Source organism: Camellia sinensis, chromosome 13, assembly GCF_055761805.1.
Source record: "Camellia sinensis isolate YWXY chromosome 13, ASM5576180v1, whole genome shotgun sequence".
NCBI lineage: Eukaryota > Viridiplantae > Streptophyta > Magnoliopsida > Ericales > Theaceae > Camellia > Camellia sinensis.
The window spans coordinates 92,597,786-92,669,874 of NC_138973.1; the positions used below are offsets into that span (position 1 = coordinate 92,597,786).

The following is a 72,089-nucleotide window of genomic DNA, read 5'->3' on the forward strand; positions in this document are numbered from 1 at the left end:
ATTAGCTAGAACACTAAGGAAAATCTCAAGTGACTGTTAATTAGAGAATTAGGGAAAACTGGAAAACTTTAAAATTGGATTGAATTGAAGACCACTTGATTTCATAAAGTAGCTAGTAAGTATATATATATATATAAAGGGGCTATATTTACAACAAAATCAAAACTATATCTTATTCACATGTTTTGATATAGCTTTCAAAGGCAAACATTGGAGCTTAGAGCAAGGCTCAACCCATGTAGTTTTGCATTCTTCTCCAGGTCCATCAAGTTTTTATAACATTAATCATAAAATATGTAATATTATCATAAATCAGTATAATAAAAAATATCGTAACTAAATTTTTAGACATTTGGACATTAAACAAAAAATGAAATGATTCCAGGTTTTGCACACGCAGTGAGCCAATACCTACATGTCCTCCTAAACAACTCAACAAGCAAAGAGGTCATGATCATTTGGCACCAACAGATTAGAATATTATAATCATTTGGCACCAAATCAGCTAGAGTGACTTCAAAATTCTAATGATTTTTCCCCAAACAGATTTCTATGGAAAGTTCAATTGCAAGTACTTACACAGCTTAAAAGTGTGAATTGATAATTTTTTATTTTTTTATCTTGTCTACGTAGCTTAAAAGTGTGGCTATCTAGTTATCAGATAAATTAGAAAAGAAAACCAAACTACACAATAGATAGATAAATCCCAGACTTTCACGCGTACATACATGCACATACACAAATATACACCTATATGGCCTTTGGATTTTTCCTGAACTTGAGTTCACACTTCACATACAGACACACGCAAATTTCAGAGAAAAGAAAGGTGGGGGAACAAGAAGAAGTTCCACATCTATACAAATTCAGTCATATATCTTCCTCTTCAGAAACAGAGCATACATTTCTTCGAGAGAGAGATGACAGATAAGGGAGAAGGCAAAGCAAAGGGCAAGATGGAAAAGGCAAATTCAGACGGAGAGGCCGCCTTCAACTCGAAACCAAAGGGTGAATCGAAGCAAGAAGAGAGAGTGTGATCTGATTTTGGTCTGTGTAAACCCTAGCTCAATGTGTGTGTGTATATATATCACAAACAAAAGGCATGAGCTCTTACCTTTATGGTGCAGATCTTGGAGAAATCTTCGACTTCGATCGGCTGATCTTGGAGAGATGTGGAGGATCGTCTTCGGTCGCCAAGGAAATAAGAAGAGGAGTGTGAGGAGAGGAGTGTGTTAGGGCAACAAAAGAGGGCTTATATAATGGCATAACCGTAATTGTTGAAGTTTTGAAGGGGCATTTAAGTCATTTCATGCCCCTCCAAACAGCTGCACGCTTGAGCTATAATCTGTAAGCATCTCGAAGCAGCTTCTCCTAGTTTGGAAATATTAAATAAGTGTATTTTTTGATTTTTTATGAAATATAGATTGAATTTGGGTTGGGTTTGAAATGATGTATTAGAGAAGTGATGTGATGTAAATAAGATGATGTGACTTAAGTAGGATAGTGACTTTTTGACTTTTTATCTTTTTTCAATCTTTCTAAACTAGGTCTAAGGGTTGGTTTGGGATGTTCTAAAAAAGTGTACTTTTTGACTTATTGATTTATATGGGTTAGGTTTGGGTTGGGTTTGATGTGATGTGTTAGAGAGGTGATGTGATTTAAATAAGATGATGTGACTTAAATAGGATAGTAACTTTTTGACTTTTTGTATTATTTAGTAGATGTCAAACTTGGCCTAAGTTATAATGTTGTGTTTTAAATTGTACTAAGCATAATATTTTAATTTAAATTAAATCAAAAATTAAAATAAAAAACTTATAAATTTTATCAAACAGGCCAAAACGTGGCATGCTTATGCTTCATTGTGACTACTGGAATCCATCCCTTCTCTCTCATTGTTTGGGTGAGATTATTCCAATACTTTTTAAGTTTAAATATAAGGGAGTTATTCGAATAATATTTTTTACTTTTTATTTTTTATTTATTGATTACAAGCATTTATTATGGTTAAATTGGATTTTGATAAGGATGTATGTTTAATTGTTCTATTTTGTCAAAGCCAATGAATTTTTATTTTCAAATCATGCTTAGGATTTTTATTTTTTCCCTTTTTAAAATTTTTTTAATTTTCTTTTTTTTTTGACGATTTTCCTTCTTTCTTTTTTCTTTATTTACTTCCTTCTTCTTTTTTTTTTCCATTTTGAAGGATTGTGTGGTTGTTTTGGTATTTTGCTTCATTATGTTCAGGTAATAAAGCTTTCATATGTTATTATTTATTTTACATATTCCTTTATTTATTTATTTTTGCCTTTTGTTGGTAGTTTAAAATATTTATTGGACAAGGGTTTCGTTTTGTTTTCTTTTTCTTTTTTTTTTTTTTCTTTTGTTCTCCATTTGTAGAAGTATTAATTTTGTATATCATTTGAAGTCAAGCCTACATCATGTTAGGAAGAGTAGTGACTGTCGTTTTTCTTTGTTTTGATTGTTGCTTATTGCAACATTTTTAGGTTTATTTGTTCTTATTTTTGTTTATTGTAGTAGTTTTAATGTTTTTTTTTTATTGTAATAGTTTTTTTTAGTAATTTTTGGTTTGGTGATTTTGTTTATTTGTTTATTGAATTTGTGTTTGAGTTTTTCTTTTTGTTTTTTTGTTTGTAGTAGCTTCTTTTTCTTTTCTTTTTTTTGTCACTCTGAATTTGTAGTTCTTGATTTCTTATTTTGTTTCTTTTGAATTTGTTTCTTTGCGTTTGTTAGTAGTTGATTTTGGTAGTTTTTGAGTTGTTCTAAATTTTTGTTTTGGATTTGGGCTTCGGTGAAATCCCCAACCTACTGAAATATTATGTAGTAGACAAACTTTTTTTTTTTTTTTGAACCAAGATGTTTTATGATACCTATGAGATTATAGATATTTGATTGTGCTTTGGTGAAATTACTAACCTATGTTGGGATTTGTTTTGGGCAACAAAAATTCACTTTTATTGTTATTCATGGTGTTTAGTTTTGATTATGGAAAAATTATATAACTTGTAGTCTTGGCCAATAATTGTTTTTGCCTCAGTACGTGTCTTTTGTGAAATGGGTTTGCAAAAAGTCACCATACTTTTTTTAAAAAAAAAAATTATCATTGACTTTATTTATTTGATTGAATTGAAAATATATCATTGATGTGAAAAGTTCAATAAACCTCAACAATTTCTTAATATAACTGTTAAACGTCCATTTGAACTGTTAAAGATCCAATTTTTTTCTTTTCATTGCTTTGTTTTGGTTTGGAAATTACTTTTGTTTGAGTTTCAATCACAAAAGAGAATTATACTACATTAGTATGAATCATGTTTTAATTTGATTGAGGTTCAATGTCTTGGGCCACTATAGAGGGTCAAATAGAAATGTGAGGAAAACTACACATAGCAATTGGAGTCTTGGCTAGTGGTTTGCTTCATATTTCGTGTTTTTATATACCTGTGCAATGTGACTTTGCAATAAGTTTTATAATTTTCTCTGTTACCTTTATTCCTTGATTGAATTCAAGAATATATCTATGGTATTGATTAATTTAAGGACAAACCTCTATTTTCATGAGTTGCTCTTGACTTCTTAAAGTTTATTTTTCCTTTAATGTATTGTAAGCTTTTCAAAACTATCATTTCCCTCTTCGCCTTCAGGCTTTTTGTTTATTTGGTTTAACCTTTTTTCCTGATTAAAAAAAATGCTTTAAAAATTTTTGGAGTAAATTTTATTGGATAAAAGATAATTTTAGTCCTCAAAATATGTGTTCTTTATCATTTTAATCCAAATTTTATTTTAGCTAATATGTGGTCCTTTTTCTTTTTTCATTTGTGTATCATTTAAAGAAATTGTAGTTGTATAGTAGAAATCATCTAGACATGGGTATGCATTTCTTTTTTCTGTGCATAAATATTCCAAAATTAAACTTTCTCTGTCTCTATTTTAGGGAAATAATGGATTTTGTGACAACAATATAGTTTGTTGAATACATAGGATTAACAAGATCAAGGTGAGTACATTCTAATTTTTAGCTATCAAAATTGCTAGAACCACAAATTAAAGGTAATTGTTACTTAATAATTTACACACCTAATATTTCAGATAATCATTATAATGACCTCAAGCATTATGTTCATTATTTCAACTTAGACAAAACAAAAACTGCATTAAATAAATTATACACAAAATGTAATCATTTATGAAGTAGGCTACTTTTATTTTTATTTTTATTTTTTTTTATCAGCAAAGAAAATAAACTTTATTGATGAAGTGGAAAAACTAATACATCAATAAAGGAAAAAGAGGATGAGTGCAAAAAGCATCATAGCGAGCCAAATCAATCACAACTAGGTTGGCACCAATAAAACAGCCCAATCATATACTAGCACACCATCAAGAGTTGGTGAGTAGCCAACCACAAACACCCAAAAACAACCTCACCAAACAAACCAAATCTACACTTCACCACATCTACACTTCAGTACTGAATAACAGCAAAACATGCTTTACCACCAACTCTCAATCCTCACATCACAACAAATTCAGCAGCAGCACAACACAGTATAGACCATCCCATCAATAGCACTCAACAAACAGAATATCAATTCAGACCAGTAATATCAGCAACATCTCCATATACAGCTCCCAGTGGCGAAGACTGAGAACCACATAGACAAGCCTCAGCTTCACTCCGAAAGCAATACCGAACCATCAGCAGTAGATCAACCCAGCAACCGAATACCACCACCAACTTGTAGCCAATTTTCCACCCAGGACTTGCATCCACTGCTAAGCATTGCAGACCAAAACAAATTCCTTATGACAAAACAATACAATAGCAGACCCACATCAGCCCAACAACAGCCCAAAAGCACAACAGATCAACAAACCATAGCATAGGAGCCTCCGCTGAGCAACTAAACTTTTGTACTGAACAGCAATAGACATAACTTGCAGCTTCACCACCAGCTCCAAATCCTCACATCAGAGCCCTGCTGCCCTGAACTCCATCCAATCAGCCAGAAACAGAACCAAGAAATGAACTTAATAACCAATCTGCCATACATTAGATATAATATCAGACACAGAGTGGGGAAAATTTTTCAGCTTAGATTTTGTCCAGACAGCCACTCTGAATTTCACCATATCTTCTAATTCCACAAAATTAGGATGAGCATTACTAAACAAATATTCATTACGTATTTTCCAAATTGACCATAGCACAGCCAGATGAACAATTTTTCAAATTTCGATCACATTCTTTTTTACTTTAAAACCATCCCACCAACTCAGCAAAGATTGCACAGACCCAGGAGTAACCCAACACAACCCCCACCAACCCACAATCCCAGACCATACTTTCCAGATACAACCACAAGGCAGTAATACATGATTCTGTGACTCCACCTCAGATTTGCAAAAGACACAGAGAATGTTTGCATCAGGCTTCAACACTCCAATCCTTTGCATAAAGACAGCAGATTTCATCCTACCTTTCCATGCTAACCACGTCATAAATTGAACCCTGGAAGGGGCAATATTCTTCCAAATGGCCTTAGCAATTCTTAGATTAGACCCTTTATTTGACTCCATCCAACTCCACACTGAGGCTACAGAAAAAGGTTCCGGATAGATGAGCCAACCATGTGCAAAAGTCCTCTGCTTAGAAAACAATTTGTTCCTCATTATTTTAACAAACAAAATGTTTGCATTTCGAATGATCAAGTCTAAAATGTTTGGTATAATTTCATAATTACCCTTTTGTTTTCATTTTCTTATCTATCGAGTGTATTTCTAATTATGTTTAAAATCATATGTTCTGTTTTGTGTCTACATGTTGGGAGGTGGAAAAGAGAAATGTGATGATTTATTTTTATTTTTTTAATTTATTATTGAAATCAATTTTTGTTGTTATCTATATGAATCAGGTTAGTTTTACAATTTTTTTTATAGCCAGTTCAAATATAAAAAAATGATGTTCAATCACTTTCTTGATCTCTTATTTTTCTTATACAAAATGTCTTAAATTAATAAGTAATACCGATTAAATTTTCACAGTCAATGTCGAGTGCCCATTTATTTATTTATTAATGTTTTGTTCTTCATTTGTGCAAGTCTTTAATTTTGTAGCATTTTTGCTCCCCGCTTTTGAAGGGATGTGTGGTTTTATGCTTTATTCTTTGTGTTTGATTGACCAGTGTTATAAATACTATTATACTCTTGTTAGTTTCATTTTTTATTTTTTATTTTAAATTATTGAGATTGTTTTAAGTTTTCCATGTTATTTGTAATCTGTTTAGATCCATTCTTCCGTCATACTTTTCTTTTTTGTTATAATGTGTGGAATTAATAATCTTGGTTTTGTTATTGTTTATCTTTTCAACGATCATTATGAGTTGGTTTTTTTTCCCTCTTCTGAGTATTTGAGTTTATTGTTAACTTATTTTTCTTTTCTTTTTCATGGCTAAGCAAGTAAGCGAAATAAAACTACTAAAGCAAGCCAAGCTAAGAAGGCTTCCATCTGGAATGTATTTAGTTCACCATGACGATCACCCTTCTAAATCTACGAGTGTGAAAAATGACCTTGGTTATTTTGTTCCAATTTTTTTCTTTAGCCTTATCGCTTATATTTGTCTCTTGAGATATATTGAAATTTAGAGAGAAATTCTCTTGCGAGTATTTTCCACTAAACAAATAGCTCAATTTCTTCTACTCAGGTTTTTAATTGGCGAGGTATGGTTGCATCTCACTTCCAAAGCTAGTGCAACTTGCATAGCTTTGCATAACAAGGGAAATCAAACTGCAAAAAAGAACTTTTATTTTATTGCAACCTCCAACATGTCTAGAGGTATTGAGGTGATATGTGCACAACGATGTGAAGGCAGCTATTATACTTACAGATTGCCTACTATTAGTTTAGAGCATTAAGGAAAGGAAAGGAAAGGAAAGCAATCGAGTGGGATATGAAACACCTTTTGATGGATATATGTTATTTTTGTAAACAATATTCTTGACTAAACTAAGGTACCTAGACAAAGTATAGGCTACACATATGGCTGCAAAAACAGCCTACACAAGGGGTTATTAACGATTGTATTTTGAAAATTTATATGTTCTTTATATCTGTATCTGAACTTTTCTGTACAAAAAAGAAAAAACACATTTCTCTGCATATATTTCTCTACTCTAGCTTTAATATGTTTACAAATTTCAACTCGAAACAAAAATCTAATGAGAACTAACTGGGCATTAGTTAGCGTGCCTTGCACGCAGCCCCTTTCACTAGTACACATGTAAGCATAAATCTAAAATTATACCATGATTTTAGCACTACTAATATATAAATAAATTTTAAAACACTAATATACATGCCATAAATTACACATAAACTACAAACAAGTATGAAATCATGATTTTAACATTATGAACACTTAAATATTTTGAATTGAAGAGGAGAATGTGAGGATTTTAAAAATTTTCTTACTTAGCAAATGAATAATAAAATGTGGTAATGAGAGTACCTTTCCTTTCCTTCTGTACTTGCCCTCATCTCTTTTTCTTCCTTGCTCTAATTTGCTATCGCAAAAGGTTTTTTTTTTTTTTCTTCTTAAGCTCCGATCAACCAAGCCAAGAAAGGGGTCTCTCATATATAGCCTTATAATACGAAAAATTATCACATAAGTTCATTCTATATCTTATATTGTATGTGTTTATAATTCTATTGGTTACATACTTACTATTTGCTATTTTTTCTCCTATGTATTACATAAAACTAGGGGTGGACAAACGTCGAGTCGGATCAGGTTTGGGTCAGACTGGCACTACATAATAAGAGATTTTGTATCTATCCAAGCCCGGTTCGACCCCAACATCGGGCCTCTATATCTGCCAAGCCCGATCTAAAAAATAATTGTATATCTTTAGTCCACCCATCGGACTATATGTTTAAAAAAAATTAAAATATTCCATAATAAAATTCAATCACACATTATATTTCTTAAATAAATATATTGACATCATTATGAATTGAAACATTTTGCGTATAAATTGAAAGATTTTTTAAATAAATTCAATCACATGTCACTACAAATGTGAGTTTCAATACAATTAATACAAATAAAGTCTAGATCTATTGATAATTGATTAATTAATTAGCGGGCTGGGTTAAAAGTGTAAATCACAAGCTCAATCCATTAATATTTTTGGTTGAAAATGTTAGCCTAGCTTGATCTTATGGGCTAAAACAACATTACCAAGCCCTAAAAAAATAAGGCTAGGTCGGACGGGTTGAACAAGCTAATGAGCCAATAACTACCCCTATAAAAGCAATTAATAAAATTAAAAGGACACAGTCTAATTGAAATTTCTAAAAGATAAAATAATTCCTCCTTACAACACACACCCTAACCACCTTCAAGTCTTCTCATAATTATGCATAATATCAAATCTTTCCATAAACCAAAAACCAGTCATAACCTATCTATAGGTTTACATGCAAAGGCACAAGTCGGCTGTGATTAACCCCACCGGCCACCTAATTACATTTTATTTTATTTTTAAATTTGAATGATAAACTTATATATAAATGTATATTTATGTGGGTTTTTTAAAAATCAATTAAGTAAAATTTTTAACTAAGGTATTTAGTAAGGGTAATTATCGTAGTTATAAACGAAAAGTATTAAATACCTAAAAAAATTTATTCTTAACAATATTTTTGTTAAATTAGAATAGTTTTTAACTAATTTATACAATAATATATTTATTAAATAATTTTTAGAAAAAAATAATTTATTATTCATATCTTATAATACATTTATAAGAATAATTCAATACGAGTTCTCATACTTGTTGACCATTAAATTTCATTTTGATCGAACGGTCTACCTTCTATCAGAACTCACTTTGTTAGTGGCCAACTTGTGGTTGTTATTGATCGTTGGATCTTTATTGATCGAATGGTTGGTCTCCTATTAGAGGTAGTGGCTAATTTGTATTTGTGGATGATTGTCAGATCTCTGTTGATCGAACAAACATTCTTCTATTAAGGGTTATTTCAATAATGGCCAACTTGTATTTGTTTTTGGCCATTGGATCTATCTTGGTCGAATGACCATCATCCTGTCAGGAGTTAGTTCCTGCTTTGGGCCTGGTATCGTTTGATATGCTCGATTGGGTTGGTCGGCCACCATTATTTTAGGCTAGGGGTGGTCGCGGGTCTGTTGCGGTCACGGAACCTCTAATCCGCCATCCGTCCGCCGGATTGGCGGATTGGAGAAAATCCATCCGCATCCATCCGCCAATCCGGCGGATGCGGATTGGCGGATGGATGCGATCGGTTTGGCAGTTTAAAATTTTACAAATTTTTGACATAATTTAACATGTACACTTTCAAAAAAAAATAACTAAATTAATGTGCACTTAATTCCTCAACCACCACACCACCTATGTGCAATGCATACTAAAATTGTCAGTGAGAGTGTGCCTATCAAAATAAAGAAACAAGTATGGACAGACACGAGCTCAGATTGATTACATGGTCAGACAAACTGTAAGTCTCTCTTTTGCTGCTCTGGAAGTCCCTTTCCTGCTGGAAGTTTAGTTTTTGGCCAAGTTATCCATTTGAACAAGGTGATTCTGGCTCTACTTGTGGCTGAAACGAGTCTTCTTTGCATAGGCTATTCGATTGGGCTTATCTGGCTCATTTGACTCCGTATTTTTATTAGGCTGGACTTGGATTTCTACTCTCCACAGTGGTGTTGATTATGACAAATATCATAACTAAAAAAATTTCAATCGTAATTAAAAAAAATAATGAATCATAATAAATTAAAAAAAGGATTATTACTAAAATAATATTAAGCTTGTTTAGGTAGTTCTTCAAGATACACTTCTCAAAAAATTAAATTTTTTTATTTTTCGTATTTTTTTATTTTTATTGAATTATTTTATTTTTATTGAATTATTTTAATATTTTAAGCAATTTCTCAATTTTAGATACACCTAACATAAATACACTTAAAAAGTATAATATTTGTGAAAAAAAATCTTTAAAAAATTTAGTAAATAACAAAAATACAAAAAAAAAAAGAACATTCAGTACATTTTCATATTCTTGCATATTTATTAATTTTTTAAAAATATTTTTTTACAAATATTTTATTTTTTAGATGCATCTAAGTAATGTGCATCTAAAAAAGTAAAAAAAATCGTTTAAAATTTTAAAAATATTCACTAAAAACAAAAAAAATGAAAAATAAAAAAACTTAATTTTCAAAAAATTAAATCCAAAAAATTAAAATCAAACACAGTGATTATAACTAATATCACAATAAATCATAATCATGTCATAATTAATACCACAATAAATCATAACTAAATATTACAAATGCCATAAATGGGGCATATGGGTGTCAATTATAGAATTTTCCAAAATGAATATAGTATCACAATATACAATTTTCTAATTTATTAATACTATACATATGAAGAAAGTTTGTAAAAAATTTTGTTTGTACACTATTCATATATGATTGGATTAATCAGAGACAAAAATAAAATATTTACCTAATTTTATATACAATATTTTATACGAATGATAGTATGACCACGTTTATTTGCAGTATTAAAATGGATAAAAAGTGAGAGAACATATGATCCCAGAAATTTTTAATCCAATGTTTGATTGTTGGATAAAAAAATAGATTATCATTTCCGAACCATCTAAAAAAAAAATAGATTAAGTGTTGTGAAACATCTACCCCACGAGTATGGCTTCCCTCCGTATTCTTATACTCCATACTTCTCTATATTTTATTTTTTGGACTCTATTCTAGGCTCACATTAATAATTTAAACCATTCATCTTGTAAATCTCACAATGAAAACCGTCTGTACAAAAAAATAACTTTATCAGATATCGATAAATACTTAAATAAATCAAATTTTATTTTATAGAATAAAAAGTTTAAGTTTAAACTCATAATTACTGTTCATTTAAAAAAAAAATAAGATGCAATTTATTCATATATTTAGTGACATTCAATGATTTTTTTTTTTTTTTTGCATCACTCATCTAGATCGTTAGAATTACGAGATGAACGGTTTAAATTACCAATATGAACTTAAAATGGAGCCTAAAAAATAAATTTTAAAGAAGTACAGAGGATTGAAGTATGGAGGGGAGAGATTCTCCTAAGCCCACATGTTTTTTTATCCGTGGTTTGTTTAGCTAAGTACTATGATTTCGACTTACTTTTAACATTGGTATTGCGATTAAATGAAAGAAAAAAAAAATTAAGTAATAACATATTCTCTAGTATTTAGTTTTGAGTTTTGAAATATAATTTTTTGTTTTTAATTTTTCGTATTTTGTTGTTTTTAGTAATTTTTTTCATATTTTAATCATTTTTTTTATTTTTATTGTTTAGAAGTACCTATAAAAAGTAAAACATTTGTGAACAAAATATTTTTAAAAATTCAATAACAATGCAAATACTTTTAAAATTTATTACATTTTTGTATTTTTTTTATATTTATTGATTATTTATATAGATTTCACAAATATTTTACCTTTGAATTAGATATATCTAAAAAATAAAAAAATAGATACATCTAAAAAATAAAATAAAATTGATTAAAATATTAAAACATTTATTATAAATAATAAAATACAAAAAATTTAAAATTTAAAAATTATATTTAATAACTCAAAATCAATGAAAGTAATAAAAGTTGTGGTAATATAGGAATTAAAAGTATCTCCAAACTATAGGGGTTAACACGGGTTGATTATAAGAGCATCTTTAATGGTCATAGCTAAAATGGATTAGTTAAAATCATTTTTTGATTTGTTAAAGGGCACTATAAAATTAATTTTTGATGATTATACCATTTTAATGGAGACTTGTCATTTTGGCACAATCATTAGCCAAATTCAACTATTTTGTACTAAAGTGATGAAAGTTTGGATGATTTCAACCCAACCCAATTAGATCTAACCTTTGGCAACAAACAAGATAATTTTGCCATTTTTTGGCTAGAACAATGACACCCTATTAGAAAATTAATTTTATGAAACCAAGCCATTTTTTGGATTTAACATAATTAGGGATGGCAACGGAGAGGTATTAGGTTAGGAGCTCTGTCCCACCCCTATTCCCATTTCTACTACTTGACTACACTCTTGTCCCAACCCCTCATGGAATTAGCCCCCGCCCCCACCCCCACCTACACCTAAATCCACAAATATAACTCACCCCTGATCCTACTCGATCCGCAATACAATAAAAAAATCTAACAACAATATTAAACTTTAATAATTAAAACTAAAAAATATTATTTATAATTAAAAAAATATATTATATATTGTACACATATTAATTTATATTATATATATAATATAATATAAACTCAATATATTATATAATATATTGGCATAATTGACTGGCAGGCAAAAGGGTCTGAAGACAAAGCCGAAATGTAACTAGGTTTAGGAATATTATCAAGAATTTAGTATCGATTGACTAGATCAATTGGAGGTACAACAATGGGTTGATTGAATGACACAATGGCAAGAGGTTTTGTAGTAGGTTTGTGGTTTGACATCTGTAAGAAAAATGACAGAAGTAGATTAGCATCCATTGAGAATATCTAATCTATCTATATGAAAATTAACTAGATTAGTGTAATGAGCAACGAAATTGCGATAATTCCTAATCCGATTGAATTGAAGGTAAGGGTCTTGATGAAGGTTTATATTGTTGGAAAATGGTTTTATATAGGCATAATTTTGAGCCCATTTTGGGTGGACCCCAAACATCTTTTGGGGTGGGTCCGAAGAGGTGACGTGTTCCTTGCCGCGTGGCAAGTCACACAGTGAAGACGGTACGTCAAAACCATTTATGAGTGAATGGGAAGTTGACGTCGTTTTCGGGTTTAACATTAATTTTTATTTAGATAAAATTCACTTGAATTTTTTCAATAAAAATTATTGTGGGAATTTAATTTAATTCTAAATTCAAATTTTGGGTTCCTAAGTGGTTTCCTAAAGTTTGTAATTGTGGGAATTTAATTTAATTCTAAAGTTAAATTTTAAGTTCCTTAAATATTTCCTAAAATTTGTACCTCTTTCTTTATTTATTAAACTATTTAAATAGTTTAATATATATATATTTAATATATATATATATATATATATTTATTCTAAATAGTGTTTAAATAATAAAGATGCATGCGGTTGCTTTCTTGGACCAACGGACAACTTTTTCAAAAAAGTTTGAACATTAGTGTTGTTTGGCAAACGGTTTAACAGGTTGCACCTGTTGGACATTTGTCTATTTATATAAAGCCTTATTTCAGCATTCGGAACCCCGGGTTTTTTCTTTGGAGTATTTTTGTGATCCGAATTTTCCATCCGAGATAGGAAAAATTCAGTCTGAAATTTTGTTCCTTCACTGTCCATTTTTTTTTTCAGTGCATTATTCCTCATATTTAATTTTAGGAATAAATTTTCAGAGAGTTAGAACATAGGTTTGGTTCGCCGAACAAATTTATTTGAAGTGCTTCTATAAATTTGTGAAGATCATTGTATCCTGGGAGATAGACGCCATTCAACCGTAAGCACCATAGCGGGGCGAATCTGTCTTAAGGACAGAGTGTCACACACTCGACTTGGTCTTGTAATTTAATTTGGTTCGACAAAATAAATCCGGTATGTTATTTATTTATTTTGTTTGAATTTATTTCTAGTTATTTTATTTACACAGAAGATTGTTCCAACAATCTTAAGACAGATTCGAATTATTCTGTTTACAGAATTTTTCGTTTGTTTTCCTTTTTCCATTCTTCGTAAATAATTTCGGAAGAAAATTATTTTCTGTGAATTTACAAAATAATATTCTGGTTGGAAAAACAAATAGTGATTATATGCTATTTGACAGATAGTAGTAATATACTGTCTCTTTTCTTTGACAACAACTAGTAGTACGATACTGGTGTCATTAACAATTCAGAATATATTTTTGTGGAATTTTTTCAGAAATTAATTTTGGGTTTTAGAAATTATTTCTGAGTTTTTCATTAATTAAAATTCTGTTTTCAGTATTTTAATTATTGGAGTGTTACAAGAGATTTAAATTCTTGTGTGGAATTAATTTGGATAAATAAAATTTTATTTTATTTCCAAATTAATTGATAAATAAAAGTTATAGTTTTTATTTCTTTTATTTTACAGAATTTAATTTTCTGTGTGGAATTAATTTGTTTAAATAAAATTTTATTTTATTTTCAAATTAATTGAAAAATAAAAGTTACATTCTTGTTTCTTTTATTTTTACAGAATTTAATTCTGTGAATTTGGTTTAATTTTCTGTGTAGTATAAATTCTAATTATAATTTTGTTTTTATAATTTAGAATTTATGGCTACTAAAACTGGTCAAACTTATGTTCAAACCAGTACTGATATGGTAATTGCCATTACGCCAATTTCTCCTTTTGTTGGGACTGTGCCAGTGAATAATAGTGAAAAGGCAGAGAAGTTCTTAAGAACTAAGTTTTGTAAAGGCAAAGGAAGAACAAGTAAGAAGGTTACTAAAGCCGATATAACCAAAATGGATATAATTTCCAATGGTATAGATGTCATAAATCTTTCTGTAGTTGTTTCCGAGGCAAATCTTGTCGGAAATCCTAAAGAATGGTGGGTGGACACTGGTGCTACTCGCCATATTTGTGCCGACAAAAAGATGTTCACATCTTATTCTTTAGTGGACAATGGTGAACAACTTTTTATGGGCAACTCCTCAACTTCCAAAGTTGAAGGACAAGGAAATATTGTACTCAAGATGACATCTGGAAAGGAACTCACTCTCAACAATGTGTTGCATGTACCGGACATTCGCAAGAATTTAGTTTTCGGATCTTTGTTGAGTAAGAATGGGTTTAGGCTAGTTTTTGAAAGTGACAAGTTTGTACTTACCAAAAACGGGATGTATGTAGGAAAAGGTTATATGTCTGATGGCCTTTTCAAGTTAAATGTAATGACCGTTGTACCCTCAGTTATTAATAATACTACATCTTCTTCTTACTTGCTTGAGTCTTCAAATTTATGGCATGGTAGATTAGGACATGTTAATTATGGATCTTTGCGTAGATTAATTAATATGGAATGTTTACCTAAATTTAACATTGATTCAAATCATAAATGTGAAATTTGCGTTGAGGCAAAATTATCTAAAACTCCTTTTCATTCAATTGAAAGAAGTACAGAACCACTTGAATTAATTCATAGTGACATTTGTGATTTTAAATCAATTCAAACCAGAGGTGGAAAAAAGTATGTAATCACTTTTATAGATGACTATACTAGATATAGTTATATTTATTTAATTCGAACCAAGGATGAAGCTTTGGAAACTTTCATTCAATATAAGAATGAAGTAGAAAATCAACTTGGTAAGAAAATCAAGAAACTTAGAAGTGATAGAGGTGGTGAATATGAATCACCTTTTGGTGAGTTTTGTAAAAAACATGGAATAATTCATCAAACCACTGCTCCTTACTCACCTCAGCAAAATGGAATTGCTGAAAGGAAAAATAGGACTTTAAAAGAAATGATGAATGCCATGTTAATAAGTTCTGGATTACCTCAGAACTTGTGGGGGGAAGCAATACTTTCTGCTAATTATATACTTAATAAAGTACCCCGAAAGAAAGTGAATCAAACACCTTATGAATTGTGGCATGGAAGAGTACCATCCTACAAATACTTAAAAGTGTGGGGGTGTTTGGCTAAAGTGGCTATTCCTAGTCCTAAAAAGACTAAGATAGGTCCTAAGACCATTGATTGCATTTTCATTGGTTATGCTAAGAATAGTAGTGCATATCGGTTTTTGATTCATAAATCAGAACATTCCGAAATGCATGTAAATACTATTATTGAATCTCGGAATGCATCTTTCTTTGAACATGTATTTCCAAAGAAGATTGGACAAGAGACTAGTACTAATAAAAGATCTTTTGATGCTATTACTAGTAAGGATCAAGAACATGATCAAGAACAAGAGTTAGATCAAAATGAGGAAGAGGAACTTAGGCGTAGTAAACGTGCTAGAACCTCAAAATCTTTTGGTCCAGATTTTCTAACATATTTGTTAGAAAATGAGCCTTTAACTTTTAAAGAGGCTATGTTCAGTCCTGAAGCTCCTTTATGGAAAGAAGCTGTCAACAGTGAAGTTGAATCCATCTTGCAAAATCACACTTGGGAATTAGTGGACTTGCCACCAGGTTGTAAACCTCTTGGGTACAAGTGGATTTTCAAAAGAAAATTGAAAGCGGATGGATCAATAGATAAATACAAGGCAAGACTTGTAGTCAAAGGTTTTAGACAGAAAGAAGGTCTAGATTACTTTGACACATACTCACCGGTTACTAGAATCACATCCATTAGAATGCTAATTGCCATTGCATCTCTATACAATCTAGAAATTCATCAAATGGATGTTAAAACCGCTTTCTTAAATGGTGAGTTAAATGAAGAAATTTACATGGAACAACCAGAAGGGTTTTCTGTTCCAGGGAAAGAAAAGAAAGTGTGTAAATTGGTTAAATCATTATATGGTTTAAAACAAGCGCCAAAGCAATGGCATGAGAAATTTGACAAGGCAATGATGTCAAATGGATTTAAAATTAATGAGTGTGACAAATGTGTTTATATTAAAAACACAGATAAAGGTTATGTCATTGTATGTCTTTATGTAGATGATATGCTCATCATTGGTAGTAATAATGACATGATTAAAACTACCAAGAAAATGTTGAATAAACATTTTGACATGAAGGACATGGGCATTGCTGATGTAATACTTGGTATGAAAATTACCAAAACATCAGAGGGATATGCTTTGTCACAATCTCATTACATTGAGAAAATACTTGACAAATTCAGCAAAGATGATGATCATCTTGCTAGAACTCCTGTAGATGTTAATTTGTATCTTTCTAAAAATGTACAGGAAAGTATTTCTCAATTAGAGTATGCCCAAATTATTGGAAGCTTAATGTACTTGATGAACTGCACTCGCCCAGATATAGCTTATGCAGTAAGTAAATTAAGTAGATATACGAGTAATCCGGGAGTAGAACACTGGAAAGCAATGATAAGGGTTCTAAGATATCTCCGATTTACTCGTAATATTGGGCTTAACTATACTAGATATCCAGCAGTACTTGAAGGATACTGTGATGCAAATTGGATATCGGATACTAGAGACTCGAAGTCCACCAGTGGGTATGTCTTTACTCTTGGTGGGGCGGCTGTATCTTGGAAATCTTCCAAACAGACTTGTATTGCTAGGTCTACTATGGAATCTGAATTCATAGCTTTAGACAAAGCAGGGGAAGAAGCAGAATGGCTTCGCCACTTCCTTGAAGATATTCCAATATGGCCAAAACCGGTGCCTGCTATATGCATACATTGTGATAGTCAATCAGCAATTGGTAGAGCACAGAGTCATATGTATAACGGTAAGTCACGACACATTCGTCGTCGACATAACACCGTACGACAACTACTCTCTAATGGAATTATTTCCATAGAATATGTTAAGTCTAAAGACAACATAGCGGATCCACTAACCAAAGGGTTAGCAAGAGAGTTAGTTGAGAATTCATCGAGGGGAATGGGATTAAAGCCTATTAAATAAGAGTTACCACAACGGCAACCCAACCTAGTTGACTGGAGATCCCAAGATCTAGGTTCAAAGGGACAACCGAGTTGTGATTGACTCAGAAGGATCACTGTGGAGTCCAACTCCTACCCATTTCTATGATAAAATAAGTGATGTCTGCAGCGTTTGAGGTTAAGTAAAATTTTAATGATTCTTATATCTAGGTAAACCTAGTGGAGTATGGCAGGATACTTTTCATAAGAATCACCTATGTGAGTGTGAACTGGGCCGGTTCTATAAGATTTGTGAAGGGCTACAAATCTTTAGAGCACTCATGAAAGACCAGGTTGTTCAGGGCCAAAATGAACACAATAGTGAGAACTAAACTGTGTCTGGAGATATACTGTGTGAGTTCTATTGTCTTGGTTTACACAAATGGCTGAACAGTTCAAGACATCATGTTCACTGGTTAGCTAGTAAATCCGATAGTGTCTCACAAGGGAAGGTTCAAAGCCAAAAGCTACCTATCCTTTGCAGAATATTTCCAATTTCTGTACTCTCTGTAATTAGATCATGTTGTTGCATTTTCTCTCCGTCAAATTCCATTCATGTGGGGGATTGTTGGAAAATGGTTTTATATAGGCATAATTTTGAGCCCATTTTGGGTGGACCCCAAACATCTTTTGGGGTGGGTCCGAAGAGGTGACGTGTTCCTTGCCGCGTGGCAAGTCACACAGTGAAGACGGTACGTCAAAACCATTTATGAGTGAATGGGAAGTTGACGTCGTTTTCGGGTTTAACATTAATTTTTATTTAGATAAAATTCACTTGAATTTTTTCAATAAAAATTATTGTGGGAATTTAATTTAATTCTAAATTCAAATTTTGGGTTCCTAAGTGGTTTCCTAAAGTTTGTAATTGTGGGAATTTAATTTAATTCTAAAGTTAAATTTTAAGTTCCTTAAATATTTCCTAAAATTTGTACCTCTTTCTTTATTTATTAAACTATTTAAATAGTTTAATATATATATATATATATTTATTCTAAATAGTGTTTAAATAATAAAGATGCATGCGGTTGCTTTCTTGGACCAACGGACAACTTTTTCAAAAAAGTTTGAACATTAGTGTTGTTTGGCAAACGGTTTAACAGGTTGCACCTGTTGGACATTTGTCTATTTATATAAAGTCTTATTTCAGCATTTGGAACTTCGGGTTTTTTCTTTGGAGTATTTTTGTGATCCGAATTTTCCATCCGAGATAGGAAAAATTCAGTCTGAAATTTTGTTCCTTCACTGTCCATTTTTTTTTTCAGTGCATTATTCCTCATATTTAATTTTAGGAATAAATTTTCAGAGAGTTAGAACATAGGTTTGGTTCGCCGAACAAATTTATTTGAAGTGCTTCTATAAATTTGTGAAGATCATTGTATCCTGGGAGATAGACGCCATTCAACCGTAAGCACCATAGCGGGGCGAATCTGTCTTAAGGACAGAGTGTCACACACTCGACTTGGTCTTGTAATTTAATTTGGTTCGACAAAATAAATCCGGTATGTTATTTATTTATTTTGTTTGAATTTATTTCTAGTTATTTTATTTACACAGAAGATTGTTCCAACATATATTATATATATTCTATAAAAATTCAATAATATAATATACACATATTACATAAATATGTAATATTATTGTTTATTTATTATTATATTTGCGGTCGGGTAAGGTTTAGGTAAAAATATACTCGCCCCCGCCCCTGCCCTCGCCCTCGTCCCAAACCCAGTCCGATTTTTCAAAAGTTTTTCCAAACCTAACCTTGTCATATTCAACCACCCCCAAACCCATCCCATTAGGGTTGGGGGAGTTGAGAACCCGACAGATCGAGATATTTTACCATCTTAAAGCATAATCAATAACACAACCATTGAAGATGCTCTAACCTTTTATTTATCCTAATCAAATATGTACGGGGAGGAAATAATTCTCCTCGTATAATCCTGTTGACCAAGTCCACGCTCCTCCGTACGATGTCCCTTTATCACCTGAAAACACAAACGTGAGCTAGCTGGCGGGTGTGTGCCGGAAACCTCTCCGATGCCTAAGTCAGTAAGCTTGACAAATAGACAAAGTTTTATGTTCTCAGAAAGAATTGTGTTCAATTACCTCCTCCAAGGTAGTGCTTGTGAGCTTTTATAGGTTTCGAATGGCATAATCCTAGTAGGACTTTTATTTCTCCATGCAGAGTCCTCCTAGGATTCATACTCCTAAGGATAATGTTTATCTTTTTACACCCTCCCCCACTACTTAAACCAAGTGGGATGGTTTTTACTTTGGCCGAACTACTATATGACCGAAATAAGCTTGGCTACGCAGAGCCACAGAGAAGGCCGAACTGTCCTTAGCTCAGTCTTCTCCTCTATCTCCACATCTCGGTTTTCCCCTGTTCGACCATGGTGTGTTTAGATCAAACTTCCAAGTAGCAAGTTCTGACCGACCTAACCACAATATGTCATGACCGGACTAAATGCAAGGCTGGACTCACTTCAAACTGCCACCAGACCGGAGTTGCTTTACACATTCTTGAACCGGAGTAACCACACTTCTCCTGGGCCGGAATAACTTCACTTCTCCTGGGTCGGGAGTATCTATATGTAACAACCCTCACCTTACTCTTGTCGTACTTGCATACATTCTTGCATGGTCTTGCTTGTTATGTTAATTTAAAGGTTTTATCTTGGCTTGATTTGCTTAAGTTGCTTGCATGATTTTGTTCCTTGCTTAGTATGTGTGTGTAGCCGAGATCATCTTGAGCTTAGTCCGCCTTTGACCCTTTGTACTTAGAACTATCTTGAGATCTTGTTCAACCCCATCTTCACTTCGGGCATTCTTTGCCGAGATGTTCCGCACTTGAACCTTGTCCGCAGGCAGGTATGGCCTAGGCCGAGATGTGGCGCACCCCGGCCAAGGTGTGGCACAGCTTAGTCAAGCGTCGTCCTCCCTAGCCGATGTTTTTCCATTCCGTTGCTGGATCCTTGTTTTGAGCCGATGTCATCTTGTTGCCGATGTGTCTTACCCGAGCTTGCTGCATAAGCTTTGTCAGAGACTTGTCTTGTCCATCAATCACCTTTTTGGAGCTGAACCAACCCGGTAATGCCACGTGTCCGAGCTGTTTGTTAAGGCAGCCGACAGACCTTGAAACAAATCATTTCTTGTCTCAAATCTTTGTTTTAGAGAGAGAAGCTCTAGAAAGGAGGAAGAAGAGTTCTTGAGTGAGAGTTGTCTTCCAAGCTTGATCTTTGAGGCTTAAACCGTTAGATCCGAGTTTTGAGGTTAGAATCTTGATCTCCTTTGATTGCTCTTGCTGAAAATCTAGCTGCATTGCATGATCGGATTTGTGTTGCATGCCATGCATCGTTTTGGAGTTGGTTTTAGAAAGAGAAAATGGTTTTTCATGTGTTCTTGAACAAAGTCCCATTTTGATCGAAGAGTTTGGAACGAAAATCATGTTTCTGTGTTTGTTCTTGCATGACCTTCTTGAATGGGTACTTAGGTCCATATTTTGAACTCTTGGCATGAAGACTCAGATTTTTGTAACAAGTTGTGAACTTGCATCCATCTTTCAAATGATCATGTTCTTCATACTCTTCAAAGGGAAACCCAGGTCTTTCCTGACCTTGTTTAACGGGACCTCGGCTTAGTCCTGGTCAGTACCCGGTGTGTTTTTATGAGCGGGAGCAGTGATTAAACTCCCAGCTTGTTTTGCTTTGCCTTTGACTTGGATCTGGCAAGAGTGCCGAGATCATTTGCATGTATTTGGAGCTTGCTTTGAGAATGTGACTTGCCATGTGATTGTAGGTCCTTGATATTGCTTTGAGTTTGCACCTGAAGAACTAGGTGAGTGGTATTATTGATAAAGCTATGTTATACTTGTTTTGATAAACCTTGCTTGCCTTGTTTTGACAAAAGTATTTTGTTAGCATGAATAAATAGCTCTTGTTTCGATGTGCCAAGTATACTCCTTGTTGATGCCACCTTTGAAAAGGATACGGTCCTTGTTAAATCGGGCTACGGGCCTAAGTAACACAAGTCCCTTGTACTGGAGGACTCTAAACTTTCGCAGTACTAAGTATAAAAGGATACGGCCCTTGTTAAATCGGGCTACGGGCCTAAGTAACACAAGTCCCTTGTACTGGAGGACTCTAAACTTTCGCGGTACCAAGTGCACAAGTCCCTTGTATTGGAGGACTCTAAACTTTCGCAATACTTTTGACCAAACGATTACGGATCGTACAGCTTTTGTTACTTGACTGATGAATACGGTTCATCCCTTGTCTTGCCGATGTTACGATATTTGATGATGAATACGGTTCATCCCTTGTTTCGCCGACGTTATGATACTTGAATGATGAATACGGTTCATCACTTGCCTTGCTAAAGTTTTGATGTGTTTCGTTTTGAAGGACCTCGGCTTTATTCATGAGAAACCTTTATTTTTAGTACCATTCACTGAGTTTTGTACTCACCCCTCTATATATATGTAGGTGACGAGCAGGACGGCGGCGACGCCTAGTTCGTTGGGATGCTTGTTTTGGATTCGTGTATATGTCGGCCTTACTTTGTATTTACGTCGGCGATGCCCTGTTTTGCATGTCGGCGAATCTTGAAAATCATGCTTCTTGACTTGTATTAGCTGTATTTTATATATGTCGGCTCGAGAAGCCTTTTGATCAAGATGTAACATGTATTTTTGTACCTTGTTGTATTTAAATTGTGAAGTTAATTGGAATGTTTGGCATTGCTTTGATCTACGCACAGCTCTTATGGACCACTTGTATTTGATTTATCGCTTCCGCACTTGTGAGCCCCCTATATTCATACTCTGATTGTGTTAAGTTTTGGAAAAGTTGGCCTTCGGTAATTACGGATTACTGGCCATCACGGCACCAAACTACTAGGGGCGGTTTGGGGTCGTGACACTATACCTCTACTGGGCCGGAATAACTTTACGGCTTCTTACCGATTCCTTCACACTTTGGGCCGCAGGGCCCAACTCACAGCTCGACCCAACTCTTTCGCAAAAATTACCCTCTCAAAATATAATAACACATTTTGTTTGTCCACTTATTCCTCTCTTCTATTTATCAAATGATGTAACTTAGGTTTTTGAGAAATCTTAAATCTACAGTAAAAAAAAATCATTTTTATGTAATGCAAGTCCCATTTTGTATGCAGAGTATAAGACTTTTCTATGTGATTATCTTGAAATTGTTCCTTGAATGGTTCAGCTTCTTCCAAGTTTAAATATCTATGTAAGAGAATTTGAAAAGCCCTTAGAGCTCATCATAGATTTTATTTTGATGATTCAAAATTTCATTTTGTAAGATCTTTCGTGTATATTATTCGTGAAAATAAATAACTCGATTTAATAATCATAACCTTTTCATTTTTATCATGTTTGTATCTAAAAAAATAGACGCCAAATATATTTTTGAAAATAGGCTATTTATTTTTTTGAAAACAAGCATAATAAAATAAAAAATGTTATGATTATCGAATTGAACTAATTCTTTTCAAGAATGATACAAACGGAGAATCCTACAATATGAATAATTTAAATTATTGAAATGAGACTTATAATAGGCCGCACAAACCTCTCAAGTTGTTTCAAACAGAGATTTGAAATCGCAAGAAATGTTTGGTTTGATTTTCTAATTTTTTTTGAAAAAGATAAATTAACTTGACAAAAATAAATATCAAAAATACGTTTTTAAATTTTTAAAAATTGTTTCAACCTTATAAAAAGATAAAACTATATTGGGTCGAGTTTCTTTCATATTAAGATCTCAACATGAGAAAATTTGAGAGGCCTATAGAACCTATTATAAGTCTTATTCTGATAATCTGAACAGTTCATTTTGTAAAACCCTCAATATATATTATTCATAAAAAAATGAGTTCAATCCAATTATTGTATTTTTTTTTAATTCACATTTGTGTCCGAAAAAATAGACGAAAAATATATATTTGAAATAGATCATCTATTTTTTAGAGATAAATGTAATAAAATAAAAATGTTATGATTATCGAAGTAATTTAATTTTTTTTTTATAGATGATACACATTAAAGATCTTACAAAATGAACTATTTATATCACTAAAACAAGACTCGTAGTAGAATTTGCGAGTTCCCCAAATTCTCTTATATTAAGATTTCTGTATGAGATAACCTCAACCCATAAAAATTGTAGTGCTTTTGATTTTTGCATTATTTTTACATATATATATATATATTTATTTATTTTTATAACTTTTTCGAAAAATTTTTTAGAACACTATTTTCTCAATATTAAGTTTTATTTGGCATGATTTAAAAAAATTAAAAAATTAAAAAGTTACTATCTTATTTAAGTCACATCATTTTATTTAAATCACATCACTTCTCTAACACATCACTTTAAACACAACTCATACCCAACTCATATTTGATAGAAAATAAAAAAATACACTTAGATGATACCAAACCACCCCCTTAATATCTATACAATCAAGTGGCTGCTGACGTACGGAAAGGCCAAGGCAAAGCCAATCAACGCGGCTAAGAAAGCCATCTCTCTCTCTCTCCTTCTTCATTGTTTCGGCCAAATCTCGATCCCCCTACCTCTCCATTGCTCGTAAACCCTAAATTCGCTCGATCGCTGACTCTCAAGCCCTACCATCAATTTCACAGGTACTCTTTTAATCTGCCTTGTTTTCTTTTTTTTCTTTGAAGCAAAAAATCGAACCTTTTTATTTGAAACGTATTTGGATGATCGAAATTAGGGCTCATCTGAGTTTGCTCTTGATTGTTTCAGAAGATCGACCATGTTTTCTCGGCTCTTTGGCAAACCCAAGGAAGAGGCCAATGCTCTTACCACGTTAGACAAGTTAAACGAGGTATGGTGACCCTAAACCAAACAATTTTCCACTTTTTGTGTTGTTGTCACTGTTGTATGAGCTTCTGATTTGATTTACTTCGTGTTTAATTAAAATCTTTGTATGTGATTGTTTTTTTGCTAATCTGATTCCGTTTCCATGTATGTGACCGTAGTCTGATTACTGACGTTTCAGTGATTGATTTTTTGGGGGGATTAATCTAGAAATGATTCAAGAATTTGAAATTGAAATTGAATGGTTATTTTGATGAGTCATTCTGTAGGTCGTTTGTGGAAATGTTAATCAGGAGGGGATGAGTTTGGAATGCAATGGGTAGTAGTCAATACCCTCTTCAAATTGCATGATTGAGAGTATATCATCTGTTGCAGCGGCACTGTTGTTGCTGAGCTTCTTGCGATTTGTTTCAAGTGACTGTCAAGCTGACAATCTTACCTGTGATCTCTATTTTCAAATTATGAAGTTTATTATTTCAGGCCATATGGGTAGTTTATGGAATATTATTTCTATTTTATGAAAACTTCTGTTAACGGGAAGACCTGGGGGTGGGGGTGGGGATTTTGTGCATTTGAAAATCTTTTACTTGTAATTGACTGCGGGGTGCGGGTGCATGACACTGTGATGCTCTTGTTGTTGCTTTTATGTCAGTTCCCATTTTGGCACTAGTCTTTTATTTTTGATGTTTTGCAGACACTTGAAATGCTTGAAAAAAAGGAGAAAGTACTCCTGAAGAAGGCTGCCGGAGAAGTTGAAAAGGCCAAGGAATTTACCAGAGCAAAGAACAAGAGAGGTATAGTTTTGAATTGCTTGCATTTTCCCCTCCTTCACAGCGTACTTTATTCTATTAACATTGAGTAGCTAGACACTCGATGAAAATTTAGTTGTTTTACAAAATTGTTCTTTGATGTCCATATATAATATAACCAGCTGGTAGTGTTATAGTTCCATTTCTGTTTTGTTTTTTTCGCTTGGTATAACTATTTTTGATTTGGCTGACATAGGTGAATTGATAGGCATTGATCTTCCGGTACTCAATATTTAGTTATATTATGGCCTGTCATTAAATTTTTAACTGCTTCCTTGTTGATATGCATAGTTCTCTTGATACTCATTGTAAGTTGGTTTCATTTAAAAAGGTGCATTTACTACTATTTGGTTTGAATCTGAAATCTGATTATATATAGTTCTCTTGATGCTCATTGTAAATTGGTTGCCTTTAAGAAGATACATGTACTATTATTTGGTTTGAATCTGAAACCCAATTGCTATTTTGCAGCGGCTATACAATGTTTGAAGAGGAAGAGGCTCTACGAACAACAAATTGAGCAGCTTGGAAATTTCCAACTGCGAATCCACGACCAGGTTAGCTTAGGTTTTTTGTATAGCCCCTTTGTTCCAAATAGTGTTCAATGCTAATTTCCATTAAAAGAATGATTCTTGAATTCATATGTCATGGGTGGATGTTGCAGATGATAATGTTAGAAGGTGCAAAAGCTACAACAGAGACCGTGGATGCATTGAGAACTGGAGCATCTGCAATGAAGGCCATGCAGAAAGCAACGTAAGTAGTTCTCTTTTTATTTATTTATTTTTTGAAGTTCTAGACCACATTTGGGTTAGCACTTCTGAGGCAACCAATTGAATTAGTGGTGGGTTTTGGACTCTACGCGTTACCCCACATGGGTTTGGGGCAGGATTGGTATGAGGGGACCCAGGACTACGCTGCCCTGATTATACTTTTTTTATTACACACAATATTTGGGGCATTCTGGTACTCGTAAATTTTTTCACAGAGACATATAAATGAGGGGTGATGAATACTTATAATGGTTTAAGAGTTCTGACTTTTCATATAGATATTTTGGGAAGTTTCTTTATATACAATCAAGGATACAACATAAAAAGTGTCGTATATTCAAATAACAAAATGCTAAGCAGACTTGATTGCACATTGGAACAGAAAGACAAATATGAGGGACGCTTGAGTTATAAAAGCAAAGTCCCCTTACAATTTGAGTGAATGTTAAACCACATTACTGTTGTCTCTTTGTGGGCCACGTGTACAAGATATTAGAGTGGAGAAAAAATTTGAAATAGAAAGGGACAGCTAGATTTCTGGCACTTTGATGGGATCTTGGCCATTAAATTGTGTGGAATTCACTGCCATTTGTTCCAATTATTCATAGTTCTTAACTTGTCAGGCAAAACACTCTGGCTGGCCCATTAAAATTGCTATAAGATTCTACCCCCCCCTGCCCTCCCCTGACTATTCATGGGTTCAGGATGGGTTTGGGAAGAGGTATATTTTCCTCGGTCAGGGTTTGGTAAAGGGTTACCCTGTCCTGGTCCTGACCTGTTGCCATCTTTATTTCAGTTTACTCTTTATTTTGGCCTATTTGCTGATGAGGCAAGAAAGGCTAACGAGGAAAGAAATTTCCCAAACAAATTAGTGAATCTGGCTCTTTACTTGAATTCTATTTCACTGCATGCAGCATATGATGTGTAACAATTGAAACATACACTAAATTTTAAATTGACACAATTATTTTGAACTGACATCATGTGATACAGTAACATTGATGATGTGGATAAGACCATGGATGAAATAAACGAGCAGACCGAAAACATGAAACAGATTCAAGAAGCATTGGCTACACCCATTGGTGCAGCGGCCGATTTTGATGAGGTTTTTCTTCTCATATTTCTCAGCTCCGTTGAAGACTACTTCGTATTCTTGTTCTCGATGTTTTCAATAACCAAACTGATCAACAATGTAAATCTACTACTAATTACATTTTCTTATTTTAGGATGAGTTGGAAGCAGAGCTTGAAGAATTGGAAGGTGCCGAGTTGGAGGAACAGCTTCTTCAACCTGCCACAACGGCCCCTGCAGCCCCAGTGCAAGCACCGGCAGGCAGGATACCAGCTCGTGCTGCTCCTCAGAAACGCACCGCCGAGGAAGACGAACTTGCTGCATTACAGGCAGAAATGGCACTTTGAACAGGTTGTTTTTCTTTTGTCTTTTTACATGTAATTTGATCGATTGTTGTGCCAATGTTGTGTCAATGTTGTGTCAGTTGACTGATTGGTGAGCTGTAAGTCATCCAGTCATTGGAATCTCTCTCCACCTAGAGCTGTAGACTCTGATTATATTGTGTATATTATGAGGCCATCACTTGCTTTAGAACATCTGCACACTTCTATGCTGATGATAATATATTGTTGTATTGAAATAGAATGAAATTGTTGTTAAATCTCGATTGTTTGCAGGTAGTTTAATGAAAAGAGATTGTAGCAAATGGGCAGTTTACTGCTACTAATTTAATGCATCCTGATTTCTCTCTGCAATTGCCGGTAGACGGACTGTATATAGAAAGTGTGAGAACTAACTAGAGAATTTTCACTTTTTACTTTCGAAAATGCTTGGAAACTTTTGTATGACTTTAGAACCCTTGAGGGGAGGTTGCTACCTTTTATTTAATTTTTTTTTTGACATCGTGTTAATAATTTTGAGGTTATTATGGAAATTCCACGAGTAGAAAATTGTGCTGCCTGGTTGTTATTATGGTTAGCATTATCCTCCCTAACTGACCGAATCGAATTAATCCGTCGCATTTCGAATAGATGCATCATGATGAGCAAACAGTTACGGATTGATTTTTTTCAATTTGTCTAGTTTTGGATGAATGATGGATTTGAGGTTTCTTTGGTTGCAATCGAACCGTCAAACTGCGAGTACTCCTAGTGACTTGTAAGATTTTATGTTTTTAATTTATTTAAATATTTTGTTTGCGTTTTTAATTGAAAAAGAGTTTAAATATTCTATTGTGTTTTCAATTTAGAAATCCTTTTATCAAATGGCAAGTATTAATATTTGGTATTTTTGTGTGAAAAATATAAGACTTAATTTTTTTTTTTAAAAAAAATTTAAATTAAATAGTTTTTAAATATAAAAAAAATAATGAAATAATTTTGATAATGTATGATTTTTTTATATGCATTTATTATTGGTATTTGACAATTTATTTGATAATCTTTTAATTATGTTGAGTTAGATTGTTATTCAAAAAAAATATATATTGGTTAGTTTATAATATGTTTAAAATTTGTAAAAATTTAAACTGTCAAATCGATTTACATTTATCTGTCAATCTGTCTAATCTGCATCCGTTAATCTGGCTTCGTATGTAAATTGATTTTTTTCAATCTATTAATTTGACAACTGGTTGGCGGATAAAAGATTTTTTTTGTCGCAACCGAATCACAACCACTCTTAGTTAGCATAAGAGGCTTTTTTTTTTTTTTTTGTTAATTGTTATTGTTTTCCATTATCTCTATTAATTGTGGTTGGGATTGGAAAAAAGCCGACTAGGAAGCAGTTTAAATTTTAGCTTAAAAATTAAACGAATTTTAAATATGTGAGTTTAGCTTGGTTACATATTTGAGTTGATCTAAGTTGATTTAGATAGAGTTTTAATTGAGTTGATTGCTAATCAAGCTATTTAAGCTTGAATTATTTATTTATTTTTTTATTTTTATTATTATTTTAAAAGTGTATATAATTGAGTTGGCCCGGGTAGTAACATTAAAGCTTGACTTAAAAATGTGCTCAACCTTGATTGGTTAATATAGCGAATCCATCTCAAATGAATATTTTAACAAGTTGAACTTGAGTTCATCCACCATGATTCTCTTGAGACTCAAGTTTGTTTATGATGAAATAAGTAGAAAGTGAAAGAAGGAGAAAATATTTAAGTTCTATGAGATTGTTTAACTTGAAAGTGGTGGAACGTTTAGTTTAATTTTAGAATTATGATTTAAGTGTAGAGTTGTGATTTAAGTGTGAAATTGCTAGTCGAGTTTTGAAAAGAAGAAATTTGTTTAATTATGAGTTTTGAAAAAAGTTTTGAATTATATTTTGAGTTTGGAGTTTTTGAATTTTGACTTGTATTTTGGATTTATTTTTTTAAAATATTAAAAAATATTTTAAAAAATTTATATTTTTTATTTTAAATATATAATTTTTATGTACAAATATTTATAATTTTAATAATTTAAACTCAAAACGCAATTCTACACTCAAATCGTAACTAAACACATAATTTAAAACTCAATTCAAAAACTATTTTCAAAACTTATAACCAAACACATAATTCAAAATTCCACGCTACTTTCAAGACTCCATATTCAAATCGTAACCAAACACATAACTCAAAACTTAATTCAAAAACTAATTTTAAAACTCATAACCAAGCACATAACACAAAACTCTACACTCAAACTGTAAACAAACACATAACAAAAAAATTAAAATATTTAAAAACATATTTATAAAATAAAAAATATTTAAAATAAAAGTTTTTAATATTTAAATTTACAATATTTTTTAAAAAATACAACACACAAATATATGAAATATAGCACACATTAAAATAAATAAATAAATATTTAAAATATAAAATATTTACCCTAAAAAAATAAAATTAAGGAATTTGTTAAATATTAAAAAAAATCCAAAATTTTTGAAAATACAATTCAAAACTTAAATTTTTTTTTTTCAAACCTCATAATCAAACAAATTTTCTCGTTTTAAAATTCAACAATCAAAACACGACTCCACACTCAAATTATGATTCTAAAAATAATTTGAAAAAACAAAATAAAAAAAATTGATTTTTTTTTTAAATAGAGTTTTGAAAAAGTTGGATTTTGAGTTTTGAAAAGAATTTTGAATTGTGTGTTTAGTTATGAGTTTTGAAAATAATTTTTAAATTGAGTTTTGAATAGTTTTGAGTTGTATGTTTGATTATGAATTTTGAAAATTTTTGATTGGCATCATAATTCCAAACAAGAACCACACGCAACCTAATTTTCTTGTACAATTCATATTACAATTGTAACTAATTTTTTATTTCTTGCAAAAAAATATAAGAAAACATAAGAAAAATTGAATGTACGAGTGATTTGTAACTAAATTTTTAAATTTTTCTATCTTTTTCTTACAGAATTTTCATTTTAATCAAATATTTGGAAGAAAATATATTTTCTTTTCTATTTCTTTTCTTTCACTTTATTTTCTTTTACTTTCACTTCTTACCAAAATTTCCTTGTAATCAAACAGAACCTAAGGATTTAGTCCCAATAAGAAGGTCATGGGTTCAACTCTCTCTAATAAGAAGTTAAATTAATGAGACAAATACTTAGGTGGCGTTTGGTAACGTTTATGTTTTTGGTTTATGGTTACAAAAATTTTATAAACTGATGTTTGTTTATTTTTAGAAAAACATAAATTACAAACTCGTTTAGTTTGAACAAAATATTTAAAAAATTTTAAAAACATAAACTAAAAAGTATGTTTGTTCATGCCTAAAATATTTATATTTATTTTTATTATTTATGACAATGGGATCACACACATTATAATTGAAAAAAAATTAATTTAAAAAAGTAAATGAAAAAAAAAATTAATTGGAAAATTTTAATTGGGAAAAAAATATTTGAAAAAAAAAAATTGGAAAAAAAAATTATTTGAAAAAAAAATTATTGAAAAAAAAAATTGAAAAAAAAATTGAAAATAAATTATTTGAAAAAAAAATTAATTGAAAAAAAAAATGAAAACAGAAAACGTAAACTCATTTTTTGAGTTTACATTTTTTTTCTCAAATTTATAAAATGAGACAACCATTTGTAAACCAAAAAAATTATCAAACAAGTTTTATGACAGTTTTTAAAATTTTTATAAATATAAACTGAAAACGGAATTGTTATCAAACAGACCCTTAGTACTTTACAAGGGTAAGGAGACTAATTTTCGTAAGTACTAATCTAACCATTGACAATTGATTTTTGTCGATAAAAAAAAAAAAGTCAAACATTTTTTGTCAAAAAAAATAATGCTAATCTAACCATTGACAACTGATTTTTCGTCAAAAAAATAAAATAAAAATAAAACAGTCCGGATTGGGAGCTCGAATTTGAGCCCCTCGAATCCCCCGAATTTCTTTTTTTTTTTTTTTCAGAAGAAGAAAATCAGAGGAAGAAGGAGGAGAAGAAGAAGAAGAAGAAGAACTGGAGGGGAGGGGACCAACAAAATCGGGCTGGAGGCGGAGCCGGAGGCGACGGCGGGCTGGGGCTGCGACTGCGACGAGCTGCTGTTGCAACGATCGGAGCTGGGCTGCGACGGCGGGGCTGGGCTGCGACGACGACTGGGCTGGGCGACGATCGGCGATCGGCGAACCTCTCATCTCTTTCTCTCTCTCTTCCTCTCTGCGACGAAAATGGAAAATTGAAAATGGAAAAACAACTGGAAAATGGAAGAAAATGGAAGAAAAAAAAATGCCCAAAACGACGTCGTTTTGGGCATTCAGGGGATTTGGGGGGAAAAGTTTCGAGCTACAAAACATTAATCAAAATAAAATTTGAACATGAGTCATGCCAAGGAAAATACGTGATTTCTCATCAATGTAAATCAATCCAAAAAAATGAAAATAATATAAAAAAATTGAATCAATAATCACAAGGGGTGTAATTTTGGTCCATGACCCGCGGGCAGCTCCAGGTGGGCCCAGCCCGTTAAGGCCCGGGCCCAGCCTGAGGCCTTGGGCCATACTTTGAAGTCCGGCCCAGCCCGTGGCCCGACCCATCGGCTTGCTCAAGGCCCGCCCAAAAGTCCAGCCCGAGGCCCAGTGTTATTTTTAATAGAAAATAATAAAATTTTAGTAAAAAAATAAAAAAAAATTTAAAAATTATTTAGGCCCGCCCAAGTGTCACGGGCCGAGAAATCCTAATACTGCCCTCACTAGAAAAAGCTGGAAGCCTAAGGAGATTGCTAGAACTCTCTAGAGAATGGCTAGAAGATGGGAGGCTAATGGAAGAAACTAGAATTCTCAAGCAGTCAAGAGGATAGTGGAACAAGAAAGCTCAGGAAGATTGTAGAGCATGCTGGAAGCTTCTGGAACTCCCTGGAGCATTGTAGAAACTTGTACATAGTTAGAGGCACTTGTAGAATCTTCTAGACATGTACATACTAGAATAGTACTAGAATACTCTAGCTAGGGGAGTCTAGAATACTCTCCAACATAGCAGTTCTAGAATAATCTTTGTAAGGCTATATAAAGGGGAGAGCCTCATTTACCCAAACCACCCAAGTACCCAAGCATTGTAGATCATTCAGGCAATATAAGCAAAGTATTCTCCAAGTCTCTCTTATGTGTGCAATCCCCTAGCTCCCTTCCACAAAAGGCTTACTTAGGTGCAAGCAAGGCGTGCTACAAGCATCTAAGGCCGCACGGTTGGCTTGGAAAGACTGAGGGTTGGTTCAGAAAGTCCAAGGCCGTGACAGTTGGTATCAGAGCCAAAGAATGGAAGGATTCTAAGGCTTCAAGGTACAGAGAAGGTAGAAGCAAGTCACCAACGGGCAAAGATTGGAAGAAAGAGGCGAATAAAGAAAGCAAGCCCAAAGACAACTGCTTCATCTGTGATGGGCCACATTGGGCGCGCGATTGCCCAAAGAGAAAGAGTCTTAGTGCAATGCTGGAAAAGCAAGAAAGGGATGAGTAGGCTTACATGGGATCTCTGCAGCTGCTTGGTGCCATCGAAGCGAAGCCTACTGCATCAACCCAATGGGACAAGGGTTTGATGTACATAGAGGGCAAGATCAATGGGAAGGCGGCCCAAGTCATGGTCGACACAGGGGCTTCCCACAACTTCATCAAGGCAGAAGAGGCCAAGCGGCTTAGTCTAAGACTTGACAGGGGTCAAGCATTAATGAAGACAGTAAACGCCAAGGCAAAGCCTGTGGATGGCATGGCTCGAGGGGTTGAGCTACACCTGGGTGGATGGCGTGGGAAAGTGAACTTCTCAATGGCATCACTCGATGACTATGATGTAGTGCTAGGGATGGAGTTCTTGCGAGAGTTCAACGTGGCAATGTTGCCTCGCGACAACAAAATGTGCATCATGGAGGGTGGGCCTTACATGGTGCCAATGGCGAGTAAGGAGAATACTACACTCCAACTTCTATCAGCTATTGAGTTAGGAGCGGACAAAGACAAGGTAGAAGCCGCTACCAAAAAGATGATTAGCCTGCAAGCGGCCAAGAAGGTTCTCTCCACAACGCAAGTCAAGGAAGACTCAAAGAAGGGAGAGCCTACCTATCAAGCTATCCTCCAAGGGAAAGGAGGAGCGAGACCTAAGAGACTTCCACCGAGGAGAAAGGTGGATCACAAGAAGAAGAAAAAGCAAGGAGCGAAGACACCTCATCAAGCACAAATGGCAAGTGTAACTCCCTATGGCAAGAAGGCAACGAAGATTTTGTAAGGAAGGCGCGACAAGGGCATCGCCGTATTAGGTGGGGGAGAATGTCACGGACCGAGAAATCCTAATATTGCCCTTACTAGAAAAAGCTGGAAGCCTAAGGAGATTGCTAGAACTCTCTAGAGAATGGCTAGAAGATAGGAGGCTAATGGAAGAATCTAGAATTCTCTAGAGCAGTCAAGAGGATAGTGGAACAAGAAAGCTCAGGAAGATTGTAGAGCATGTTGGAAGCTTCTAGAACTCCCTGGAGCATTGTAGAAACTTGTACATAGTTAGAGGCACTTGTAGAATCTTCTAGACATGTACATACTAGAATGGTACTAGAATACTCTAGCTAGGGGAAGTGTCTAGAACACTCTCCAACATAGCAGCTCTAGAATAATCTTTGTAAGGCTATATAAAGGGGAGGGTCTCATTTACCCAAACCACCCAAGTACCCAAGCATTGTAGATCATTCAAGCAATATAAGCAAAGTATTCTCTAAGTCTCTCTTGTGTGTGCAATCCCCTAGCTCCCTTCCACAAAAGGCTTACTTAGGTGCAAGCAAGGCGTGCTATAAGCATCTAAGGCCGCACGGTTGGCTTGGAAAGACTGAGGGTTGGTTCAGAAAATCCAAGGCCGTGACACAAGGCAGAGCCCAGGGGCTCGACCCAAAGACCGAATACCTCTGGGCCTAGTTTTTTAGCCCATGGCCCAGCCCGATTTTGGTGGGATCTCGCAAGGTTCGACATGGGTTGGGCCCAGCCCAAGTCCGAATGGGCCGGGCTGAGCCGGATCGAACTAAAATTACACACCTAAATCACACAAAATTTTTTTACGTCATTCCTTCGATGTGAGGTAACATAAAGCACTGGTAACGCAAAGCACTCAGCTCAACGTGGTTCCCTCAACGACCCAATTGGTTTACTCGAAATTTTTACACTGAACCCACCAGTTGATGGTTTCACGCAATTTGAAGCACAAACCCACCGAAATCTTAGACTTCCCAAACAGACACTTAAATAATTTAGCTGCTACCAACTTACTTTTAAGTGTTCATTGGGCTTGTAAAAATCAAATATAATATATACAAAATATATATTATAATTAACATCAAATCAAATTAAATGTTTTGAATAAATTAGTTGGGTCCATACTCATGCTCCATTAAAGTTATATACCTAACAAATTGAGCTCAAATAGGTGGCATCTTGAAGCTCCTGACCTTGAATTTCATGGAGCTTTTAAAAGAACATTTGATATACCAATTCTCTGTTACTCCTTTTGGGGAACAGCAGAGAAAATAAAAGACATCACAACAAATTTAAAAACCTTAAATACTTTACATCACAACCCTATATGTTGCTTGGATTTATCATGTATGAAAGAACCACAAAATTTTCCGGGATGGTCTTGGCAAAGCGAATCCAATCCATAGGAATTGGAGATAGGCCATAAGCTGAACCCTCTTGGTGGGAGATTGCAGTCAGTTTGTTTTTTTTTTGTTTGTTTGTTTGTTTGTTTGTTTGCTTGCTTGCTTGCTTGATTTTTTTTTTTTTTTTTTAATTCTTATAAAAGAGGATTAGGGAATATAAAATGATATGACGTTGACTTAGATATGAAGTTTAAAATTACAAAATATGACATTATTTAATAGGGCCAGAGTCTGCTGTGCTTTAAGCATAACAATGTCCTCTTCTTTAAAAAATGTCTCATTTACTAGACTAAACCTCTTGGTATTAAAATAAAAAACGAGTCATAAATTGAATATAAACCTTTGCACAACTACAATAATTTCCATTGTATTTTTTTATAAATATGTTCTTATTGTTTCTGAAAAGTTATTTTTCCCTTTTGGAATCTATTGTACAAAGACGTTGCATAATTATGAGTAATAATGACTTGCATATGATTTTTCCCCTCTATATATGTATATTTAAAAAAAAAATCATTTATAATATCAACACCCAATATAATAGATTATAGATGCGAACACAAAAATTGTGTAAAAAAATTACTTAAAATAGTGTGATCCAAATTCATTTAAAATGCGAGCTCCACCAAATAAGAGTTGATTATGAATCATATTGTTTTTCTAGATGTATTTTGCACATAAATTAAGTGTACATATTTTACTGATAACTTATAATATCAAAATGTACCTGTCACATCATTTCGATTAAATTTTTATATTTTTATATAATTTTTTTTTATGAATTATACATGAAGACAGATGCAACAATAAGAATCATCATCCAATAAGCAATATTATTTTGTGATGGTTGGTGGTGATACATCTCTCTAATTTTACACCCCTAATTTCATTTCTAATGACGTGACTCACTCTCATGTAAAGTGGTTCCACACTTTGAAGAGAGTCGATTGGTTGTTATTGATTGCCACCTCATTAGAGGTGCAATTGAGGGTAATAAAATGGGAGATGAGGCATCTTTTGCAACTCTGTCGGTCCCAAGGCCGGGTAAAGGAGGAGAGTCGTGTATTAAGTACCCAACAACCGTGGTTTGTGCTAACATTTGATAGGGTTCCCTTCTCGGTGTCAACCTAGTTGGGATCGAGGTGATGTTCCGTGATGCTTTTTGTATTCTCTTCCCCTTTATTGATGTATCCTCATACTTTGCATGCTTTAATTCATCAATGAAGTTTCCTTTTACTGATCAAAAAAAATAAAAGTAGCCGACAACCAACACGTAAAAAAGCCGCTCAGATCCCTTATGAAAATGGATTCTATTTTGAATCGATTAAATACTAAGTCATTCCCCTTAAGTGATGCATTGCGTCTTCCTCCGGGTGTTTCGAAAAACGAGTAAGGGGCGCCGCATCGACGCCTAGGTGCGGTGAAAAATGAACAAAGGTTTCTGCATTTTTCTGGACGAGTGCAGATAAATAAGCTAGTCCAAGAGTATAGGTTTAGGGTAGCCACATGAAATGTAAGAACTTTAACTAGTAAGACTATGCAATTGGTATATGTTATGATTAGGAGGAGAGTTAGTATAGTTTACGTACAAGGAACTAATTGAATGGGTGAGAAAGTTAAGGAAATAGAGGATACTGGTTTTAAACTGTATTATAGTGGTAAGGATAAACATAGGAATAGGGTATGAATAATAGTTGCTAAAGGTCTTGTAAAAAATATAGTGGCGGTTATTAGGAAATGTGATAGGATTATGTTGGTTAAACTAGTTATTGTAAAAAATGTAGTGGCGGTCATTAAGAAATGTGATAGGATTATGTTGGTTAAACTAGTTATTGAAGAGAAAAATAATGAATGTTATTCGTGCATATGCTCCACAAGTAGAATTAGATGATCAAACTCAGAGAGATTTTTTGGGCCCAATGGATGAGGTATTACATGAGATACTCGTAAGAGAAAACTTAGTTATAGGAGGTGATTTCAACTGCCCTGTAGGAATAGGTGAACTAGGTTATGAGAGGGTGCATGGTAGGTATAGTTTTGGTGATAGAAATGAGGCTAGTGAGAGTATTTTAGGTTTTGCGTTGGTTTCTGACCTGGTGGTAGTCAATACAATGTATAAGAAGAGAGATGAGCATTTAATAACCTTTAAGAGCATGTCAATTAAGAGCCAAATAGACTACTTTTTAATAAGAAAAGTGGACTGCCAAAAATGCACCAACTATAAGGTGATTATTGGAGAGAGCCTAACATCTCAACATAGGTTTTTTGTACTAGATTTATGCTTTAAAAGGCAATACCAAACTAGGAAGGATAATGAGCGTCGTAAGACGAGATAGTGGGACCTAAAAAGGGATAAATTAGAAATATTTAAGATTAGAATGGATAAAGAAGGTACTTGGGACTTAGAAGATGATGCTAACACTATGTGAAACTCGAAGGTCAATTGCATGAGGAGAATCTCAAAAAAGTTCTTGGAGAGTCGAAAGGAAAGAGACCAAACTTTAGGGAAACTTGGTGGTGGAGGGAGGAGGTTTAAGCTGTAGTAAAGACAAAAAAAAAAAAAGAAAAAAAAAGTGCTTTAAAAAGTGACCGAATGATAGAACTGAGGAAAACCTTAAGAGTTACAGGTTGACTAGTAGGGGGGTCTAGTGAGGCAGACTAAGTTGAAAGTCTATGATGACTGTGACAACCCTCACCTCTGATTACTGCTAAACTGTGACTGAACATGATAAGTAACTGATTAGGATGAAATCCTAAACTGATTGCATGAGTATGTTGTTTGATTGCATTTCTATCTGTTTATCAATTGATTGATCTGTTCGTGTTTTAAATTTCGAACTGCAAATTGAAGGCCTTATCGGCGGCCGAATCAGAAATTGATTAGTGTTATGTGTTAATTAGAATTTATGTGATTTTATGGTAGGTTTAATTGAAATTTGATTTGGAATAATTAAGTTAGATTAAATAAAGTTAAATTACATTAGTTTGGGTTAGTTCATTCTTGTCACACTAATCTTCACTCATTCTTGAGACCTAAACCGTGGGAGAGAGGGAGATAGGAGAAATTGATTTCATCTAGACATTTAGCTTGGAGACTTGAAGAATTTGAAGAAGTTTCACATCATTAGGCTCCTACACTTTAAAATTCAAGACCTAAGGTAAAGACTCATCTTCTTGATTGTGAATTTAAGTTGTTTCTTGCATGATTCATGGAAAGATTAGTGATTTAAGGCAAGAATTAGCTTAATATGTTAAATTGAGTAGTAATTCATGCATGCATGTACACATTCTTGAGTTTTGAGGTCTTTTCCATGAAAATTGCTACATGCATGTTCATATTTTGATTATAGTTCAAGAATTCATCATGTTTTTGGGAGGATTGATTTATTTGATCATGTATTTGAAGCTTTGAATTTAATTGAATACATGCATGTTGTGTTTGAGCTTTGTTCTTGAAGTTTTGTTGAGATTGTGTTCAATTGACTTACCTTTGGGCTTTGATTGTACAAATTGATTTACAAAACATGTTATATTGTTGGTTTTCAAGTGTTTTCCAGAAAATGGGCCCAAAAGGTTGAGTTTTGAGGTGTTGAATGCTTGGTTTGAGCTTTGAAGGCAAATCTGGAAATTCCAGAATTTGGCTTCCTCGCTCGAGCGACCATCGTTTGTTCAGAGCTCCGCTCGAGCGAAGGAATGATGGCTCGAGCATTAATTGCAAGCTCTCAGGTTTTTGGTGCATGCAGACGCACGCTCGAGCGACGAAACCTACGCTCGAGCGAGGACTGTGTCTTACACTCGAGCGAGCGTCGAGCAGAAATTTTCAACATCCAGCACTTTTGCATTTTTACACACCGCTCGAGCGAAGAAGTCCACGCTCGAGCGACCCCACTGTTTGGCAAGCTCGCTCAAGTGAGATCCCTATTTTTTGAAAATTTTGAAAAGTGTTTTAAAGTACATCTTTGCATCCTCATTTCATCTTAGGCATTCCTAGGCCTAGTTTAAGGCATCTTAATGAGGATATTGATGTAGGACCACACCAAGTCAAGTTAAGGGGCTAGTTTGTCTATCCCAAGTGTGTAACTTAGTGTGTGTTCATTCTGTAATTGTGTAGGGTTGGCATCCGTGGACGCTCATTAGCTTGTCTATAGCTCAGAACTCTGTGAGTAACAATGTTGTAAAAATATGTTCAATGATGATTATTTCTTGAACAATTAACTGTACTGTTTTCTGAAGTGATACTATTTACTAAATGAATGATGTCCTACTTATGAACTGTATTCGTGGCATCCATAGCAATTTACTGTACTGTTACTGTACTGCTACTGTCACAGAGACCTCTGTCGGTTCCAATACTTGGAACCAATACTGTATACTGTTATAATGGCCATCAACTGACTGTTCGGTCTGTTAAGACCTATTGTACTGTTTGCTATTGGATGTACCTGTAGACACCCCATTTTTGACCGACCTTAAGACTCAGGCGTCACCGATTGAGCGCTTGGTGATGTTGCATAATGTGCTTGTTCAGAAGTTTCGGAGTTGCGGCCGTGAGCCCTGCCTCCGGACTCCCGAACCCTTTTCTGTGCCTTGTCTCGGTTTGCGAACCAGACTCGGTTTTCTCTGTTTCTTTTCCTGAGGGGAGGGAGAGGTCCCGTAGACCATCTCTCAATGTCCGTAGGCTACATTTGGTGGCCGTAGGCCATTTTTCCCATTTCGGAGTCCGGTTCTCGGTTTTTCGGAGCCGTCAGGCCGTGTGCCTCGGTTCGGGACCGCTTAACCATCTCCTATTGCTCTGATTTTTGGCATACATCTTATTTCATCCCTTTTGAGGGACACTGGGGGCTGAGAAACCCACTTCGAGGTCGAATACAATTTTCGGTGCTTAACAGCCCATTTCCGGGACCCCGAACTGCGTGTTTTGGCTCCGGAACATTCGTTTTGCAACGGTTTTCGCTCATTTTTGGCAGGTACCTCTGTTTTATCCCGAGGAAGGTCACTGAAGGGTGGGAGGCCAGCAATTGTTGCAGCAACCAGTTATCTCTCCTCCCGAGCCTCCCGGCGCCCGTTTTTCGCACTCCCGGGCTAATGTTGAATACCTTAGAGCTAGCGTTGCCAACTTTCGATCACATATCTGTGATCTACACATCTGAGAGGCCCCTAAAAGTTCATGGCCGGCCATTAAGGTCACCTGACCCTTTTGACCCCTTTCTTCCGGGCTAATGTTGAACCCCTTGGACCTTTTTTCTTGAACTTTGAACCACATATCTGTGATGTACACACCTGAGAGGCCCCTAAAAGTTCATGGCCGGCCAGTAAGTCAACTTGACCCTTTTGAACCCCTTTCTTCCGGGCTAATGTTGAACCCCTTGGACCTTTTTTCTTGAACTTTGAACCACATATCTGTGTTGTACACACAAAGGCCTACCTCCCCAATACCTGGCCGGCCAGAAAAGATGGTTGACCCTTTTGACCCCTAGCCGGCCGGCTAGGGGGTGTGGCCGGCCGGCCACCTCCGGCCAAAGTGAGCGGCCGGCCGTGCTCTCCTCACTGTGCCCTTTCCAGCTGTGGGGCAATATCCCCCAGATATTTTCTGTATCCGGGGGATATTTTGGGAGAGAGTTTTCCTCTCCATTTGACCCCCCTTTTACACCCCTTTCTTGACCATATACACCAGCTGAGGGTCTTCTTCATAGAGGTTAGAAAAATTCATCTCCAAGGCTCAACCCTAAACTCCATTGTTATAACTCTCAAAACTTCAAAAAACCCTAACTCCTTAACCTTCATTTCTTCTACACCACCAAGCCCTACCACCACTATCTCATTTCCAGCAACAAAGAAGGGTTCTTGAAGGCCAAAGGAGCAGCAAATCCATCCAAGAAGCAACCAAAGTCTAGATCTTCAAGGGTAAGTTACACTTTTACCCTTTTGACCCTTTTTCTTAATCAATATGTAAGCCATGCATGCTTTTTGTGTTGAGCTTCGGCCTTAACTGAAAAGGGCCATATTTTGAGCTCATCTTCACTTCTCATCAAGGGCTCAACCCTGTTTGAGCCCTCCATAATACACTTGCTTCTTTGACCATCTTGTATGTCATAATTTTGCATGCTATTTTTGACCCATGAGTAATTTATTTTCGAGCATGTGGTAAACTGATTTAGGGCTTATTTTGAGCCCCTCTTCAACATTGGAGAAGGGCTCAACATTGTTTGGTGTTTCCATATGTCACTTGTAGTTATATCCCCTATTTGGCCCTTTTTTTTACATAAATTAGTAGCCCTCTTTGTTTCTGTTTTTGGACCTTGGTCCGAACTGAAAGTGGTCTTATTTTGGCCTATACTTCATGTTTCATTCACACTTTTTTTCTGTTTGGTGATTATTTTATACACTTCATGTTTTAGCACCTTTTGAGCCTTATTTTGCATCATATTTTTAGCATGTTTGTATACTGATTTTGAGGCTGCCATATGCTGTAAATGTTCATATTTTTGGTCCATCTTCAGTGTTGTAGAAGGAATTTTTTCAGTTTGGGTTTAGCTTATACCACTTGCTTCATTACCCCTATCTTGGCCCCTATTCTTGTATGCTATTTTTGCCATACCTATATTTGCTGTTTGGCCATGTTTATAACTGGAAAAGTGCTTATTTTGGGACTGTCTAGCTTCTGTCTTTGCATTGCATGTCCATGTTGTGCATGTTTAGTATGGCTATAGGCCATTTCGGATGCCTAATGTTGCATTTCGGGACATTTCCTTGCATTTCATGTCATTTCGCTTCATTTCGAGACTGTTTTCCCTCATATTTTGTTGCTGAAATTCCATTAGTATGCTTGCATATCATTTCCATGTCATTTCATATCATTTTATCATTGCCTCGGTTTGCGTGCCCGTGTGCACGCATTTCGAGGCACTTCATTTTCTGCCATCGGCATCCGATGTTAGTGTGGCTGAGGCTCACTCATGTTAGTATAAGTCCATTTGTCATTTTCCATGTCATTTGCATTGCGTATGCATCGCCTCGGTTTGCGTGCCCGTGTGCACGCATTTCGAGGCACTTCATTTTCTGCCATCGGCATCCGATGTGAGTGTGGCTGAGGCTCACTCATGTTGGTATAAGCCCATTTGTCATTTCCATGTTATTTCATCACATTTTATCATTGCCTCGGTTTGCGTGCCCGTGTGCACGCATTTCGAGGCACTTCATTTTCTGCCATCGGCATCCGATGTGAGTGTGGCTGAGGCTCACTCATGTTGGTATAAGCCCATTTGTCATTTCCATGTTATTTCATCACATCTTATCATCGCCTCGGTTTGCGTGCCCGTGTGCACGCATTTCGAGGCACTTCATTTTCGTCCGCCGGCATCCGATGTGAGTGTGGCTGAGGCTCACTCATGTTAGTATAAGTCCATTTGTCATTTTCCATGTCATTTGCATTGCGTATGCATCGCCTCGGTTTGCGTGCCCGTGTGCACGCATTTCGAGGCACTTCATTTTCTGCCATCGGCATCCGATGTGAGTGTGGCTGAGGCTCACTCATGTTGGTATAAGCCCATTTGTCATTTCCATGTTATTTCATCACATCTTATCATCGCCTCGGTTTGCGTGCCCGTGTGCACGCATTTCGAGGCACTTCATTTTCTGCCATCGGCATCCGATGTGAGTGTGGCTGAGGCTCACTCATGTTGGTATAAGCCCATTTGTCATTTTCCATGTCATTTGCATTGCGTATGCATCGCCTCGGTTTGCGTGCTCGTGTGCACGCATTTCGAGGCACTTCATTTTCTGCCATCGGCATCCGATGTGAGTGTGGCTGAGGCTCACTCATGTTGGTATAAGCCCATTTGTCATTTCCATGTTATTTCATCACATCTTATCATCGCCTCGGTTTGCGTGCCCGTGTGCACGTATTTCGAGGCACTTCATTTTCTGCCATCGGCATCCGATGTGAGTGTGGCTGAGGCTCACTCATGTTGGTATAAGCCCATTTGTCATTTTCCATGTCATTTGCATTGCGTATGCATCGCCTCGGTTTGCGTACCCGTGTGCACGCATTTCGAGGCACTTCATTTTCTGCCATCGGCATCCGATGTGAGTGTGGCTGAGGCTCACTCATGTTGGTATAAGCCCATTTGTCATTTCCATGTTATTTCATCACATCTTATCATCGCCTCGGTTTGCGTGCCCGTGTGCACGCATTTCGAGGCACTTCATTTTCGTCCGCCGGCATCCGATGTGAGTGTGGCTGAGGCTCACTCATGTTAGTATAAGTCCATTTGTCATTTTCCATGTCATTTGCATTGCGTATGCATCGCCTCGGTTTGCGTGCCCGTGTGCACGCATTTCGAGGCACTTCATTTTCTGCCATCGGCATCCGATGTGAGTGTGGCTGAGGCTCACTCATGTTGGTGTAAGCCCATTTGTCATTTTCATGTCATTTTATCACTGTCTCGGTTTGCGTGCCCGTGTGCACGTACTTCGAGGCATCTCATTTCCATCATTCTGTCATCGCCTCGGTTTGCGTGCCCGTGTGCACGTACTTCGAGGCATCTCATTTCCATCATTCTGTCATCGCCTCGGTTTGCGTGCCCGTGTGCACGTACTTCGAGGCATCTCATTTCCATCATTCTGTCATCGCCTCGGTTTGCGTGCCCGCGTGCACGCATTTCGAGGCATCTCATTTTCATTGCATTTATCATTGCCTCGATTTGTGTGCCCGTGTGCACGTACTTCGAGGCATCTCATTTTCATTATATCTGCCATCGCCTCGGTTTGCGTGCCCGTGTGCACGCATTTCGAGGCATCTCATTTTTAGCATTGTGTATGTTAGGATCGCATCTTAGTTACATTTCATGCATGTCATGCGTATTGCATCGTGTCCGGAATAGGGGTTAGCCCGGACACGGGAAACGAGGTACATTTCGTACTCCGAGTGACGGAGTGTGTCTCAATTCCCCAGTCACCGACACTTCGGATTATCCATGATGGAGTTAGGTTTTAGCTGTAGTTTCATGTGCATTCATCCTATATTGAGTTGTGCATTTCGATTCCTCGGCCATCATGCCTCGGTTTGTGCGATTGGTGGCACGAGGATCGAGACATGCATATATCTGTGCAAATACATTGCTATGCCCCTTTCCTGCTCTCTGTTGCAGCAAAATCAGGAATCAACAACTTTTCGGGACTTGGCGCGCACTTCAAGGATAGGTGTAAACAGAGGCTAATTGGGGCATTCCGGTGGATTTCCGCGCAAGACAATCCGGATATGCATCATCCATCAGAAGCAAGGCAGTCCCTGGCTTGCACGCCAGTTTATTTGCTTTCTAGTTAATTCATTAGTTAGAATTCTGTAATATTCTTTTATTCGGGACTGTAATATTCGGACTGTATATTTATTCGGACCCTCTGAGTGAGGGCACAACTGTAATAAGTGTGGGTGAGTGTGATGTATGTCTTCCAACCCCACGTCTTTCTCCCTTTTATTTATCCGCTTTTTATGGTTAGATTAGGGCATGTTTAAATTAGCATACAGTATGACAGCATGTTTTGCATTCATTCATCTGTATTGCATGCACCGGGCTCGGCGCATCATACTAACTGCATTGTACTTTCAATTTCAAAATTGAATACATGTTAGTTGTCGCATTTCATATATCATCTTAGAATAGCCGAGCCTACTATAGTTGCATTTTCGCATGTGTTGCATTAGGCATTTCTGTATACTTAGGATCATACATGATTTCTAATATAGTTTCTATTTTGGCTCGGAGTACTCGGTGAGTTTTATGCTTTAGCATCCTTGCATGCGTGTGAGTGTTGCCATGAATAGCATGCTTACCATGAGGCTATGTGCTTATGTGATATAACTGCCTGAATGCCTGTGGGTGAAGGTTGGGATATTTGAATTGGAATAATTCATCAAATGTGTGTTTTAAGCCCACTAGATAGTGGCAAAATCATATTTTTCTAAGCCCACCTGAGGGTGGCAAATCCACGTCTTAGCCTACTTGCGGGTAGCACCATCAAACCACTTTCAAATAAACAAACATGAAATGTTTTGTTCCAATTCGGGCGACCCAGTCTATACTTATATGCTGTGCGCATCATATAGTAACCTAGGCTAATAACCGGTATAAGAACTCACAATGTTTTCAAAAATTGATATCATGGTTAGTAGAGGCCGGTCTATGACCGGGCGAGCGGGGGTGCTCACGAAGTGACCTTCCCCAATCGTACCCAAGTTCCCGAGCCGAGGCAACTTTGGTGATGACGGACACGTGGCCTTTTGGCACCGAGTCAGGGTTTCCTAAATTTCCCAAAATAAAATATTTAGGTGGCGACTCTGTATCTGGCAAAGCAGTCCATGTTTGGCACTTCTTTCAAAAATCTGTTTTTCTCAAAAACGATTTGCCGGATTTGGACTCTTTGGTTCAGACCTAGAACCGTGACTGACGAAAGTCGAGTCCGAGCTGTAGCGAGGTCCCCCGCGGGCTTGTTACAGTTTCTGGCGACTCTGCTGGGGACTTAGAGAACTTGACTCGAACTCATGATATCTGTTTTTGACTACACTTGTGTGTTTCTTTGCATTGCATTTGCATTGGTGCGCCTAGGACACCGTGTTTGCCATCTGCTATTCCTGAACGGTTTGCCGCAGGCTTGTCTTGTCAAGGCATGACCATAAGGCTGACCGGTTGTGGGCTCTGCCAGTATGGGAACACAAACCCCGGTTTTACCGGGGCACCCTCTTTGACCTTTCGACCTAGTGCATATTCGGATCCATAGTGACCATTTCAAACTAGGACAGGTTGCTTACCCGTTTATAGGTTGTTTGAAGCCGCTGTGTGCATAATGAAACCCTAGCTCCTGACAAAATAGGACAGGGAAACCCTACCCCAACGTAGGGGTGTTTTGGCTCTCACTTATCTGTTATGTGCTTTAGAGTACGTCTCTACAGGAATGCATGTATCAGTGTATGAGTTTGGGCACCAGGCCTGCGGGCACCAGTTTGCGAATTTTGGCATCAGGCCTGCGGGCATTGCTATCAGTATTTGGGAGTCAGCTTTACCTGTGGGTATCAGACTCAGATTTTGAGGCCGAATTTTGGGCAGAATTCAGTAGAGGGCACACTCATTCAACTATGTTCATATCTGTTCAGGTGAAATCAGGCTGAAATGCTGCACGTTTTCTCTTTTGCAAGGGTAATCCTGGAACTATAGCTTCAGAAGGCTCCGATATCCCCCGGGTACATTGGATCCGTGTTGATAGACTTTGTCAGGTCGGAAATTCAGTTCAAAGGCAAATCAGTGTTCCTTCGCTGAGGTAAGGCAAAGGAGGGCCAGATAGGGTTCATTTTGTGCATCTGATCCGACAGTCACCAGTCATATCATCAGCAGACCCGCGATGGCACAGGGTTCAGAAGAATTTGTGGCCATGATAGCAATATTAAAACAGGGAATTGCAATGCAGGATCAGACCAGTGCTAAAACGCAACGCCCATCTGGGGCATCTGTTTTGTATCCAGCTTTGGGACCCCAGCCGAACTTCGACCCACTTCTACTAGCTGAAGATTTGCAGGGTCCAGATCCCCGAGAAAGGTTGACTCAAGTTCGAGTTTGCACAACCCTGGTGCAGCCTATTGAGAGGCTTCGTCTCTCCGATGTTAATGAGCTCGATCCGACTGCAGTGAAAATTGTGAACCTTGAGAAGCAATTCAAAAGGGCACAGGACCTTAACTCCATTCACGACATCGAGGATTGGTCCACCGAGGTTGCCGTAAGGCTCCCAGTCGAGAGTACCAATGCTGGCGGTAGCACTATTTCCAAACCTGCTAAAATCAATACGGTCGCCATAGCCGACCCTTTTGCCAAGGCCAGCCTACAAATAACCAGCCCAGCCCGAGCTCAGGGTAGATTTTTCACCCCCCTCCATATGAGCCTAACCAGCGCATTCAAAGTTCTGATGGAAAGAGGGCATCTCAAACCCCTTAGTCCTCAACCTTTGCCAAATCCACTCCCTGCCAGACATAACCCCGCCAAGTACTGTATGTACCATCAGCAGCGCGGTCATGGCACCGACCGTTGCTACCGCCTTCGTCATGAGGTCCAAAATCTCATCGACAACCGGACGATAGCTCCACCTTCAGACCCCAATGACCAAACATCTCCTGCCAACCTCAATCTCATCCATATACTGCCATCCACCTATGACCCCAGCATATACATCACCCCGGCCCATCTACCCAAACCTGAGGTGTTTACCCCAGAAAGTATGGACTTATGCATGATGGGTGCACCTGAACCTCAATCATCTCAAGCCCGTGAACCCACTACTTCTGAGCTGAAGAGAATGATTGAAGATCTTCAGAGAACTGTGACAGATCTGGCCTTCGGGACATTGGCTCCATCATCAACCACACCACATACCGGGAACTTCATGTCAAAAGGCTCCCTGATGTTGGGACGGGCTACATTTGAGGAAGGCCAATCCCTTGGCAAAGTGGAGGTGAGTGGAAGGAACAAGATAGGGGCGGACTTGGATCCCAATGAACATCTTCTGTTGGCTGTTGAGGCTTTGAAAGCCAAGGGACTGGACAAAGAGCAAGTCCTCACAGTTGTTGCAAAAGTTGTGGATGACACTTTCGCTACTCAAGTTGGGAGCAGTCTATATCAAAGGGAAAACCGAGAGAAGGGTCGTTATACCAGAGGCAATCCTGTTAGCTCTAGTCCTCCACTCAGAAGAGATCAGCGAACCAGGCCAGCACCTGCCAATCCCTTTCTTGGTGCGTCCAGCAAAAATCCACAAACCCAGAAGTACCAACCCCGAGGTCGGAGGGTCTTCCATGCCCTCTATATGCCTTTGTCCAAAGCTCTCCAAATCCTTGTTGGACAAGGCCATCTCAAACCCCTTGAGCCTCAGCCTCTCCCGAACCCTCTTCCGGCTACACATGATACTACCCAGTACTGCGCATACCATCAACAAACTGGCCATACTACCGACGACTGCTTCCGTCTTCGCCATGAAGTACAGGATCTATTTGACAATGGGGTCATCCCCGCACCAGGTCCTGCAAAGTCTATCGGCACTTGATCAGTGAACTTGTAGGGGATAATGTGATGTGATTGGAGGGATGAACCACCTGCGAGCAGTGCTCAGTTTACCCCAGATATGGTGGATGGCATGCACTGTTTTGAGCATTTGCGAATGTCGGTTTCCGACTCAGGTATTGGGTCAGTCTTGTTATTTTGTTTTGAGTCTGTCTTTTTGTTTTGAGTCAGTCTCTTTTTATTTTGGGTCTGTCTTGTTGTATCGAGTCAGTCCTGTTGTATAGGAGTCGGGTGATTCCGGGGGGGTGTTACCTCGGGCGTCACCATTTTGTTTTGTGTTTGTCTTTTCGTTTTGTTTTGAGTCTGTTTCTGCTAGGGAGCCAGTTGTACCAACAGATTTGAATGAAACAGCAGTGGTTTTTCATGCTTTGTGCTTGCTTCTGCTTTGTGCCAGTTGTGCTAGAAAGTTTGAATGAAGCGGCGGTACTTTTCGCCTACTCTTCTGCACCCCAGAATCATTGCATCGACCTAAGTTTTCCAAAACCTTTTGAACACTACAGTGAAAACGAAGAGGAAGGAATTCCTCGGGATTTGCAAAACTTTGATCATTTGAGAGAAAGAAAGGCGTGCTAAGTCCTTAATGAATGAAATCATGCTTGTTAGCGTGAGTACTGGGAAGGATCCTGGCTTGATCCAAATTGGTCCCACACCGTCTTCAGCGCGAGCGATTTGTCGCTTTCTTAAAAATTTTCAAAAAACAAAATGTTTTGCGCGGTCCCGCGAAGACCTGTGTAGAATCACTTTTGGGATTGTGCAGCCTAGGATCGCTCTCGGCCTCGAGACTCAACCCCTTCGCTTCCAAACCTTGAACTTAAATTCAGAAGGTTCAACGGTCAACTACGACGTGAGACCTGTGTGGCCAGATTTCAAAGCAGCCTTCGAACAAGAGGCAAGAAAGTCAGATCAAGAAGATCAGATGTCATCAGAGGAAGCTTACAAAGCAAAACAGCAGCCATTCTCCTGGGTTCAGATGACTCCAGGATCTCAAAACCATTTGACATGGACTAGCTACACTTTTACCCTTGAGAGGCTCGCTGGGCCGAAAACCCGAAAGGGCGACCCAGGCAAAAGTTAGAGCAAGAGAAAAATACAAAAAAGAAGCAAAAAAAAAAAATGCAAAAAAAAGAGAGCAAAAAAGAAAGATGCAAAGAAAAGAACAAGAAAAAGAAAATCAATGAAAAGAATTGAAAAGAAAAGAAGAACAAAGCTCGCAAGGTCGAAAACCCGCGACGGGCGCCTTGGCAAAAGTTAGAGCCTAAAAAGGAGAGGTTAATACCCGAGCGTACCTTAACCCCGAACTACGTAAGGCTTGATTCCCATGTTTGGGATACGTAGGCAACTTCATTATGAAGTCCAGCCCTAAAACACTTCAAATTCGATCATGTCCATGTAATGGTTCTGATAATCTTTGTCTTCTCTGTATCCGAGAGTTCGATTGCAATCATCGCTCTGAGGACTGACTACAATACACTACGGTGCCGTTCAGACAAGGGGCAACTTTCCTTTGCCATTCAATGTGCTGCGGTGCTATCCAAACAAGGGGCGACTTTCCGTTGCCATTCAGAACGCCGCAGTGTCATTTCAAACAAGGGGCAACTTTCCGTTGCCATGCAGTTCCCCTCAAGCAAGGGGCAATCTTCCTTCGAATCCGAGGTTGTGCATCTCGAGAGTAGGTTCCGTGCTCGTTGAGCAGTGGTCGTTTGCAAAAATAGTTTTTGAGAATTTTTACTAAGGTTGACTAATCTTCTCGAAAAGTATTCCATTTTCAAAACTGGACCATTTCTTGGACCCAAAAAAGGAAAACTCTCAGTGCTCACTGCCTAACTTGCATGATTTTAAATCAGAAAATTGAACAAGTATGTTGATCTAACTCTCATTTTGGTCAAATTTTTTTTTTTAGGAGAAAACTAAAACTAAAAAATGGTCAAAATGATGAACTACGGGCACAGTTGAGTCAGGCTTCCTGTCTTTTCCCCATTGTCAACATACTTGCCAGAAAGGCCACTCTACCCGCCAAAAAAAGGGGATAACCGAAGTTAACAACGAATGGCTGAAAGTTCCTTCATCCTCCAAGCAGCGAGGTATCAAGCCGAGTGCAAAGCACGAATTGGAATGGATCGAGATGCTCCATTCCCTCATCCGGCGCATCGACAGAGGTCACCGAAGGAAATAGCCGCGAGCTGATTATGTTGGGCATGAGCCCGCAACTTCCTGTTCATCCATCAACCACCCAGGGGAGGGATGAAAAATGAGAGATTGAAGAATAGAGAGATGTGTGATGAGAGAAAAAGTGAGAAAAGGGCTTTTTCAGAAAAATAGAGCTTGAGGGCCGAGTGATGCGAGGATCACAAATGAGAGAGGGTGGGGAACACTACCCGGTGAAACAGGCTCCCTGTGCGCGTCTGAGTGTCGTGTCTTTTTGTTTTATCTCGATTCTTGTTTTGAGTCGTTTCGAGTGTTACTCGATGTGTCTAGGTTGTGTGCCTTTTATTTCCTTGTTGAGTTGTTTTGCTGCGTTCAGTCATAGGCTCAATACTTGGCCGAAAGCTCATCTCTGAATTTCAAGAACAAAATCGTTTTGTGCTCCGAACATCGTGCCGTTCTCCACATCTGTGCAAAAACAAGATTCGTTCTTTCATAAAACCTCAGGGTTCAACCCAGGTCATGCGAGAACAGCAAAACTAGGACCCATCTGAAGCCATATGGGTTCCAGACTACAAAGCAAAAGCAAAAGAGGAAATGTCGAGCATCTGAGTTTGTTTCAACTTCAGTAAGTTCCAAGACTACATTCCGTGTGTACCTCTTCAAGTCTTGCCAAAGCTCCGAAGTATGAATGTGCCTCTACCTCAAGCTCAAGATCAAGTCTGCTTCAAGCCAAAATGGTAATCAGAAGTGCTCTCCCTGAGTACCATTCCCCGCCAGAGGCATCTTGGCTGTGTTCGCAATGAGTTCCTAGGAGACCAACTGCGACGGTGGAAACTAGAGTTCGAATGGCTGATGCCTAGGACGCAAAGGTTCGGGATTTCCGAGACTAAAGTCTGGTTTAAATACCCAGAGGCGTGTCCTCGGCTTGAAGTCTGTATGGAAGCCCCATAGGTTGAGATAGCATGTATGCACCTCAATTCTGGATACTGAACCAACCTAGTCTGTCACCCCGTTGGAGAATAGGGAAAGTTGTGAACATAGCCAGAAAGGAAAGGTAGTAACTGCGGTTTGGAAGTACAGTCAAGAAAGCGCAAGAAGGACCTACTCTTTTCAGCTCAAAATGTTTCTGCGGGATTTTCAAACTCATGTCTTCGATGTGTAGCTCATCGTCAGTCGGCATGCACGAGGTGTATCCTTTTTGGAATGTATCGTGACCCCTCCGAGAGGTAAATCAGAGGTTGCGTTTGGAAATTGGTCTACTTAAGGCTAGTATTCCCTTGTTCGGTATTTTGTTTCAAATATGCGTTGTCACGCACACTCCACCTGCATTGTTATGCTCATTTGTTGCATTGTTATGCATATTTATCTAGCATTGTTATGCTCATTAACTGCATTGTTATGCATATTTATCTAGCATTGTTATGCTCATTTGTTGCATTGTTATGCACATTTATCTAGCATTGTTATGCTCATTTGTTGCATTGTTATGCACATTTATCTAGCATTGTTATGCTCATTGTTGCATTATTAAGCACCCACTTCACTAGCATTATTATATCCATTACATTGATTATGCACATCTATCTCGCATTGTTATGCTCAATTACTTGCATTTTTTTTATGCACCAGTTCACTTGCAATTATCTTTCTTTCTCCTCGCGCGTGCGACGGGTTAGACCCTCTTCGGTTAAAAGCGTTCGGAAGAAGTCCCAATGCTCACACCATTCTGAAACGCCGGGATACGTCCCTATGTTTCTCCTCCTTCGGTTAAAAGCATTCGGAAGAAGTCCCAATGCTCACACCATTCTGAAACGCCGGGATACGTCCCTATGTTTCTCCCTCTTCGGTTAAAAGCGTTCGGAAGAAGTCCCAATGCTCACACCATTCTGAAACGCCGGGATACGTCCCTATGTTTCTCCTCCTTCGGTTAAAAGCATTCGGAAGAAGTCCCAATGCTCACACCATTCTGAAACGCCGGGATACGTCCCTATGTTTCTCCCTTTCGGTTAAAAGCATTCGGAAGAAGTCCCAATGCTCACACCATTCTGAAACGCCGGGATACGTCCCTATGTTTCTCCCTCTTCGGTTAAAAGCGTTCGGAAGAAGTCCCAATGCTCACACCATTCTGAAACGCCGGGATACGTCCCTATGTTTCTCCTCCTTCGGTTAAAAGCATTCGGAAGAAGTCCCAATGCTCACACCATTCTGAAACGCCGGGATACGTCCCTATGTTTCTCCCTCTTCGGTTAAAAGCGTTCGGAAGAAGTCCCAATGCTCACACCATTCTGAAACGCCGGGATACGTCCCTATGTTTCTCCCTTTCGGTTAAAAGCATTCGGAAGAAGTCCCAATGCTCACACCATTCTGAAACGCCGGGATACGTCCCTATGTTTCTCCCTTTCGGTTAAAAGCGTTCGGAAGAAGTCCCAATGCTCACACCATTCTGAAATGCCGGGATACGTCCCTATGTTTCTCCCTTTCGGTTAAAAGCATTCGGAAGAAGTCCCAATGCTCACACCATTCTGAAACGCCGGGATACGTCCCTATGTTTCTCCCTTTCGGTTAAAAGCGTTCGGAAGAAGTCCCAATGCTCACACCATTCTGAAATGCCGGGATACGTCCCTATGTTTCTCCCTCTTCGGTTAAAAGTGTTCGGAATAAGTCCCAATGCTCACACCATTTTGAAACACCAGGATACGTCCCTTTGTTTCTCCTCCTCGTCCTTAAATTCTTGGGATACGTCCCTAAACACCGAGTTACAGCTTGCTGCATTTGCATGATCATTGAGTTATGTTCGGCTTCTTGCATATCATTTTGCATTTTGCCCCCCCTGCCTGCGGGCCTGCCTGCGGGCACATTTCTGTTTATCTTGTATGTTTGTCTAAGTCTTCGGCCTTGTCAAAAATGGGTCGTCTCTAGGCTTTGACATTCACTCCCGTCACTTGTGACTTCCGAGTTCTGTCAAAGAGGGGCAACTGTAGACACCCCATTTTTGACCGACCTTAAGACTCAGGCGTCACCGATTGAGCGCTTGGTGATGTTGCATAATGTGCTTGTTCAGAAGTTTCGGAGTTGCGGCCGTGAGCCCTGCCTCCGGACTCCCGAACCCTTTTCTGTGCCTTGTCTCGGTTTGCGAACCAGACTCGGTTTTCTCTGTTTCTTTTCCTGAGGGGAGGGAGAGGTCCCGTAGACCATCTCTCAATGTCCGTAGGCTACATTTGGTGGCCGTAGGCCATTTTTCCCATTTCGGAGTCCGGTTCTCGGTTTTTCGGAGCCGTCAGGCCGTGTGCCTCGGTTCGGGACCGCTTAACCATCTCCTATTGCTCTGATTTTTGGCATACATCTTATTTCATCCCTTTTGAGGGACACTGGGGGCTGAGAAACCCACTTCGAGGTCGAATACAATTTTCGGTGCTTAACAGCCCATTTCCGGGACCCCGAACTGCGTGTTTTGGCTCCGGAACATTCGTTTTGCAACGGTTTTCGCTCATTTTTGGCAGGTACCTCTGTTTTATCCCGAGGAAGGTCACTGAAGGGTGGGAGGCCAGCAATTGTTGCAGCAACCAGTTATCTCTCCTCCCGAGCCTCCCGGCGCCCGTTTTTCGCACTCCCGGGCTAATGTTGAATACCTTAGAGCTAGCGTTGCCAACTTTCGATCACATATCTGTGATCTACACATCTGAGAGGCCCCTAAAAGTTCATGGCCGGCCATTAAGGTCACCTGACCCTTTTGACCCCTTTCTTCCGGGCTAATGTTGAACCCCTTGGACCTTTTTTCTTGAACTTTGAACCACATATCTGTGATGTACACACCTGAGAGGCCCCTAAAAGTTCATGGCCGGCCAGTAAGTCAACTTGACCCTTTTGAACCCCTTTCTTCCGGGCTAATGTTGAACCCCTTGGACCTTTTTTCTTGAACTTTGAACCACATATCTGTGTTGTACACACAAAGGCCTACCTCCCCAATACCTGGCCGGCCAGAAAAGATGGTTGACCCTTTTGACCCCTAGCCGGCCGGCTAGGGGGTGTGGCCGGCCGGCCACCTCCGGCCAAAGTGAGCGGCCGGCCGTGCTCTCCTCACTGTGCCCTTTCCAGCTGTGGGGCAATATCCCCCAGATATTTTCTGTATCCGGGGGATATTTTGGGAGAGAGTTTTCCTCTCCATTTGACCCCCCTTTTACACCCCTTTCTTGACCATATACACCAGCTGAGGGTCTTCTTCATAGAGGTTAGAAAAATTCATCTCCAAGGCTCAACCCTAAACTCCATTGTTATAACTCTCAAAACTTCAAAAAACCCTAACTCCTTAACCTTCATTTCTTCTACACCACCAAGCCCTACCACCACTATCTCATTTCCAGCAACAAAGAAGGGTTCTTGAAGGCCAAAGGAGCAGCAAATCCATCCAAGAAGCAACCAAAGTCTAGATCTTCAAGGGTAAGTTACACTTTTACCCTTTTGACCCTTTTTCTTAATCAATATGTAAGCCATGCATGCTTTTTGTGTTGAGCTTCGGCCTTAACTGAAAAGGGCCATATTTTGAGCTCATCTTCACTTCTCATCAAGGGCTCAACCCTGTTTGAGCCCTCCATAATACACTTGCTTCTTTGACCATCTTGTATGTCATAATTTTGCATGCTATTTTTGACCCATGAGTAATTTATTTTCGAGCATGTGGTAAACTGATTTAGGGCTTATTTTGAGCCCCTCTTCAACATTGGAGAAGGGCTCAACATTGTTTGGTGTTTCCATATGTCACTTGTAGTTATATCCCCTATTTGGCCCTTTTTTTTACATAAATTAGTAGCCCTCTTTGTTTCTGTTTTTGGACCTTGGTCCGAACTGAAAGTGGTCTTATTTTGGCCTATACTTCATGTTTCATTCACACTTTTTTTCTGTTTGGTGATTATTTTATACACTTCATGTTTTAGCACCTTTTGAGCCTTATTTTGCATCATATTTTTAGCATGTTTGTATACTGATTTTGAGGCTGCCATATGCTGTAAATGTTCATATTTTTGGTCCATCTTCAGTGTTGTAGAAGGAATTTTTTCAGTTTGGGTTTAGCTTATACCACTTGCTTCATTACCCCTATCTTGGCCCCTATTCTTGTATGCTATTTTTGCCATACCTATATTTGCTGTTTGGCCATGTTTATAACTGGAAAAGTGCTTATTTTGGGACTGTCTAGCTTCTGTCTTTGCATTGCATGTCCATGTTGTGCATGTTTAGTATGGCTATAGGCCATTTCGGATGCCTAATGTTGCATTTCGGGACATTTCCTTGCATTTCATGTCATTTCGCTTCATTTCGAGACTGTTTTCCCTCATATTTTGTTGCTGAAATTCCATTAGTATGCTTGCATATCATTTCCATGTCATTTCATATCATTTTATCATTGCCTCGGTTTGCGTGCCCGTGTGCACGCATTTCGAGGCACTTCATTTTCTGCCATCGGCATCCGATGTGAGTGTGGCTGAGGCTCACTCATGTTAGTATAAGTCCATTTGTCATTTTCCATGTCATTTGCATTGCGTATGCATCGCCTCGGTTTGCGTGCCCGTGTGCACGCATTTCGAGGCACTTCATTTTCTGCCATCGGCATCCGATGTGAGTGTGGCTGAGGCTCACTCATGTTGGTATAAGCCCATTTGTCATTTCCATGTTATTTCATCACATTTTATCATTGCCTCGGTTTGCGTGCCCGTGTGCACGCATTTCGAGGCACTTCATTTTCTGCCATCGGCATCCGATGTGAGTGTGGCTGAGGCTCACTCATGTTGGTATAAGCCCATTTGTCATTTCCATGTTATTTCATCACATCTTATCATCGCCTCGGTTTGCGTGCCCGTGTGCACGCATTTCGAGGCACTTCATTTTCGTCCGCCGGCATCCGATGTGAGTGTGGCTGAGGCTCACTCATGTTAGTATAAGTCCATTTGTCATTTTCTATGTCATTTGCATTGCGTATGCATCGCCTCGGTTTGCGTGCCCGTGTGCACGCATTTCGAGGCACTTCATTTTCTGCCATCGGCATCCGATGTGAGTGTGGCTGAGGCTCACTCATGTTGGTATAAGCCCATTTGTCATTTCCATGTTATTTCATCACATCTTATCATCGCCTCAGTTTGCGTGCCCGTGTGCACGCATTTCGAGGCACTTCATTTTCTGCCATCGGCATCCGATGTGAGTGTGGCTGAGGCTCACTCATGTTGGTATAAGCCCATTTGTCATTTTCCATGTCATTTGCATTGCGTATGCATCGCCTCGGTTTGCGTGCCCGTGTGCACGCATTTCGAGGCACTTCATTTTCTGCCATCGGCATCCGATGTGAGTGTGGCTGAGGCTCACTCATGTTGGTATAAGCCCATTTGTCATTTCCATGTTATTTCATCACATCTTATCATCGCCTCGGTTTGCGTGCCCGTGTGCACGCATTTCGAGGCACTTCATTTTCTGCCATCGGCATCCGATGTGAGTGTGGCTGAGGCTCACTCATGTTGGTATAAGCCCATTTGTCATTTTCCATGTCATTTGCATTGCGTATGCATCGCCTCGGTTTGCGTGCCCGTGTGCACGCATTTCGAGGCACTTCATTTTCTGCCATCGGCATCCGATGTGAGTGTGGCTGAGGCTCACTCATGTTGGTATAAGCCCATTTGTCATTTCCATGTTATTTCATCACATCTTATCATCGCCTCGGTTTGCGTGCCCGTGTGCACGCATTTCGAGGCACTTCATTTTCTGCCATCGGCATCCGATGTGAGTGTGGCTGAGGCTCACTCATGTTGGTATAAGCCCATTTGTCATTTTCCATGTCATTTGCATTGCGTATGCATCGCCTCGGTTTGCGTGCCCGTGTGCACGCATTTCGAGGCACTTCATTTTCTGCCATCGGCATCCGATGTGAGTGTGGCTGAGGCTCACTCATGTTTGTGTAAGCCCATTTGTCATTTCCATGTCATTTTATCACTGTCTCGGTTTGCGTGCCCGTGTGCACGTACTTCGAGGCATCTCATTTCCATCATTCTGTCATCGCCTCGGTTTGCGTGCCCGTGTGCACGTACTTCGAGGCATCTCATTTCCATCATTCTGTCATCGCCTCGGTTTGCGTGCCCGTGTGCATGTACTTCGAGGCATCTCATTTCCATCATTCTGTCATCGCCTCGGTTTGCGTGCCCGCGTGCACGCATTTCGAGGCATCTCATTTTCATTGCATTTATCATTGCCTCGATTTGTGTGCCCGTGTGCACGTACTTCGAGGCATCTCATTTTCATTATATCTGCCATCGCCTCGGTTTGCGTGCCCGTGTGCACGCATTTCGAGGCATCTCATTTTTAGCATTGTGTATGTTAGGATCGCATCTTAGTTACATTTCATGCATGTCATGCGTATTGCATCGTGTCCGGAATAGGGGTTAGCCCGGACACGGGAAACGAGGTACATTTCGTACTCCGAGTGACGGAGTGTGTCTCAATTCCCCAGTCACCGACACTTCGGATTATCCATGATGGAGTTAGGTTTTAGCTGTAGTTTCATGTGCATTCATCCTATATTGAGTTGTGCATTTCGATTCCTCGGCCATCATGCCTCGGTTTGTGCGATTGGTGGCACGAGGATCGAGACATGCATATATCTGTGCAAATACATTGCTATGCCCCTTTCCTGCTCTCTGTTGCAGCAAAATCAGGAATCAACAACTTTTCGGGACTTGGCGCGCACTTCAAGGATAGGTGTAAACAGAGGCTAATTGGGGCATTCCGGTGGATTTCCGCGCAAGACAATCCGGATATGCATCATCCATCAGAAGCAAGGCAGTCCCTGGCTTGCACGCCAGTTTATTTGCTTTCTAGTTAATTCATTAGTTAGAATTCTGTAATATTCTTTTATTCGGGACTGTAATATTCGGACTGTATATTTATTCGGACCCTCTGAGTGAGGGCACAACTGTAATAAGTGTGGGTGAGTGTGATGTATGTCTTCCAACCCCACGTCTTTCTCCCTTTTATTTATCCGCTTTTTATGGTTAGATTAGGGCATGTTTAAATTAGCATACAGTATGACAGCATGTTTTGCATTCATTCATCTGTATTGCATGCACCGGGCTCGGCGCATCATACTAACTGCATTGTACTTTCAATTTCAAAATTGAATACATGTTAGTTGTCGCATTTCATATATCATCTTAGAATAGCCGAGCCTACTATAGTTGCATTTTCGCATGTGTTGCATTAGGCATTTCTGTATACTTAGGATCATACATGATTTCTAATATAGTTTCTATTTTGGCTCGGAGTACTCGGTGAGTTTTATGCTTTAGCATCCTTGCATGCGTGTGAGTGTTGCCATGAATAGCATGCTTACCATGAGGCTATGTGCTTATGTGATATAACTGCCTGAATGCCTGTGGGTGAAGGTTGGGATATTTGAATTGGAATAATTCATCAAATGTGTGTTTTAAGCCCACTAGATAGTGGCAAAATCATATTTTTCTAAGCCCACCTGAGGGTGGCAAATCCACGTCTTAGCCTACTTGCGGGTAGCACCATCAAACCACTTTCAAATAAACAAACATGAAATGTTTTGTTCCAATTCGGGCGACCCAGTCTATACTTATATGCTGTGCGCATCATATAGTAACCTAGGCTAATAACCGGTATAAGAACTCACAATGTTTTCAAAAATTGATATCATGGTTAGTAGAGGCCGGTCTATGACCGGGCGAGCGGGGGTGCTCACGAAGTGACCTTCCCCAATCGTACCCAAGTTCCCGAGCCGAGGCAACTTTGGTGATGACGGACACGTGGCCTTTTGGCACCGAGTCAGGGTTTCCTAAATTTCCCAAAATAAAATATTTAGGTGGCGACTCTGTATCTGGCAAAGCAGTCCATGTTTGGCACTTCTTTCAAAAATCTGTTTTTCTCAAAAACGATTTGCCGGATTTGGACTCTTTGGTTCAGACCTAGAACCGTGACTGACGAAAGTCGAGTCCGAGCTGTAGCGAGGTCCCCCGCGGGCTTGTTACAGTTTCTGGCGACTCTGCTGGGGACTTAGAGAACTTGACTCGAACTCATGATATCTGTTTTTGACTACACTTGTGTGTTTCTTTGCATTGCATTTGCATTGGTGCGCCTAGGACACCGTGTTTGCCATCTGCTATTCCTGAACGGTTTGCCGCAGGCTTGTCTTGTCAAGGCATGACCATAAGGCTGACCGGTTGTGGGCTCTGCCAGTATGGGAACACAAACCCCGGTTTTACCGGGGCACCCTCTTTGACCTTTCGACCTAGTGCATATTCGGATCCATAGTGACCATTTCAAACTAGGACAGGTTGCTTACCCGTTTATAGGTTGTTTGAAGCCGCTGTGTGCATAATGAAACCCTAGCTCCTGACAAAATAGGACAGGGAAACCCTACCCCAACGTAGGGGTGTTTTGGCTCTCACTTATCTGTTATGTGCTTTAGAGTACGTCTCTACAGGAATGCATGTATCAGTGTATGAGTTTGGGCACCAGGCCTGCGGGCACCAGTTTGCGAATTTTGGCATCAGGCCTGCGGGCATTGCTATCAGTATTTGGGAGTCAGCTTTACCTGTGGGTATCAGACTCAGATTTTGAGGCCGAATTTTGGGCAGAATTCAGTAGAGGGCACACTCATTCAACTATGTTCATATCTGTTCAGGTGAAATCAGGCTGAAATGCTGCACGTTTTCTCTTTTGCAAGGGTAATCCTGGAACTATAGCTTCAGAAGGCTCCGATATCCCCCGGGTACATTGGATCCGTGTTGATAGACTTTGTCAGGTCGGAAATTCAGTTCAAAGGCAAATCAGTGTTCCTTCGCTGAGGTAAGGCAAAGGAGGGCCAGATAGGGTTCATTTTGTGCATCTGATCCGACAGTCACCAGTCATATCATCAGCAGACCCGCGATGGCACAGGGTTCAGAAGAATTTGTGGCCATGATAGCAATATTAAAACAGGGAATTGCAATGCAGGATCAGACCAGTGCTAAAACGCAACGCCCATCTGGGGCATCTGTTTTGTATCCAGCTTTGGGACCCCAGCCGAACTTCGACCCACTTCTACTAGCTGAAGATTTGCAGGGTCCAGATCCCCGAGAAAGGTTGACTCAAGTTCGAGTTTGCACAACCCTGGTGCAGCCTATTGAGAGGCTTCGTCTCTCCGATGTTAATGAGCTCGATCCGACTGCAGTGAAAATTGTGAACCTTGAGAAGCAATTCAAAAGGGCACAGGACCTTAACTCCATTCACGACATCGAGGATTGGTCCACCGAGGTTGCCGTAAGGCTCCCAGTCGAGAGTACCAATGCTGGCGGTAGCACTATTTCCAAACCTGCTAAAATCAATACGGTCGCCATAGCCGACCCTTTTGCCAAGGCCAGCCTACAAATAACCAGCCCAGCCCGAGCTCAGGGTAGATTTTTCACCCCCCTCCATATGAGCCTAACCAGCGCATTCAAAGTTCTGATGGAAAGAGGGCATCTCAAACCCCTTAGTCCTCAACCTTTGCCAAATCCACTCCCTGCCAGACATAACCCCGCCAAGTACTGTATGTACCATCAGCAGCGCGGTCATGGCACCGACCGTTGCTACCGCCTTCGTCATGAGGTCCAAAATCTCATCGACAACCGGACGATAGCTCCACCTTCAGACCCCAATGACCAAACATCTCCTGCCAACCTCAATCTCATCCATATACTGCCATCCACCTATGACCCCAGCATATACATCACCCCGGCCCATCTACCCAAACCTGAGGTGTTTACCCCAGAAAGTATGGACTTATGCATGATGGGTGCACCTGAACCTCAATCATCTCAAGCCCGTGAACCCACTACTTCTGAGCTGAAGAGAATGATTGAAGATCTTCAGAGAACTGTGACAGATCTGGCCTTCGGGACATTGGCTCCATCATCAACCACACCACATACCGGGAACTTCATGTCAAAAGGCTCCCTGATGTTGGGACGGGCTACATTTGAGGAAGGCCAATCCCTTGGCAAAGTGGAGGTGAGTGGAAGGAACAAGATAGGGGCGGACTTGGATCCCAATGAACATCTTCTGTTGGCTGTTGAGGCTTTGAAAGCCAAGGGACTGGACAAAGAGCAAGTCCTCACAGTTGTTGCAAAAGTTGTGGATGACACTTTCGCTACTCAAGTTGGGAGCAGTCTATATCAAAGGGAAAACCGAGAGAAGGGTCGTTATACCAGAGGCAATCCTGTTAGCTCTAGTCCTCCACTCAGAAGAGATCAGCGAACCAGGCCAGCACCTGCCAATCCCTTTCTTGGTGCGTCCAGCAAAAATCCACAAACCCAGAAGTACCAACCCCGAGGTCGGAGGGTCTTCCATGCCCTCTATATGCCTTTGTCCAAAGCTCTCCAAATCCTTGTTGGACAAGGCCATCTCAAACCCCTTGAGCCTCAGCCTCTCCCGAACCCTCTTCCGGCTACACATGATACTACCCAGTACTGCGCATACCATCAACAAACTGGCCATACTACCGACGACTGCTTCCGTCTTCGCCATGAAGTACAGGATCTATTTGACAATGGGGTCATCCCCGCACCAGGTCCTGCAAAGTCTATCGGCACTTGATCAGTGAACTTGTAGGGGATAATGTGATGTGATTGGAGGGATGAACCACCTGCGAGCAGTGCTCAGTTTACCCCAGATATGGTGGATGGCATGCACTGTTTTGAGCATTTGCGAATGTCGGTTTCCGACTCAGGTATTGGGTCAGTCTTGTTATTTTGTTTTGAGTCTGTCTTTTTGTTTTGAGTCAGTCTCTTTTTATTTTGGGTCTGTCTTGTTGTATCGAGTCAGTCCTGTTGTATAGGAGTCGGGTGATTCCGGGGGGGTGTTACCTCGGGCGTCACCATTTTGTTTTGTGTTTGTCTTTTCGTTTTGTTTTGAGTCTGTTTCTGCTAGGGAGCCAGTTGTACCAACAGATTTGAATGAAACAGCAGTGGTTTTTCATGCTTTGTGCTTGCTTCTGCTTTGTGCCAGTTGTGCTAGAAAGTTTGAATGAAGCGGCGGTACTTTTCGCCTACTCTTCTGCACCCCAGAATCATTGCATCGACCTAAGTTTTCCAAAACCTTTTGAACACTACAGTGAAAACGAAGAGGAAGGAATTCCTCGGGATTTGCAAAACTTTGATCATTTGAGAGAAAGAAAGGCGTGCTAAGTCCTTAATGAATGAAATCATGCTTGTTAGCGTGAGTACTGGGAAGGATCCTGGCTTGATCCAAATTGGTCCCACACCGTCTTCAGCGCGAGCGATTTGTCGCTTTCTTAAAAATTTTCAAAAAACAAAATGTTTTGCGCGGTCCCGCGAAGACCTGTGTAGAATCACTTTTGGGATTGTGCAGCCTAGGATCGCTCTCGGCCTCGAGACTCAACCCCTTCGCTTCCAAACCTTGAACTTAAATTCAGAAGGTTCAACGGTCAACTACGACGTGAGACCTGTGTGGCCAGATTTCAAAGCAGCCTTCGAACAAGAGGCAAGAAAGTCAGATCAAGAAGATCAGATGTCATCAGAGGAAGCTTACAAAGCAAAACAGCAGCCATTCTCCTGGGTTCAGATGACTCCAGGATCTCAAAACCATTTGACATGGACTAGCTACACTTTTACCCTTGAGAGGCTCGCTGGGCCGAAAACCCGAAAGGGCGACCCAGGCAAAAGTTAGAGCAAGAGAAAAATACAAAAAAGAAGCAAAAAAAAAAAATGCAAAAAAAAGAGAGCAAAAAAGAAAGATGCAAAGAAAAGAACAAGAAAAAGAAAATCAATGAAAAGAATTGAAAAGAAAAGAAGAACAAAGCTCGCAAGGTCGAAAACCCGCGACGGGCGCCTTGGCAAAAGTTAGAGCCTAAAAAGGAGAGGTTAATACCCGAGCGTACCTTAACCCCGAACTACGTAAGGCTTGATTCCCATGTTTGGGATACGTAGGCAACTTCATTATGAAGTCCAGCCCTAAAACACTTCAAATTCGATCATGTCCATGTAATGGTTCTGATAATCTTTGTCTTCTCTGTATCCGAGAGTTCGATTGCAATCATCGCTCTGAGGACTGACTACAATACACTACGGTGCCGTTCAGACAAGGGGCAACTTTCCTTTGCCATTCAATGTGCTGCGGTGCTATCCAAACAAGGGGCGACTTTCCGTTGCCATTCAGAACGCCGCAGTGTCATTTCAAACAAGGGGCAACTTTCCGTTGCCATGCAGTTCCCCTCAAGCAAGGGGCAATCTTCCTTCGAATCCGAGGTTGTGCATCTCGAGAGTAGGTTCCGTGCTCGTTGAGCAGTGGTCGTTTGCAAAAATAGTTTTTGAGAATTTTTACTAAGGTTGACTAATCTTCTCGAAAAGTATTCCATTTTCAAAACTGGACCATTTCTTGGACCCAAAAAAGGAAAACTCTCAGTGCTCACTGCCTAACTTGCATGATTTTAAATCAGAAAATTGAACAAGTATGTTGATCTAACTCTCATTTTGGTCAAATTTTTTTTTTTAGGAGAAAACTAAAACTAAAAAATGGTCAAAATGATGAACTACGGGCACAGTTGAGTCAGGCTTCCTGTCTTTTCCCCATTGTCAACATACTTGCCAGAAAGGCCACTCTACCCGCCAAAAAAAGGGGATAACCGAAGTTAACAACGAATGGCTGAAAGTTCCTTCATCCTCCAAGCAGCGAGGTATCAAGCCGAGTGCAAAGCACGAATTGGAATGGATCGAGATGCTCCATTCCCTCATCCGGCGCATCGACAGAGGTCACCGAAGGAAATAGCCGCGAGCTGATTATGTTGGGCATGAGCCCGCAACTTCCTGTTCATCCATCAACCACCCAGGGGAGGGATGAAAAATGAGAGATTGAAGAATAGAGAGATGTGTGATGAGAGAAAAAGTGAGAAAAGGGCTTTTTCAGAAAAATAGAGCTTGAGGGCCGAGTGATGCGAGGATCACAAATGAGAGAGGGTGGGGAACACTACCCGGTGAAACAGGCTCCCTGTGCGCGTCTGAGTGTCGTGTCTTTTTGTTTTATCTCGATTCTTGTTTTGAGTCGTTTCGAGTGTTACTCGATGTGTCTAGGTTGTGTGCCTTTTATTTCCTTGTTGAGTTGTTTTGCTGCGTTCAGTCATAGGCTCAATACTTGGCCGAAAGCTCATCTCTGAATTTCAAGAACAAAATCGTTTTGTGCTCCGAACATCGTGCCGTTCTCCACATCTGTGCAAAAACAAGATTCGTTCTTTCATAAAACCTCAGGGTTCAACCCAGGTCATGCGAGAACAGCAAAACTAGGACCCATCTGAAGCCATATGGGTTCCAGACTACAAAGCAAAAGCAAAAGAGGAAATGTCGAGCATCTGAGTTTGTTTCAACTTCAGTAAGTTCCAAGACTACATTCCGTGTGTACCTCTTCAAGTCTTGCCAAAGCTCCGAAGTATGAATGTGCCTCTACCTCAAGCTCAAGATCAAGTCTGCTTCAAGCCAAAATGGTAATCAGAAGTGCTCTCCCTGAGTACCATTCCCCGCCAGAGGCATCTTGGCTGTGTTCGCAATGAGTTCCTAGGAGACCAACTGCGACGGTGGAAACTAGAGTTCGAATGGCTGATGCCTAGGACGCAAAGGTTCGGGATTTCCGAGACTAAAGTCTGGTTTAAATACCCAGAGGCGTGTCCTCGGCTTGAAGTCTGTATGGAAGCCCCATAGGTTGAGATAGCATGTATGCACCTCAATTCTGGATACTGAACCAACCTAGTCTGTCACCCCGTTGGAGAATAGGGAAAGTTGTGAACATAGCCAGAAAGGAAAGGTAGTAACTGCGGTTTGGAAGTACAGTCAAGAAAGCGCAAGAAGGACCTACTCTTTTCAGCTCAAAATGTTTCTGCGGGATTTTCAAACTCATGTCTTCGATGTGTAGCTCATCGTCAGTCGGCATGCACGAGGTGTATCCTTTTTGGAATGTATCGTGACCCCTCCGAGAGGTAAATCAGAGGTTGCGTTTGGAAATTGGTCTACTTAAGGCTAGTATTCCCTTGTTCGGTATTTTGTTTCAAATATGCGTTGTCACGCACACTCCACCTGCATTGTTATGCTCATTTGTTGCATTGTTATGCATATTTATCTAGCATTGTTATGCTCATTAACTGCATTGTTATGCATATTTATCTAGCATTGTTATGCTCATTTGTTGCATTGTTATGCACATTTATCTAGCATTGTTATGCTCATTTGTTGCATTGTTATGCACATTTATCTAGCATTGTTATGCTCATTGTTGCATTATTAAGCACCCACTTCACTAGCATTATTATATCCATTACATTGATTATGCACATCTATCTCGCATTGTTATGCTCAATTACTTGCATTTTTTTTATGCACCAGTTCACTTGCAATTATCTTTCTTTCTCCTCGCGCGTGCGACGGGTTAGACCCTCTTCGGTTAAAAGCGTTCGGAAGAAGTCCCAATGCTCACACCATTCTGAAACGCCGGGATACGTCCCTATGTTTCTCCTCCTTCGGTTAAAAGCATTCGGAAGAAGTCCCAATGCTCACACCATTCTGAAACGCCGGGATACGTCCCTATGTTTCTCCCTCTTCGGTTAAAAGCGTTCGGAAGAAGTCCCAATGCTCACACCATTCTGAAACGCCGGGATACGTCCCTATGTTTCTCCTCCTTCGGTTAAAAGCATTCGGAAGAAGTCCCAATGCTCACACCATTCTGAAACGCCGGGATACGTCCCTATGTTTCTCCCTTTCGGTTAAAAGCATTCGGAAGAAGTCCCAATGCTCACACCATTCTGAAACGCCGGGATACGTCCCTATGTTTCTCCCTCTTCGGTTAAAAGCGTTCGGAAGAAGTCCCAATGCTCACACCATTCTGAAACGCCGGGATACGTCCCTATGTTTCTCCTCCTTCGGTTAAAAGCATTCGGAAGAAGTCCCAATGCTCACACCATTCTGAAACGCCGGGATACGTCCCTATGTTTCTCCCTCTTCGGTTAAAAGCGTTCGGAAGAAGTCCCAATGCTCACACCATTCTGAAACGCCGGGATACGTCCCTATGTTTCTCCCTTTCGGTTAAAAGCATTCGGAAGAAGTCCCAATGCTCACACCATTCTGAAACGCCGGGATACGTCCCTATGTTTCTCCCTTTCGGTTAAAAGCGTTCGGAAGAAGTCCCAATGCTCACACCATTCTGAAATGCCGGGATACGTCCCTATGTTTCTCCCTTTCGGTTAAAAGCATTCGGAAGAAGTCCCAATGCTCACACCATTCTGAAACGCCGGGATACGTCCCTATGTTTCTCCCTTTCGGTTAAAAGCGTTCGGAAGAAGTCCCAATGCTCACACCATTCTGAAATGCCGGGATACGTCCCTATGTTTCTCCCTCTTCGGTTAAAAGTGTTCGGAATAAGTCCCAATGCTCACACCATTTTGAAACACCAGGATACGTCCCTTTGTTTCTCCTCCTCGTCCTTAAATTCTTGGGATACGTCCCTAAACACCGAGTTACAGCTTGCTGCATTTGCATGATCATTGAGTTATGTTCGGCTTCTTGCATATCATTTTGCATTTTGCCCCCCCTGCCTGCGGGCCTGCCTGCGGGCACATTTCTGTTTATCTTGTATGTTTGTCTAAGTCTTCGGCCTTGTCAAAAATGGGTCGTCTCTAGGCTTTGACATTCACTCCCGTCACTTGTGACTTCCGAGTTCTGTCAAAGAGGGGCAACTGTAGACACCCCATTTTTGACCGACCTTAAGACTCAGGCGTCACCGATTGAGCGCTTGGTGATGTTGCATAATGTGCTTGTTCAGAAGTTTCGGAGTTGCGGCCGTGAGCCCTGCCTCCGGACTCCCGAACCCTTTTCTGTGCCTTGTCTCGGTTTGCGAACCAGACTCGGTTTTCTCTGTTTCTTTTCCTGAGGGGAGGGAGAGGTCCCGTAGACCATCTCTCAATGTCCGTAGGCTACATTTGGTGGCCGTAGGCCATTTTTCCCATTTCGGAGTCCGGTTCTCGGTTTTTCGGAGCCGTCAGGCCGTGTGCCTCGGTTCGGGACCGCTTAACCATCTCCTATTGCTCTGATTTTTGGCATACATCTTATTTCATCCCTTTTGAGGGACACTGGGGGCTGAGAAACCCACTTCGAGGTCGAATACAATTTTCGGTGCTTAACAGCCCATTTCCGGGACCCCGAACTGCGTGTTTTGGCTCCGGAACATTCGTTTTGCAACGGTTTTCGCTCATTTTTGGCAGGTACCTCTGTTTTATCCCGAGGAAGGTCACTGAAGGGTGGGAGGCCAGCAATTGTTGCAGCAACCAGTTATCTCTCCTCCCGAGCCTCCCGGCGCCCGTTTTTCGCACTCCCGGGCTAATGTTGAATACCTTAGAGCTAGCGTTGCCAACTTTCGATCACATATCTGTGATCTACACATCTGAGAGGCCCCTAAAAGTTCATGGCCGGCCATTAAGGTCACCTGACCCTTTTGACCCCTTTCTTCCGGGCTAATGTTGAACCCCTTGGACCTTTTTTCTTGAACTTTGAACCACATATCTGTGATGTACACACCTGAGAGGCCCCTAAAAGTTCATGGCCGGCCAGTAAGTCAACTTGACCCTTTTGAACCCCTTTCTTCCGGGCTAATGTTGAACCCCTTGGACCTTTTTTCTTGAACTTTGAACCACATATCTGTGTTGTACACACAAAGGCCTACCTCCCCAATACCTGGCCGGCCAGAAAAGATGGTTGACCCTTTTGACCCCTAGCCGGCCGGCTAGGGGGTGTGGCCGGCCGGCCACCTCCGGCCAAAGTGAGCGGCCGGCCGTGCTCTCCTCACTGTGCCCTTTCCAGCTGTGGGGCAATATCCCCCAGATATTTTCTGTATCCGGGGGATATTTTGGGAGAGAGTTTTCCTCTCCATTTGACCCCCCTTTTACACCCCTTTCTTGACCATATACACCAGCTGAGGGTCTTCTTCATAGAGGTTAGAAAAATTCATCTCCAAGGCTCAACCCTAAACTCCATTGTTATAACTCTCAAAACTTCAAAAAACCCTAACTCCTTAACCTTCATTTCTTCTACACCACCAAGCCCTACCACCACTATCTCATTTCCAGCAACAAAGAAGGGTTCTTGAAGGCCAAAGGAGCAGCAAATCCATCCAAGAAGCAACCAAAGTCTAGATCTTCAAGGGTAAGTTACACTTTTACCCTTTTGACCCTTTTTCTTAATCAATATGTAAGCCATGCATGCTTTTTGTGTTGAGCTTCGGCCTTAACTGAAAAGGGCCATATTTTGAGCTCATCTTCACTTCTCATCAAGGGCTCAACCCTGTTTGAGCCCTCCATAATACACTTGCTTCTTTGACCATCTTGTATGTCATAATTTTGCATGCTATTTTTGACCCATGAGTAATTTATTTTCGAGCATGTGGTAAACTGATTTAGGGCTTATTTTGAGCCCCTCTTCAACATTGGAGAAGGGCTCAACATTGTTTGGTGTTTCCATATGTCACTTGTAGTTATATCCCCTATTTGGCCCTTTTTTTTACATAAATTAGTAGCCCTCTTTGTTTCTGTTTTTGGACCTTGGTCCGAACTGAAAGTGGTCTTATTTTGGCCTATACTTCATGTTTCATTCACACTTTTTTTCTGTTTGGTGATTATTTTATACACTTCATGTTTTAGCACCTTTTGAGCCTTATTTTGCATCATATTTTTAGCATGTTTGTATACTGATTTTGAGGCTGCCATATGCTGTAAATGTTCATATTTTTGGTCCATCTTCAGTGTTGTAGAAGGAATTTTTTCAGTTTGGGTTTAGCTTATACCACTTGCTTCATTACCCCTATCTTGGCCCCTATTCTTGTATGCTATTTTTGCCATACCTATATTTGCTGTTTGGCCATGTTTATAACTGGAAAAGTGCTTATTTTGGGACTGTCTAGCTTCTGTCTTTGCATTGCATGTCCATGTTGTGCATGTTTAGTATGGCTATAGGCCATTTCGGATGCCTAATGTTGCATTTCGGGACATTTCCTTGCATTTCATGTCATTTCGCTTCATTTCGAGACTGTTTTCCCTCATATTTTGTTGCTGAAATTCCATTAGTATGCTTGCATATCATTTCCATGTCATTTCATATCATTTTATCATTGCCTCGGTTTGCGTGCCCGTGTGCACGCATTTCGAGGCACTTCATTTTCTGCCATCGGCATCCGATGTGAGTGTGGCTGAGGCTCACTCATGTTAGTATAAGTCCATTTGTCATTTTCCATGTCATTTGCATTGCGTATGCATCGCCTCGGTTTGCGTGCCCGTGTGCACGCATTTCGAGGCACTTTATTTTCTGCCATCGGCATCCGATGTGAGTGTGGCTGAGGCTCACTCATGTTGGTATAAGCCCATTTGTCATTTCCATGTTATTTCATCACATTTTATCATTGCCTCGGTTTGCGTGCCCGTGTGCACGCATTTCGAGGCACTTCATTTTCTGCCATCGGCATCCGATGTGAGTGTGGCTGAGGCTCACTCATGTTGGTATAAGCCCATTTGTCATTTCCATGTTATTTCATCACATCTTATCATCGCCTCGGTTTGCGTGCCCGTGTGCACGCATTTCGAGGCACTTCATTTTCGTCCGCCGGCATCCGATGTGAGTGTGGCTGAGGCTCACTCATGTTAGTATAAGTCCATTTGTCATTTTCTATGTCATTTGCATTGCGTATGCATCGCCTCGGTTTGCGTGCCCGTGTGCACGCATTTCGAGGCACTTCATTTTCTGCCATCGGCATCCGATGTGAGTGTGGCTGAGGCTCACTCATGTTGGTATAAGCCCATTTGTCATTTCCATGTTATTTCATCACATCTTATCATCGCCTCGGTTTGCGTGCCCGTGTGCACGCATTTCGAGGCACTTCATTTTCTGCCATCGGCATCCGATGTGAGTGTGGCTGAGGCTCACTCATGTTGGTATAAGCCCATTTGTCATTTTCCATGTCATTTGCATTGCGTATGCATCGCCTCGGTTTGCGTGCCCGTGTGCACGCATTTCGAGGCACTTCATTTTCTGCCATCGGCATCCGATGTGAGTGTGGCTGAGGCTCACTCATGTTGGTATAAGCCCATTTGTCATTTCCATGTTATTTCATCACATCTTATCATCGCCTCGGTTTGCGTGCCCGTGTGCACGCATTTCGAGGCACTTCATTTTCTGCCATCGGCATCCGATGTGAGTGTGGCTGAGGCTCACTCATGTTGGTATAAGCCCATTTGTCATTTTCCATGTCATTTGAATTGCGTATGCATCGCCTCGGTTTGCGTGCCCGTGTGCACGCATTTCGAGGCACTTCATTTTCTGCCATCGGCATCCGATGTGAGTGTGGCTGAGGCTCACTCATGTTGGTGTAAGCCCATTTGTCATTTCCATGTCATTTTATCACTGTCTCGGTTTGCGTGCCCGTGTGCACGTACTTCGAGGCATCTCATTTCCATCATTCTGTCATCGCCTCGGTTTGCGTGCCCGTGTGCACGTACTTCGAGGCATCTCATTTCCATCATTCTGTCATCGCCTCGGTTTGCGTGCCCGTGTGCATGTACTTCGAGGCATCTCATTTCCATCATTCTGTCATCGCCTCGGTTTGCGTGCCCGCGTGCACGCATTTCGAGGCATCTCATTTTCATTGCATTTATCATTGCCTCGATTTGTGTGCCCGTGTGCACGTACTTCGAGGCATCTCATTTTCATTATATCTGCCATCGCCTCGGTTTGCGTGCCCGTGTGCACGCATTTCGAGGCATCTCATTTTTAGCATTGTGTATGTTAGGATCGCATCTTAGTTACATTTCATGCATATCATGCGTATTGCATCGTGTCCGGAATAGGGGTTAGCCCGGACACGGGAAACGAGGTACATTTCGTACTCCGAGTGACGGAGTGTGTCTCAATTCCCCAGTCACCGACACTTCGGATTATCCATGATGGAGTTAGGTTTTAGCTGTAGTTTCATGTGCATTCATCCTATATTGAGTTGTGCATTTCGATTCCTCGGCCATCATGCCTCGGTTTGTGCGATTGGTGGCACGAGGATCGAGACATGCATATATCTGTGCAAATACATTGCTATGCCCCTTTCCTGCTCTCTGTTGCAGCAAAATCAGGAATCAACAACTTTTCGGGACTTGGCGCGCACTTCAAGGATAGGTGTAAACAGAGGCTAATTGGGGCATTCCGGTGGATTTCCGCGCAAGACAATCCGGATATGCATCATCCATCAGAAGCAAGGCAGTCCCTGGCTTGCACGCCAGTTTATTTGCTTTCTAGTTAATTCATTAGTTAGAATTCTGTAATATTCTTTTATTCGGGACTGTAATATTCGGACTGTATATTTATTCGGACCCTCTGAGTGAGGGCACAACTGTAATAAGTGTGGGTGAGTGTGATGTATGTCTTCCAACCCCACGTCTTTCTCCCTTTTATTTATCCGCTTTTTATGGTTA

General features: G+C 39.3%; 1 protein-coding gene across 6 annotated transcripts; it reads left to right on the top strand.

Moving 5' to 3' along the window:
* Positions 1–24,189: 24,189 nt before the first annotated feature.
* Positions 24,190–28,410, top strand: SNF7.1 (SNF7 family protein). Of its 6 annotated transcripts, none has more exons than XM_082902886.1 (8): positions 24,206–24,398; positions 24,523–24,604; positions 25,292–25,391; positions 25,878–25,963; positions 26,071–26,162; positions 27,173–27,287; positions 27,410–27,605; positions 28,226–28,410. In XM_082902886.1, the coding sequence occupies exons 2-7, from the start codon at positions 24,533–24,535 to the stop codon at positions 27,599–27,601; spliced, it is 657 nt and encodes a 218-aa protein (XP_082759012.1). In that variant the 5' UTR covers positions 24,206–24,398; positions 24,523–24,532; the 3' UTR covers positions 27,602–27,605; positions 28,226–28,410. The 6 variants fall into 6 exon arrangements, with proteins under 6 accessions (XP_028076193.1, XP_082759012.1, XP_082759014.1 ...); XM_082902888.1 differs by having other exon boundaries at positions 24,526–24,604; XM_028220393.2 differs by lacking the exon at positions 28,226–28,410 and adding an exon at positions 27,872–28,154.
* Positions 28,411–72,089: the final 43,679 nt, after the last annotated feature.

Bases quoted from the DNA above. Each gene is read 5' to 3' on its own strand.
- SNF7.1 (XM_028220392.2), top strand. From the start codon at position 24,533: ATGTTTTCTCGGCTCTTTGGCAAACCCAAGGAAGAGGCCAATGCTCTT. The intron at 24,605-25,291 runs GTATGGTGACCC...GATGTTTTGCAG, and splicing joins CGTTAGACAAGTTAAACGAG to ACACTTGAAATGCTTGAAAA. The intron at 25,392-25,877 runs GTATAGTTTTGA...GCTATTTTGCAG, and splicing joins CAGAGCAAAGAACAAGAGAG to CGGCTATACAATGTTTGAAG.